Source organism: Megalops cyprinoides, chromosome 24 (genome assembly GCF_013368585.1).
Source record: "Megalops cyprinoides isolate fMegCyp1 chromosome 24, fMegCyp1.pri, whole genome shotgun sequence".
Taxonomy (NCBI): Eukaryota; Metazoa; Chordata; class Actinopteri; order Elopiformes; family Megalopidae; genus Megalops; species Megalops cyprinoides.
This window is the reverse complement of record NC_050606.1, coordinates 12,207,490-12,279,578: the sequence shown is the minus strand read 5'-3', so window position 1 is coordinate 12,279,578 and position 72,089 is coordinate 12,207,490. Positions and strand designations below refer to the sequence as shown.

Below are 72,089 nucleotides of genomic sequence, written 5' to 3'. Positions count from 1 at the left end.
CCTTTAATGCACCCATTTTCTTACGCCGTATGTACATTGCAACATTTTCTTTCTGAAGACATAAGCCTATATGTATTTGTGGTTTACAATTTCACATTGAAAAAGCAATGTTCCATTACATACATACATTATTGTGTCACATATAATAGGATACTTATTACATACATATAATATGTATACTGATGCATGTAAAATGTAGCTACATTTAACATGCACTGCCTATGCTCTATCCTGTAACACAATCTGTCGTCCTTTTGTAACTCAGAAGCCCGCAGATATAATTGCTTTTGCAATTTTGTCATTTGACCTGGTCTCCCAGTGTCACCCGTTTCAATATGTGCGGATGTCTCTCGAAAAAGGACAGGGGCGCTCACACGGGCACCGATTGTGTTATCCCTTTCATCGCCGCCTCGCTCCCCACTGTCAGAGCTCACAAAAGACCCTCCCCAACCTTTTCAAGCCAGCTTTGGATGGGAATCAAAAATGTGGCTCTTGACCTTTGAAGGTCGCAAAGCATTGAAAGGCAAGGTGTAAAACAATAATGGCCTTCATTGACGTCCATTCAGGATTTAGCAAAAAACATTATTGGAAGCGTTCCGCGCAATAAACACCGATTGAATGAGCACCTCATCTCTGCATCCTGGATGCTAAGCTTATTAAAAAAAGATGGGAGTCACCGTTGATAGGAGCATTCCCCTTTTTCAGCCTGGGCTCTCATTCATTCCTCCCACAATGCACTTTCCCTGTAACTTTGACTCACGGATTTAAGCGAGCGTTGCCATTTCTCATTCTTCACTCTTGCTGGAATGGAATCTGCTGCAAAAAAGTTGTGCAAGAGTCTAAATCAGTAACAGTTGCTTACATTTGTTACGTGTAATAACAAAACACATTGCAGTTAGAGTCAGTGGCTGCATTTGGCTTCAAGCCTCAACATGCATTTCCAGACTGGTGTTGACCTAATTAAAGTCATTTAAAAATGGCCCGTTGATGGAAGCTGTTCACCTATCCAATCTGATGGGTGCAGTTATTTTATACGATTTGATATATATCCAGGTACAGACCTCAAAACCAGAACACTTACAGTAGAATGAGGACTCACACAGTGCTAGAGAATATACCTACTCTGATCTTGAGGTGTACCTAGGAGTGTACTGTCAGAATATGATCAGTAATTGACCTTTCAATGAATGGTCTTATAAGTAAAGTCACTTATACAGCTGGATAACATACCAAAGCAATTCAGGTTAAGTACCTTGCTTAAGGGTATAACAGCAGTGCCCCACCCATACAGATTTATGGTTACCAGCCCAGTTTTTTTTTTAAACTACTGCCTCACACTGCAGCTCCTAACCACAGTGCACTGTGTCCTTATATTTTAGTGACAAAGTCAAGCAAGCATTCAGGTTTTTTTTGTCACCATTGGCACAAAATCATGAGTTTGGCTGTTGCAGATATTCACTAAATATTCTCTTAAAATAATCTGAAAAACAAAAAAAGAACAATTGCGTAAATTTGTCACTGAGAATGCTCGGCTCATTGCAGTTCGATCTTAAAATCTGAGTTTTAGTCCTCCTCCTTGCAGGTGTTCTCCCGAGATGTGGTTTTAATCAATGAGATGGCAAGGGGGAGCATCACGCGACTGACCTCACCTTTTCTCCTGAGAGTGTGCGGTTACCAAGGACATGGGGAGCGCGCTTTAGGTCGGAGGGGCGTGGGCCCACGGCGCTGGAGAGCCCGGCGCCTGCTTACTGTCCGTCACTTTCCGTTATCCTGTCTGACATGTTTATTCTGCGCCATGGAATTCTGACAAATACCTGCCAATCCTCACGCTAAAGACTCCAGGAACTGTCAGAGCGAATTAGACAGGCAAAGCGCTGAAACATGGCTGGATATGAATTCTACAATGTACAAATAGGTGATTTCTACACAACTGACAGCAGAAGGACGTTCAGACTTCCAGCAGATTTTTGAGTGAGCGGCTGGCTTATTGAAAAGGCATTCTTGAAGGATTAATTAAACATGTGGCAAACAGTAGACTCTGTGCATGGAATATTGACTGCAGAAAGCAGGGGCATAATTTATTGTACCAGTGCAAAATGAAACTGCCTTCAAAAATGCTTTTGTGAACGCATTTGTCATAAGTTTTTAATGCAGACTGAGGCGATTGGACCTGTGCAAGAGTCGGCAGAACTGGACAGGCAGGGGAATGCTAAGGGCTTGTCTTGTCTCTTGTAGGTGAGTGATGCAAGTGCAGCTGTTACGCCCTTTTTCCACAATCATTTGCGCTAATGCTAGCTTGGCATGCTCCTTTGAATGCTCACAGCGCAAATGCGCTCATTACATCAGACTCCCAAACACCCATGGCGACTCCTGCGTTAAATCCCAACGCCCTGATATCCACGGTACCCAACACAGGACCCCCCTCATTAAAACAACAATAAGTTATAATTTGGATTTGGGAGATGTAACAAAGGGCCCATTTTTTTCAGGGACCAAGCGGTTGTTTAACAGGGAAACAGGACAAACGGTAACCAGCTGTCTGTCGCGATGTGGGAATGAAAAGCGCAGAGCCACGCGTGCGATCTGGGCCGGCCCACAAAGCGGAAGGATGACAGATACAGAATGGCGTTGAGTGGCATGAGTACGCAGGGAGTGTGCACAGGGGCCTGGTGGCTTGTTGTAGCTGTTGACGGAGCCTCAATAATTCAATAACTCCGAGCGGGAGGACAATCGCTACGAGACAGCAGCTCCATAAATAGCCTGCGGGGCTTCCACCAAGTCCTTTCCTCCTCCTCCTCCTCCTCCTCCTCCTCCTCTCTCAACAGCTCGCCCATCGTAACCAAAATAATTTCAAAGGAAAACAAGGGCAACCGACGCGAGGAATGCATCAGGCCAGGGCCGCGCGTCTGAACGTCCTGTCCCGACACGTCCCGAGATTCCCTCTCATTCCGTCCGCGGGCCCACGCGTCTGACAATGCGGCCTCTGCACCCCCCCCTTCCCTGCTCCCCGCACACCCCCCGCGGACGAACCTGGCGAGCTGCGGCGAAGGTGTGTCAGTTACCGCCGATGACACCGCTCGTCAGCGTGTTTGCGCTGCCATGGAAAGGGAGTGGGCCGGGTTTGTTTTGACAAAGCCGTTTTTTTGAGATTGCCTCGCTTTTGTTTGATGACTTTGTTTTGGTAAAGTCAAAGAATTCTGTTATGACAAGCTATCCTCGCTTGGCGCAGACAAAATGGCTGCTAATGTGCTTTCTCTTAAAATCCAGTTCCAGTTATTTACAAAACTGTGGGAAGTTTATAAAATCAATCAATCACTTGTCCTCTGTGAGAGCTGGTTATAGTGTAGACACACTGTAGGCAGTTGGAGACCGTCTTTGTTTATGTATGTTTTCATCTAATAGCTGCTACAGCCTGGTGATTTACCACTGTGCTGTAACAGTAATTTCATTCCTTCCTTATACCAATAAAGATTTATAAGATGTTGCTGATTGGATCAAATAGACAGTAACCCAAACATTTTAGCCAATGGCCATCGTCGGTAGCATTGGGTGAAATTTTACCCTGTGTGAGCCACTTTGAAGGATATCCTTTTTCATTAACATTCTCTACATTTGAGTCCTTTTTTCTGTACATTTGTTTTGTCTAGGATGTCTATTTAGACATCTAGCCTGTTTAGACAGCTAGTGGGTATTAACCAGTAGTTTGCTTAGGCATTTTCATATTTTGAGAGAACTGTCATAGGGGCTGTGTCAGTAGCTGATATCTGTCCTAACAGACAACAAACCCAGCCTTGTATTTTCTACCTTAAGTTCACAGTCATTTAAAATATGAATACCTCTATTGTCCAAAATGGAGCAAAGAAATGTACCCATAAATGTTTAATCGACACACACTCACAGGAATGTCTAAACTGGGGAAATCAGCTAAGTCTTCAGATAACCATAGTGTGGGACCTAGTCTCAGATGGATTGTGAAAGGACAGATGACACCAAAGTCACAACTCGGATTCTGAATGTAAAATATTATGAAAATTCATAGACATACGTATAATGTGTATGTCATGGTTGTGGGAAGTGTTAAAATGAAGAGAAACATGACAACTTTGTAATTTTCATGTTGAAAGTACCAGCTGGACAACATTGGGCTGTATCTCTCCACTCTGAGAAGACATCTGACTACAAGACATATCAAAATACATTACAAGGCACCAGATGGGTTTTAGATGAACGCAGACTCAGATAAAATTTGTTGATTGGACTGACTAAGCATGTACGAATCAGTCAGGAAAGAGCCATGGAATGATTGGTGCTTAGTGTATCTATTTAAACTCTAGCATTTGAAAATGAATACCAGGAAACCTTTTTGTCCCCAGAAATCATAGAACCAATTATATATTGTTAGGTAAAGTATATATTGCCTCAGCTAAAAGTACAAGGTGTATTGTAAAGATGTCACTCCTCCCTTAGAATCCTATATAGCCCTCTTCTATCGCAGTGACTGCTTGTGGAAAAGACCAAGAGAGGGCCAGAGAGTACTCACACGAACCTACCGCAGACACCAGTTTCAATTTCCCCACCGAACTGATCCGCAAAGCCCTATTTATTGTCACTTAAAAGAAGCATTTCAACTTTCCCACCCTCTTCTCTCAATATCCACCCCTCTCTCCAATTGTGACTTAAGTCTGACTTGAACCCCTGCCAGCCGGCTAACTGCTGCAAAGTCAATGGATTAACTATTTTGCCCTAATCTTAAGGAGCAAAATTCAGCCAACAAATGACCAAATTCACACAAGATGTAGTTCCTCCCCCCTCTTTCGTTTTTTTTTTTTTTTTAAACGTCCCTCCTTCATCACGGCCTTCCATTCAGTTCTCAAGCCTCACTTGTGTGAGTTCTTGGTGACAGATTTGTAAGTGCTTTTCTGTTAAACACGACCAAGCCGCCCCCCCCCCCCCCCCCCCCCCCGCACTGGATTTAATTTGGTGGGCAAACACTGTGCACAAAACCGGCAAGGGTGGGAATCTCGCTAAGACGTACCATCTTGCATTTGTGGATGGGATTACAGCCGAAACGTCTCATCGTGGCCTTTTCCTCGAGCACTACGGTTCACACTCGTCTGATGATCTCACTCCCTAAGTCCCTGCTAAAGCTTTGGACCCACATGCTTCGGTGAAAGAGAAACAAGGTTGGGATAGAAAGTGAAGTAATCATATCGACGGTCGTCTTCCAAGTGGATTCATCAATACAGACTCGCAAAAGTAACAAACAAAAGAGGTTAAAAGTAACTCCTGCTGTTGACAGAGCGAGTAGGCTAAAAGTGAACAATATTACAATTTTTAGGTATATTACATATATTTATATACTTGAACCTTTTTGTATCATAATTACTCATATTGTATTCATATCATAAAGGAGAGGTCAAATGGAAAGAAAAAGGGTTTTTTGAACAAAATGGCTATTCATCATATACATGAAACTGTGCCTTAAGAAGTTCCTGTAAGGGGCAGATAATCAAATATTAGTGATCTCTTCTCCTCAGTTGAAGTATGAATGAAACTGTATTAGATCTGTAAAAAAAGAAGTTGGAGAAAAGACTACAGAAATAAATGAACGGGCAAAGATGTGGGGAAATCACACAAATAAAAGACCACATAGGAAATGACTAAGGCAACTTTATCCCTTGTGTCCCCTCTGCTGAATCCCCCTCTGCCACCGTAAGCCCGTCTCCAATTAAAATTGCATTACATGTTGAGTCAACATTTTTCGACAGCGGGAGTGGGGCTTTCCCATAAGCATTAGTGTCCGGGTAAATTTGTCCATCTCAAACGCTTTTCTGGCCTTCCACAGCTCCTATATCCAGCCCCTTAAGCCTTTCAACGTTCAGGTCCCCGCAGAGCAGCGCATTAAGATTCCCCTGTCACAACCTATATAGCTTTCACTTTGTGCACATTGTGGTTATGTTCAGCTCCACACCCCCACGTCCACCCCACCCCACGATCATCCACCCACTCCCCCAAGGGTCCCTGGAATCCCGGAATGTCATCCTCCCACTGAATTACCAAGCCTTAAACGACAGTCTTCAAAGGCTGTTCTGATTGGTCATCTGATCATCCTTTTTTTGATGCCAGCTTCATTTCTCGTGTCAATGATATTTTTGTTTGTCGTTTTTTTCTTTTCTTTTCTTGGAACACATATGTTCAGAACAGCTGTCACTTACAATAAAAAAGTTCAACATAATTTAAAAACTGTATCCAAAATTTTTCAAAATGATTGCTACCCCAGTAAATAGCAGAATTCAAATTTCTGGTTACTGATACCCATAAGAGACACAATACTTAGAAAGGTACTGTTGTTTATTGAAACCTTCTGAGCTACAAACCTTCTAAAATGTTCTGTTTAAAGTAAAATGTGTCATAAGACAGAAGGCACAGTTCTGTAGTTAATTCATTCTGCTGTTTCCTTATGTTCTAAGGCTTCATCTCCACAATCTCATCCTCTTCTTTCTTGGACTCTACCATGTTACCTAAATCAATATCATGACTACTGAATGGAAGTGGAATTACTTAGGACCCATGGAAGAACCATCCACATGTTATGTTTGTATGGGATTAGACGATGTAAAAATTCAAATATTTAGTCCAATACAAACTGTTCAAATTTCCTTTTTTGTAATTACCCTCATGGCCAATAGAAGAGTGGGTTGCAGTTCTGATTTTGTTGGGAAGTCTCTGTGGTCTACTGTGCGTGTGTGTGTGCATGTGTGCTCACACGCATATCCCATGTATGCTGGGCAGGTTTGGTTACATTCTCACTCAAATCCCCAAGATGAAAACTTTAATTCACAGATCTGCAAGGCCATGTCCTTACAGTCAAGATGGGGCAGGTGCTGGTCCTTCTCAGGACCAGAGGAACCTCTAGATTGGTGCCTTCACCGGGAGAGTGGCAAGGGCAAAGTATCAGAGGGGTGGTGTGCCAGCTTAGGGCCGAATACGCCTACGGGGGCTGGTGCTTCATTCGTCATTCCTTCCCCTGTGAGGTCAGCGCTGCCTCCGACACGGCGCCACCCTCCGGAGCCTCCGCCACCCCCATCACGCGCACGTGCCGTTCCCAGCTGCACCCCAGCTCTGGATGTGACAATGCAGCCTGAGCCCCTCCGGCTGCAGGGGAACCATGGTGCCGCGCTGTTTGGCATTCCAAACGGCGGGATCTCTCCGCTTCCCAGAGCCAGCCCCGGCGCACTTTCATAACAGCAGGCCGCCCCGGCGGCAAAGGTCTTTCTGGTAATACCAGTGATTCCCGTGCTTATGGGCTGCCTAAACAAACCACTTTATTAGGTCTGCCTTCAGTGTATTTCTGATTGAAATACTCTGTCTTTTAGGTTTTCTGAAAATAAATCCGAGACTTTTGTTGTATGTATCAATAAAAATTAACTAGGAAATATATTACCCTTGTGGGAAGTATCTATCTATTAGTAGGACTTCTTCAATCAGCTTCATTTAAAACTGGGTAATTGTTTGTGGGGGTGAAGAATGGGTGTGGCTCTGAGACCAACCATTGGCTAACGAGCCTCACCTGACTGATTAGTAGCAGATTTAGTACAGGTGTGAGGCTGGAGATTTGAGCTGTGGGTTTGTTTGAGGCTTTATCCAGACCAGTGTCTGTTTGTTGGTTTTCAAGATTTATGGGTTTAGTAGAAATTTCTTTGCCTGCTTTACGTGCAGTGTCAAAGAAAACCTTGGCCACTGTTCATTCTTACAAGCCACGCTTCATTCAAGTGATAAATTTCAATTGTGAGTGTGACTCTAATCTTTTACCATGCCCGCACTAATGCTTGTGCGAAAGTATATTAGGTTTACAAATAACAAAGCCTGCCTGCACATAAAAAAACGAAAAATCGGGACCTTTCGGATAAGGATTGGGTCCCGAAAGCCAGTAAAGAGCCAGCCTGACAGACAGGGCTCTGGAGAGATTGCAGAGGCATGGGGCGACAGTCTCTAGATCATGTTCAATTTGTGCAGTAAAGATTCCGCCAGCTGTCCCGTGGATTAGGCCGCGATTATGTGATTAAGACACATGGCACGGTGGCCACCACCGGCGCCTCTGGCCTGGGGAATGCGCGGTGTGACGGCAGGACAGGAGACGCTTTCCCAGGGAACACTGGCGCAAACGCTGGGACCTCCCCAGGGACGGTGCGTGAGGACACAGACACGGAGAGAGAGAGGACAGGATTGAAAAGGATAAAAGAGAGAGTGTGTTAAAGAAAGAGTGTATCTGTTTGTGTTGGGTCAGTGGACAAATATGTCTTCTTGCCCTCTATCCTATAGCCCTCGCTGATCTGTAAACAGGGTTCTGGGCATGGGAGGGTTTGGGAGAGGGCTAGATGGAGGGCTGGGATAGCATTGCAGAAATTTAAAACTGCACTGCACTGATTTGTATACTTTGAGTGAATAAAGCTGTCCCATTAAATTTATGTTAGAATAAGTAGTTGAATAAAAAGAGTTAGCATTCGCAAGTTCTGATAGCCTGCTAGAAAAACTTGCAGCGAGCGCAGTGTTTGATCGAACCATAATGTTAAAAATGGAATGACTTTTGGAAAGAAAAACCACATTTGACAACTATGCCCTGTTAAAGGATGTCGATCTTACATGTCAATCATGCCTTTTCTCATCCTTGTACCAGAGAACACCGCTGAACTATTTCAGCCGCGAACATCACAGTGTGTGCCACAGTTAGACTGCGGGGAGAAGGGGATCCTAGTTTGAATCCCATGTTACTGCTGTTATCCGTTGGCTAGAAATCTCAGCAGCTGCTCTTGTAGAACACATATATGAACACACAACATACTTTGAAAGAAGCCATGTAATGTAACTCCCTCTGCCGATCAAATGGCGAAGTCTTGGCGTCATGTGTTATGTCTACTAAGGGTGCAACCATGAAACGATGTAATTTAAGTGATATAAAAATGGAGTGTGAGGGATACTTCTAACAAACCCGTGAGGCAATGAATGCATAGTCCATCAACTGTCCCTCTCCAAAAACGTTTGGGACTAATGTTTCCTGCAGGGCTTTATTTTTTGTGAAACTCCTTTTTCAGCTAGGGAATAGTGATGTAAAAACAAGGTAATAAATTTTTTGGTCAAAAAGAGCCGGAAACATAAAAAAGAAGCTCTAAATCCAAACATGACTATTTTGAATAAAAGGCAACATATTATTCTTCAAGACTGTTTCCCTATGTTGTGCTGACGCGTAATGTTCTTTCAGTTTTCTGAGAATTTGGTTTAGGTGGGAACTTCTTTTTGAAGATTTTTTTTTCCCCCCAGTAGACTTGTATTCGGTGAAGATTCCCTCCTCAAGGTCTATACTGGTCAGAAAAACACTATTGTTTTCTTTCAAAGTATAAATATGACATAATATGTTTTTGATATATTTTTTTTACACTGTTGATGTTGTCAGTCAAATTAATGTGCCTGAAACTGATATTTAAAAACAAACTTTCATAAATGTTTAAATAAAGAAACTATTAATCGTGGTTCCATCTCCATCTGATATGTTCTTTTGGGTATGCGTTTGGGTATTTTCCCCAGCTGAGCTGGCACACATCTGGCGTCTGTGAACTTCCCTCAGCTTGTTCTTGAGAAACATCCTGTGAGCTTTTCCACGCCTTCCACTCCATTCAGTAATTATTCCTTCAAGATTTTGCCGCATATGGTTATTTTCACAGTCATTTTACTCCCCCTCCCCCAGGCGTGTTGCTCCTCACAGCTAACAGCTAACACCCAGGCCCATGACTGTTAGCAGGTTACCACTAATGAAACTGACAGCCAAATGGCCAGAGACAGTCGGCTTGTGTGTGCGAAAGAATCCTCAATGTGTAAGTTCAGTTGCATAGAAACATGAACGCTTAATGTCAGATATGTGAAAGGGCTTATTCTGCTATATGTTGCAGGTGTTCCCTTAGAGGTCATTAATCATTGTTTTTAACTATATGTTGATACCATCATGACAAATATCTTATGCAGAGATCGATTTCTGCGTAACAGCTCTGTTAAACCTCTCTAACAGTGGAATGTCTCAAGTTTTCAAATAGTTTAAAAATGGTGTCCAAATATAAAGAGACTTTGTGAAATGCTGATGTGTGAAGAGGAGATGACGTATCACTGCTGTGTTTTAAAATCCCAATTACAGGTGGGTGTCAACACAATCCCACAGGGGTGACATTTACTCAGTCCTCGCCGTTCAAATGTGGATTCGTTTTAACTGTCAGCGACATTTAACTGTCACCTACGTAACACACTCCGGGCACCCGTACACCGGAGGATTTGGAGCTGTTGTTTTATCTGATTGCTGTCTGTTTGGAGAGACGTCAGGTTCCAGGGCACGTGGAAGGTGGGCCCGGGCGCTCGCATGTTTGCGTTTTGTGCGGGGCCTCTGTGTACGTCTGTCGCCCCTAGCGACGCAGAATGTGTTTCGCATTCCGGCTCTTTCCTGTTGCAGCCTGAATTCGCACAGCGCTTTGCTGTATCAGACTCCAGCCGCCGGCCCAACACAAACAACGCCGTGCCAGCGATCAAAACTGCAAAGCGCCACCTACACGTTTCAAACTATCTGTTATATATATGCGCTAGGCCTGTGGTCAGAGTGTGGTGATGAGCGCACGTGTAAGTGCAATACCAATACGCACGTAACTATATATTGTGCTATATACTGTGTTATATATGTGTATGTTTCTCGTCGTTAGTATTGCTGTTGCAATTTATAAATCATTGACCATAGTGATTACAGCTTGTCAGATTTAAGATGGTTAGGACATTGCAGAGAATGTAATGAACATAAATATTTGGCCAGCCCAGAGAAACCTTTGGTTAAGGCGTATACATAGATCCACGATCCCCAAAAGAGCTATTTCCCGACGCATGAGTTAAAGGAGGGCCAGATGGTTTGCCTGTTAAGATACAAGCACCGCTGTTTCACAAATGCTGACCAATCGAAAATCCTGCAGACTCCTGGAAACGCTGCCAGCGAAATGCACCGTGGCCGTCACATTATAGGGTGACATCATTTTCAAGGTATAAGGCTTCCTTTGGACGCACAGGGCAACATTCAGAATTTATTAAGGCTCCACGGGTCATTTTTGCCCTCAGATTCTTCATAAAGAAGCCATGCGGCGAGAGGCCGTGGTCACCGCAGCTGTTAATAAAAGAACACTTGCACAAAAAATCTTTTCTTTCTTTATTTATTTTTTTGACTGCACTTTTTGTTTTTATCATTGACGGAGGAGAAACACAAATACAGCTCGCGAACAATGAGCAGTCTCAAAAAAAAAAGAAAAAAAAAAAAAACGTCTGTGCGGAAAGAATCCCGGACCCGGCTCTCTCCCCGCAAAGCCGGAGTGGCCCGGCAAAGTTCATTGCGGCACATCTCAGTTTCCCTGGGAACGCCGGTGTAACGTTACCGACCCGAGTCCCACACCTTCCCGGGCAGGAAGGAAGCAACCTCGAGCGCAGAGGGGACTGGCCGAGGAGCCTGAGAGCTCTGATTTATAAGCCCCCGCACTGTTGATTCAAGACCGTCAAGAAAAAGGAAACCCAAAAGCTTTCTTTTTTACTTTTTCCCCTGGTTGACAGGACGGCCAATGGCTGGTGTGTGGGTCACCCGTGACGCAGATGCTCCGGCATGCACCCGTGCCCAGGAAGCCATAGCAGTGATCACGTTCACGGTTACACAGGGGCAAACCACTGGTTTCCATCACTCAGTTTGACTATGTGGTGTGACTCCATAGAGAGCTGGGGCACTCCCATGATTGAGCATTCATGGCCATGGCTGTTAGGAATATGCAGAATGGAAAAAAAATATGTGAATCTATGCTGAATTTGATCAACTGCAATTGGCAATTATGTTAGTGTAGGCATTATGCTCCATATTTGATGTACATGTGTACAGTACAATTGACTTTGTCCATGAAAGATGTAATGATTATCATAGAATTAATATCTTAAGGCTTATATAATAACTGCATAATGCTTCATAATATTTCACTCTTCAAATTATATATAGCAGTTGTATAGGACTGTATCACAGATGTTATTTTAGCAATAACCTAATTCATTTAGACATTGATCAATCACTGTTATACAATTCAATCTCAAACAATAATAAGTAAATTTCACTTCTTATTCAATAAATTGGTCATAATTAATAACGTATAAACATAGAGTAATCGCGTGCATTGCATGAGTGTATGGTACCCCTTCGGGTCTAAGCCCCAAGAATAATTAATCAACCTGATGAAGAACATATGGTTAAAATGTCATTAAGAGCGCCAACGACAACTATGGACGTCTGACTGATTTCAGCCTCACCTGACTTCGAGAGAGACCGTTCAAAACTTTGGCCTTTACACTTTCAAGAGACCTGCCTTATGTATTTATTTTTCATAAATCAAGAACATTAGCCACAGTCAGTAATTATCTTAATTTGTTGTTATTTTATTATTCAAGCCGTTTAATAGGTAATGTGGCAAGAATGAGGGCTCGACAACACACTGGTTGTTTTTTTGCTCCCCCCCTCCACCCACCCCCCCAAACTGCAAATGTCAAAATGAGACATATTGGTCCGGTAATATTCGTAATGCTGGGAAGTGTCTAATGCCAAAGTCACGTTGAGGATAGACAGAGCTTCAGTCTTTTTTTTTTTTTTCCAAACCCTGCCGTCTTCTAGGTATTTATTTCATCACCCAAATGCAAGGTTACACGTGTTAATGTCTGCCCCTTTACCTGTACAAAGAGCATGACTATAAAGACTGCATTTTTCAGTCCTGAACGCTTAATGCCTTGATATAAATTAGGGCACATAAACTGGCCACCTGTGTACATGGGCTGACTTCTCCGTATTCCAAGAGTTACCTTAACAGCCAATTTTAAAAATAGACACGGCACAAACTCTTGGCAATGCTTTCATCATGGGTATATGAGAAACAGCAAATGCACAGGAAACTGGCAGTTGAACCCTGCCATGTTAACTCTGAGTTAATTAGTGCACTGTGGCCAAAGAGATTTAAGGAAAAAAAAAAAATGAAAGAAAAAAAACTTACTATGTTCTGTGTTTCCCATAGAACTTTTGATCCATTGCATAACTGCAATTCAAAACAACACTTTCCAGATGTAGGCGTTTTAAAACTGATGCATGGTGCAATCATGTACTGAAGTATGGTGTAAAGGTATATTTTTGCATGACCCAGCTGCTGTTGTGTTGCCTCTTGAGCCGTGGTGAAATGGAGGGGTTGGGAATCAGCGTATCTGCATCGTTTTTAAAGAGTTAGTCGATTCCACACATTAACCAGTCTGCCTGGAGATCTGTCCCTTCACCACCACCTCTCTGTTGTCCGTCAGTTTGATTGACACAGTTTCCAATCTCATTGCGATCTTGTTTCATGCTAGATACAGTGTATACTTTAAAAACGCTGACGACATAGAAAAGCACTACTGTTTATGTGTATTTGTTTTTAATCATTTAAAATAGGAATTGACCTTGCTAATGTGCTGAGCTACACTTATCAGACCTGAAATGCCACATAAGCTGAGGGGTATCACAAAATGAAAACCTAAGAAGAGACATCAGCTGTATCCAATGACTCCCTTGTATCATGAGTCCACTGTGTACATAATCATTATGATTCATCACAGTGAATCATATACAACAGTGTTTCTCAGTCCTACTCCGGGTGCCCCCCCCCCCCCCCCCCTGTCCTGCATATCTTCTATCTATCCTTGCTCCAAACGTGCCCCTGATTAAATTAGGTGTGCTGATGAGTTTAGTCAGGTAGGTAGAGCAGGGCTAAAGTTCTATGATTAGGAGGAAATAGAGTTATTTCTTGTTGCCCTTCTATATGCTTTTTCTGTTTTCTGCACAGTCTTTGTGGTGATCTGTTAACCTGTTTTGTGTTGCATAACTTTACTGTGGTGTCCCAACACAACAGCCTTCAGTGTAAAGGAATTAAATAATATTTACATATTTGCCCTTGGGTCAGTCCTTATCTAAACGATGTTAGGACCTCACTGCAGGACTGCCCCAAAGTGTTTGAACGCATAAAGCTTATTTTCCAAATGATTACCTCTCCCAACATTTGCATGCTTCTTGCCATTTCCTGTCTCTGTGTTTACATGAATAGCACAGCCAGTTTTGTTAGGTAAATGCAAAGAGAGACTGTACAGGATGAGTTTGGCATGGCTGTTTCCTGCCTTGTTAAATGCATATGCAAACAGGCTCCATCTCCTAAGCTGAGTCTGACTCAGGCACCATGGAATACTACAAATATAAGCCTCCAAATACACAAAGCTTGTAGCTGGAGATCTGTAGTGTGACTTGAGGTTGTACAAAAGCTATATACAAAAGCTATGTATGGATGGAACAGCCTTCAAGCATTACAAAAAAAACCATTGACTTGTTCACTGACAAAATCTTTAATTTGCGTGATTCTGAAAACCGAGAATACTGACCCTCAATGTTATGCTTTTTGTAAAATATGCATGTATATCAACATGTGCAAAATCACTAAACCCGTGAATAGCAAAGTCAGGAAAAGGAGCATTTCTTTTTATTTCGCGTTACATAAATTTGTACGTCCGCACACCGACGTTTGGCCAGCGGATGAGGGTCGCGAGGAAGAGCCGTTCCATTCCAACCGGCCTCTGCTAGAGTCTTTAGTGCATTCCGATCCTCCAAGGTTCTAATGAATAATGGAGTAGCAGAAGGCATTTCCTTTTTAAAATAAAATGTTGCAAACCCTGCGCCTCTTCTGGCAAGTGCGGCGGTCCCCCCGGCACAAAATGCGAGCGCGCGGAACTCGCCAAAAAACCCGAGGCTTCAGCGCACCTCCATGCCGATGTTTATTCCATCCCTCCAGGACCGGGGCTACGGGTTCTCCAGGGCTCATCTCATCAGGCAAGCATGTACATAAATGAAGAAGACACGTACTACATTATTATTTAGTGATTCATCTTGTTTACGTGTTATGACTGCGTTTTGTTTTGGGTTTTATTTTTTTTCATGCAAAGAAAAATATTATCTTTGGCCCTCTGGATGTTTGGGGAGTTTTAGCATCCATTGCAAATCCTTGTTTGGATTTCTACGCTAGAGACGGGATGGAAAAGGCCTGGTCATGAACAGCCCTTCAATGGCAGTCCGAGAGTGTTCGGATCCTCTGTCCGTACCCCCCTATGCACCCACTCAACCGAAGAGCTGACATCATCCATTGCCACTTTGCTAGTTTGAAATTCAAAAAGACTGAGTCTTCCTCATGTTCCTTACACTTAACATTGTGTAGAAAATTTCACCAAATGCTTCATTTTTCCATTTTCGACCAAGATACAAGTCACTGACATGAAAAAACTGCTATAAAAATAAAAAAAAATGTAATGCTTGATTAAATTTGTTCAGACTGTTACTCAGACTGCACTGTGGTCAGGTTGAACAGAGGCCCAAGTCAATATGGTTGGGTTCAGCTGCAAACCTGCACCTGCTAAATAATGTCAAACAAACAAATTAAAGATTCAGTAACATGGCTGTAGATGACTCATGAGCAAGTACTCCAGTTTGGCCCTTGGATCAGTCTGTGGTTGTAAGTATTTGTCTTTCAGAAACACTCAGAAGGGCTTCCTCTCTGAAGAGCTGTGTCATGTCATTTGAGCATGTGGTCATTTTCCCATGGTAATAAACTGTTCTACAACTGTTACTGTTACTAACTTCTCCCATACACTAATGCACAATATGATATCTAATATCACTGTCATGCAACCCTCAGCAGCAATGCAAAAAAATACTCTAGAATCAAATGAAAATAAGCTACTCCTACAGTCCAAATGGTTAACTAAACGGATATATTTATGTCATTCAAGTTATTGTGTTAGCGTAGTTGTATTGAATTTGAATGGATCGGTATGCATGATACTAAAAACCATAAACTTTTTCATCAAAATTGTGTGCCCTTATACACAGAGGGTGCTCATGCTCAGAAGGTTTAATCATGCGTGGCCCAGATTCAGTCTGGCTTCAGTGCACAATATTATGAAGTCAATGGTCATTTCCCTTTAACATCTAGTTCTGTAATTGATTCATTGTTTGATTCCAGTATAAATGAAACCCTCAGCTTTTCCCTGAAACCTGCTTCCTAGTGAGGATTCTAGTTAGGATTCTAGCTAACAGATTCTACAGAGGAAATTTTGAAAAAAAACATGGGCCCTCCAAGAAACTGAACATAGCATACAGAGGAAACCAAAAATGTAACATTAAATGTATAAGTAAACAAGGGGATAAAGAACTTACTTCACCGTTTTAGAAAGAGTTAACAACAATATGTATTGTGCCTGCATTCACATGACATTATCATCATTTAGTAGACACTCTTACCCAGAGCAACTTACATAAGTTACAGTTTTTACAGTTATGCATTCATACAGCTGGATATTTACTGAGGCAGTTGAGAGTTAAGTACCTTGCCCAAGAATACAATGGCAGTGCCCCAGCAGAGTGCTTCTTACCACTATGCTACATTGCTGCCCTTTTACCATTGTGCTATTTTGCATTACTAAATTTATCATTAGTATCCCCAGCTTTCTGTCAACAGAGTGCCGGATTCATCTGGACATGGTTGCCAAGATTTGCTCACAGGAAGTGGAATGGAGGCAGCGTCCAGCAGAGGAGGTAGCTGCAAACCGAACACAAGATTGGACACAAGAATGGACACCTCCCATCGGTTTCTGCGTTTCAGTCACACGTGAGGCCGACACGGTTCCCATTTACAGGGTGCACAGACAAACATGAACAGCCACACAAAGTGGCTCTTGTCTGCCCCTCTGATACTTCAGGAATACCTAAGCATTTTTGGGCCACCTGGCCTATTTTATTTTATTTCTTGCTTTGAAAGATTCTGAGCTCACATGTTTTTCCAGGCACAGGGAACACACCGGGAACCGTGACAGGTACTTAACAACAATCAAAAACAGCGGTAAACAGGACCGGTTAGTGGGCAGGGCCCGGGGAAGGAGGTGAGCACAGCTTGCACACAGGACACAGACCCCTCTCACAGTTTCCAGTAAAGAACCAGCTGAAAAAAAAGAGAAAAATGACGGACAGGTTTCTCATCCGGCGAAGACAGATAGGCAGGTAGTGCTGGGGAGGAGGGGGGACTGTGAGCAAATTTGTTTGCACAGGGAATGGTTGATTTGTGTTTGTTGAGTTCCTCTCTGTGTTGTGACAGTACCACAAACATTTCCTTTTGGAAGAAACCTGCAAACGAAGGCCATGCGATACACCGTCTGGTCGCACGGTCGTACTGGAATGCTGGCGTCGGTCCAGAAAAGCGAATGGAAAATATAGGTTATCTCTCTCCGCATAAAGACCCTCTAAGACATGGGGCCGGTTCTTGGTTTTGGCATTTGTCAGTCATTGCCGTTTTCATGTGAGACATTCCAAAGGAAAGACCAACACATTGTCACTATTTGAAACAAAGTATTTTCTAGTTATGGTTACAGGATTTTGTTATGTACGAACAGTTGTTTTGTGCAAGACACCGAGTCACACGCACATCATATTCAGAATGTAGACGATGTATAGTTAAATTGAATGGAACCAATCAAGTGTAATTGGTGCTCAGTATATAAGCAAGATGGATTGACATTACAGGATACCAGCAATGTGACACTCTGCACGTGTGCTGTGGTGGAATTTCAGAGGAAATCAGCTGGACAGAAAACGGGGGTGATAGGCTCCTGAGGTCACCAGACAGCAGCCAATTACAAACAGGGACAACATCTTAAATCTTCAAGGAAAAAAAAGGCGCGTTCCAAATATCTCAATCTCCTGGGTGACAATCCTTTTTTTTTGTGATCCCTCACTGATGTTTTCTCATGACAGAAGTGTCGCGTGAGGTTTCCTCAAGTCCCAGGCAGAACAGCACATGCGACACAGCCTGGCTGCCCAGATCCACATCTGCTAACCGCAATGACCGCAATGACCGCTGCAAAGGCCCATGAGATGAGACAGGCTGTGAACCTTGCCCATCTCTGGCTGAGAAAACCCCAGACGGAAACCTTCTCTCCCACCCTCTGTGTCTCCAGCTTTCCCGCCTTGTGAGGGATAACATATGACCTCAGATGAGACTTTGGAGGAGACAGACAACTCTGAATAAGATGACCAGCCCCTGGTGGCTCCATGTGAGAGGAAGCTACTCAAATGCAATGGCTTACTGTTTTGTGGGGCATGAAATTTACTTAGCTATAGAGTGCATAGAAGTCAGCCATATGTATAAAAGAAACTATAAGATCGATGAGACACGATTGTGTTTTTAGTGTGAATGGAGTGGGACAATCTGGGCTGAGAAGAGCAATGGAAGGAATATTAAAGATTTATGCTATTGAAAATTAAATATGAAATACAATTTGCAATCATCTGTGTTTCCCTTGATTTCACAGATTATGATGTCACAATAATGTGTGTGGAAGTATTGCAGCTTCTGTTTTGAGTGATTAGACCTGCAGGTTATTAGCCAATGACAGAGTTGTGGAGAGTGTTTCTGACCAATCCTGTGTCATCATCATAGGGAGCCTTACCCTAAGATGTGATCTGTCAGTCATTCACAAATTTTTCTACATGCCCCCTTGCAGAATATGCCATTCCTGAACCCCCTCAGCACAGCAGTTTAATTGTGAGTGGTCTTCACCTCCACCTCACCTTTTTCTGTTGGAAGACACGTCACCCTGCACGCTGCCACGAATGGAAGCAAACGCCAGGGGCCTCGGCTGCTGCCTTTGGCACATACTCTGACCGGCTCATCTCTTGTGGCCGTCTCACCTCAAGGTCTTCTGCTGCCCTCCCCCAACCAGGAACACTTGAGTGCTCTGCAGCCAAAACGTTTCAGCAAAACTTCTGCAAAGAATAAGCAATAACATCCTCTTCTTTTTTTTGGGGGGGGGGGGGGGGGGGGTAGCAGTGAACTCGTGCTTTTTTTTGTGCTGCTTTCAGCAGTTTCAGACCTCGGCGCACAAATTATCTCACGCCTCTAGTGCGCCCGACCGCCTTGGAACTATTGTGCGGCTCGGCGGAGTCGAAGACGAGGGCGAAGGGAGGTGGTGGTGGTGGTGGGGGTTGGGGGGAGGGGGGGGTTGGGGGGGGGGGGTAGAAAAGAAAAAAAAGGGCCCGTGTGTTTTTTACAGTCCGTGCTCCAGTTGCACCCACTTCCTCTACGGTAACAGCTGTCAAAACGCTGCAGGATTACAGCGCACCGCAAAGTTACGGCTCGCATTAGAGCCTGGCACTGGGCAGGAAGCAAGGAGGGGCGAGGCATGCTGGGAACAGTCAGGCCACGCCGTCGCTGAGGGCAAGGCGGGCGAGACCTGAGAGGGGGGATAGCCTGACGCGGAGGGCTTCGGCTCTAATACGGGTAATTCTGTGACACGTGTCGGGGATATCGCAGGCTTTCGACGTGCTGTTTCAGGTATTAAAACAGATGTAGTCCAAATTGTGTTTTGTTTTCCCCTATCAGATGTGGAGGATTTTTTTTTTTTCTCTGGCTCACAGAGTAAGGCTTTTCTTTCTCTTGGATCGGGAACCCAGCCATTGCTTTTTTCTATTGTACTAACTGAGGACTTCAGAAGCCCCCTGAGCATGAAAAAGAGAACCCTCTGTGTGCATTCACGCTTATAGGTCAACAGAAATGTGCTTGTTGAAATACTTGGTACAGTGGGGGAATTGCATCAACAGTTGTTGTTTCATTGGAGTGAAGTTCACCATTCTGGGTTACCCCAGCCAGAGTAAAATGTTTGTATTTATCACTTGAATAAATAAGGTTACATAATGATGCAATCATTTTTTATATTCTGCAAGGAAGTAGGTATTAATGTAATAAAGCAAGAATAGATTTCATTATTCGTTATTACAAGTTGGTTAAGCCTGGTAAAATATTTAATTGGGGCATGAGTTCAGTTGAAATAAATCTTCCCCCTGGGGTCTTTATTGTTTTCAGTGCTAGATTATGAATGGTCTCTCAAGTTCTGATATTACCAAATATGCTCTGTAGAAATCCATTGACCATTGCATGAGGTCAGTTTAAAGTATGGCCACTTTTAATACGCGCAGAATTATCTGTGGTCAGATTTCAAAATCACCTTGTGTTCGGTGACACTGCCTGACCATGAGCGTGAAATCAAAAATCCGGATCACTGTGAAGCCCTAAATTTGAGGAGACATACGTTTGTGTACACATTCATGAAAAGATAATGCTGGGAGCAGAAATAATTTAAAAATTCATTTATTATTTCCAGATTTTCTTGCCTTTGTTATACAAAGATGTTAAATAACTTAAATACATTCTTACCAGTCATTCAGAATCAGTTTATATACCTACAAGCTATACACATGAGGTAGAGGAAAATCATTTAGGTTCCCAGAAGACATGAAGAGGAGGAAAAAGACGACCTCTGTTGTTAGTATAACATCCCCATCAAAGGACAATAGACGTTTCTTTAAAACAAAAAGGCAGCACAACACAAACCCTAATGGAGGTGACCCTGTTTGATGTCACCCCAATTAATGTCACATTCTGCTTAGTCAGATTTTTATGCCACCTGCCGTGCACTGTCAGTTCTATGACACCCTTTAAATGGCAAACCAATCTGTGTCAACATGATTTTCAAAGCCAAGGTGATTTAGCACACATGAGAGCTAACCTAACTGCCCCCAACTGTGGTTCATGATATAAGTTAAATAAATGCGCTACTAACAGCTTGTTTCATATTGGTGGCTGTTTATCACAGCGGACGTAACGGAGATAATTAAAATGATATTTAAAAACCTCTTAAGAGGTGGCTCTCTAAGATTTAAGGAGCCCTTAAAGAGTTCTTATTCAGAAGAACTGTTCCAAAATGCTCTGTTAAAGCATGAATCGAAAACAAACACCTTGTAGGTGCAACACTGTGGAGTATCACAGTGTTCTCTGCACCGGGTTAGCAAAGGTATCTCATACCATACATTATGCTGCCTCCAATCTGAGACCAATCTAATTATGGTAATAGTGGTCAGCAGAATGGAATGGTCAAGAGCGGAACATGTAACCAGGACATGTGTGTTCTAGTCTGTGATGGGAAACTTGTACCCTTAAAAATGGTATTTCTAAATAGCTACAGTAAATATTCAGCCGTTGCAAGAAGGTAATGCTAAGAATACAACCTATGTAAATTGCCCTGCCTATTGTTATATGCATCAAACAGTGATGTAATCATTATAAATACCAAAATTTGGATGAATAGGCAGAAACACGATGCACCGAGATGTTGAATAATGCACAACATTCTCTGTTTCCATGTCAAAGTTACACATTCAGAAACCTAAGTACATCAGGTGGGTTATGAAAATAATAATGATAAAAATAATATGAGTGACTGAATTTGTTAGGATTTGTTTTGTGCTCAAGTGACTGAAAATTAGGCTTTAAAAAAATTAAAATAAAAACAAGAGTCTAAAAATAGGTGCAACAATTATTTTGAGTAACACGCCAAATGCCAAATTCTCCACCCCAAAGAAACAAATAGCCCCAAAGACCTAAAGCAAGCCACAGTAAAAAATAAAGGATATAACAACTGTCTGGACTTTACAGTATTTACATAAACACATGCTCATAACATTTCAAAAAAATAATAATTTAACTCTCTTTTCCATTTCTGTTTTTCCTACAAAATGAACGTTTCAAACATAAAACAAAGTTTGACTGACATGAACCTCCAGCTTAGCCCAACAGCTTCACTAGAACACATGGGTCTGATCACAAAGGGCCAGATTTCAATCTAGCTGCAGTGTTCTTTGTCCTTTACCGAGCAGCAATTTGAAGGAATTATGATGTTTTTTTGAGATCTGGCACAACAGTTTTTGTTAGTTTCAATGACTGTCAAACTGATGACAGGAAAAAACTTTTGAAAAAGAACACACGCTTAGAGTAGCTTTACAAAGTTAAGGCTAAAGAACATTGCAGTTAGATGAACAAGATGCAATGTCGAAATGAGTAAAGATGTAGATTGTAAAGGGTCTACTAAATAATTTGATTTTTTTTTTTTTTGGACCATCTCACATCCTCACAAAAGGAGTCTTGCAGTATAGATTGCATTGATATACAATGTAAATGCTAAAGAATGCACGTTTTCAGTCTGTGTGTGTGTGTATACACGCTGAATATACGTATACATATATGTGTATAGAGAGCAGATACATAGTCTTTACTGTTTGGATGTGTCTAATGAGCTACCACTACAGGGAGTCCAAACACCACAGCTTGGAGTCAGTAAACTACACCAAGCGACAGCGTACAAGCTTCTTGCCCCTTTTCGCTGTGGTGTGCCGGAATTCTTTCTGAGGCTGCGTGCATAGCCATTATGGTTTTCATGTAGCGTGCAAAAGTTCTATGTATATATTTTCAACTGTTCTTTAATTGGTCTGCCTCTCCATCTTGAAATGTTTGGAATTCCGCTCACCGGGGGGATGGACAGCCGAGAGCCAGCTTGTGAGGACAGCATAAGAGTACGCTTCCCCCCGGGTCAGGGCACGGCACAAAGCCGCTTTCGCACCCATCTCGATCAGAAATCGAAGTGGCGCGCGCTGCTCGATAAGGCTGCAGTCACAACCTCGCCCCACCGCTCAGGAGTTATTCTGTGTTGTTTTCCCCATGTGGGAGGAGTTAGTCTTTTTTTTTTTTTTGCTCTCTCTCGATTTACGCACTTTGGCGCCTGGAATTTAGACGTCGGTCATTACAATCTCTAGCAATCAGAGGGTTTACAGCAGCGATCTTACCACAAACCTTTCGGCCAGCGCTCGCCCACAGCGTCCCCGTCTATTTACACCCGCACTTTTCCCCCCACGTCAAATGTCACCATCCAATCTCCCGCCCACCCCAATTTCCACCAAAATTGCCTGTGAGTTTTTAAGCATGTGCCTCACCCTTGTCTCTTTACCACAGGAGAATAAACCTTAACTATTTACAATACACAAATGCACAGAAGGAAATACATCCACATTTTATATATATGTGTATATGTGTATATACATATACATAAATGTGTGTATGTGTGTAACATTTATAAATACATTTCTTTAAATAGTTTTAAAGAGAAAGCTTCCAGGCTTCAGTGCGTGAATGGGGCTATATTACAACAAAGGGTCTCTCACTCAGTAGTTCATTCACACTTGCCTACTAAAAGTTAACGTATATAAAATTTATGTTTTACATATATCTTTTTTGTCATATACTAATATATACATTTTTATATTTCTGTTTGTAGTCAAAGATTTGAATACACAAAAAAAGAAGAAAAACTTAAATGCGCTGATACTCTTGCTCGTGTGTCACATACTGGTAAGGACATTTGTCAAAAGCAGCTCCCTCCGAGAGAGTCACTTAAGGTGAACTCGTGAGGCCTGCTCGCCAATGAGGTGAGTAGGAAATTGACTAAATTTACACCTGTGATGGTACCTCTGACATCAGATTGGATGTCTCCATAGAAACCATCTCACGTGAAGCATGGAACATTGCTAACTGATCAGTGTACAGCGTCTTTTTTATACTCCGATGCTGGCAGTAATGTTGGTTACACTTGCAGCATCCATTCTTATAAACATAAAACAGCAAAAATACGATTTTAAAACTTAGAATGAGTGACTTAAAGTCAAGTTTTGTATGCAGTTGTTAAATGTTCACATGCTGCTTAGAGACTTTGAATTTAATGTGAACACAATGTGTTGATTTCACATGAGCTGATGCTAATTTGACATCATGCACTGTGAAGTTAATGTCTTGTAGTCATTTGGGACAGACCTTAATAAATATATTTCATATTTTTTTAGCTTCCCACTGAAGCTGAAATGAAGTTGTAGGAAAATCTTTTTTTTTTCCTTGACATACACTTTTTCTTGCCAATTGGAAAGGATCAGGTATTCCCCTCAAGAAACAAAAGCGATCACTTCCTGACAGGCAATTTTTTTCCCTAAACAGACAGAAAATATCTTGGAACAATCCAGCAAATCCCATCCATGTAGCTGCATAGCAACTACTGCGTCATGGAAAGCATAGGAACTTACTTACTGCTCAGCTAATGAAGGTTAAGAACCCTAACACCCCAACATTCTGTCCATCTGAACACACTGCATGCATCCCCTCTCATGCTGTCACTTACCATTACCATAACTACCACCATGAAACCTATGGTGACAAAAACATGTCTATGATTTTTGCCATTTTGTGAGTTTAGGGAGCTGTGCAACAATAGTCTGGTCCATTTTTGGGGGGCTGTAGCTAAGCCTTTGTTAATAAGAGAAGATTCATGGGGAGCATTGTGATCTAGGGATTGCTATTCTTTTGTGACATTATTTGCAACTGGTGTTCTGACTTCAGGGAGGATATTTACGTTGTCAGTCGCTCAAAGATGCCCCACGTGGCCCTTGTCACAGAAGGAACGCTAGATTGTGTGTACTGACGGGACTTGTGTACTAAACTAAGGAGAACGCACACAGTCATGTGGTCACAATTACACACAAATGGCATGAGGTTGCTGGTGAAGCAGTCAACAACTGGGTTGGTGGCCAGCATGCACTCAGTACAGCAGACAATCCACTGGAGATTGTTGTCTAGAAGTATCCTCTTAAATCATACAGGACTTGTCATGGCTACCATCAGACCAGAAAACTCCTAGAAACCAGATCATTCCTTTCCCCATGTTTGATTCCTTCCCAGTCTTGCCATAGCTTAGTTTAGCACAGAGTCCAAATGAACGTAGTGGTTTCAGTCTTTCCCTGATCATTAGTCTGTCGAGTTCATTTCAGGCCAGAAAAAAAGCCTTGAAAATTGACTGGCAAGAAGAAAAAAGCATAACTGAACTAGTATCCTCCTACACCTTCAGAGTATGAAGGGAAGTCTAAGGAAGGTATTTTGTGTCATGTCTTCTCACCTTGGACAGGAGTAATCACAAAAAAGTTGTTTGTTTCATAACTCAGAAAGTGACATAAAACGTGTACACCTTAGGTCCATAAATTATATCCACAGAGAGAGACTGAGGAAACAAATTTACTGCTTTCCAAAGGGCCTTGTCAAAAAGAATTATGATCAAAGAAAGGAAAAAAGCACACAAAGAACTCCAAACATTTGTGTGGGTAGTGGTTGTTTTAGATATTTAGATAAGTGGTAAATATAATAGAATTATGATATAATTTAATATATTTACATACATATGCATACACACAGGTGTGTGTGAGTGTGTATATGTGGGTGTAGTATATATATATATATATATATATATATATTACACCCTGTCGTTGTTTCTTTCAAATGATCAAGATCGCCTGCACGTGGCTGTTAGTCCTCCCGCCTGATCTGTCTAGCCAGGGTTGATTTTGATTTTAAAAAAGAATAAAATTTTGCCCAGTCTTTTGGAATTTGAACTTCCCTGTTCTCTCGCACATTGCTGGGGGGAAATGGCCGTCTGTGACCGTTCTTCTTCGTGGTCACCGAGGTCACAGCAGTGGGTAAGGCAGAGCTTCCCGCTGACCAAAAATAACAAAAAACCCGGGGTCCCCCCCGCCCCCCCCCCTCCTTTTTCTGATGGGGGGGGGATCCTCTTAACCGTGACCCGAGGCAAAAAGGTGAAAGGGCACCTTCGGCAGCCTCGAGGCGCCTCTCAAAAGTGCTTTTCCATCTTCTGTCGGCTAGCTCCTCGCCGTCCTTCACCTCTTCCCCAACCAACCTCCCCACGGGGCAAAATGGCAGCAACGACCCCCCCCCCCCTTTTTCTCAGTCCGGTCTGGTCCTCGAGAGGGGCTGGGAGCGAATAGAGGGAGAGACTTTGCCTACCCCTTACAGGTATACACCTCCTCTCTCTGTGTGCATTGCTTGCATTCCACGTAGCAGCACCAGCGCACTTGGCACTGGCAGGGCCTGGTGACCACCCGGCTCTGGGTGTTGTGGCCCCGGCCGCAGCAGATGGCGTCGCAGTTCTTGTCTTTGTAGCACTTGCGGGCGGAGGTGCCGGGCGAGTACTTGCTGGGACGGCAGAAGCTGGGCGAGTCCTCGATGTGGAGGAGGTCCATGGTGCGGGGGATCTGGTCGCTGGGGCCCGGAGGGGGCTGCTGCTGCTGCTGCTGCCCGCGGGCCTGGGAGATGTCGCCCTCCCCCGTGGCCTCGTTGGTGGAGCTGCCCACCTTGAGCGAGGTCTCGTAACGCTGCTTCAGCTGCTTGCCGATCTCGTGGAAGGGCGAGAGCTGCCGCCAGCAGGTCTGGACGGTGCAGGAGCCTGACACCCCGTGGCACTTGCAGGTGGTCTCCACCCCGGCTTTGATCACCTGGGAGACACAGAGGCACCAGAGGTCAGCCATCATGCAACATCAAAGATGACACCATGACGACCAGCACAGCTTTGGTATTCTCATTAACAGAAGCTACAGCCTTTTGACTATGGGTACCGTTTGAGGAAGGAGCAATACTTGCCTGCCAATCATAAACCACGTCTGTAATTTGTGCGGCGCATGGGTCAGTTAGGATGCATTATGATCTTTATGCTGAGCTATTCAAACATTCTGGGGTATAATTTCATTTTATTATCAATACATGTATTTTTTAACATTCCTTTCATGTTCCAATTAAAATGATAACAAGCAACAACATGACATTATTTTCTAAGATTATACCCTGTCCATAAACTTTGTGTTGACACATTCTTTGAAGATGGAGGAAATGCTTAAACAGCTAACCCAAAGCACTGATGAAACTTTTAATAAAGCGTTACACAGACCGGGTCCACCTCAATAAGTAAGGTCAGCAACATGTCCCACAAATACGCCAGTCTTAATCAAGCGAGGCAATTAAACATTTGCTTACTCCATCAAGGCAGAACTCCCCATGCTTCCCTCCAAGGCTGCATCCTTTAATTAGCGGACCGCAAGAACATGAGACCGAGCGGAGGCAGGAGTTTACAGCGAGGGCGGTGATGTAGGGGCAGGGCAGGGAGGACAACGATGACGTTCTTGTGATCGCCGAGGGTAATCGAGCTTGATTAAACCCAATCATATTGTCAGTAATAACGGGAACAATATTCCACAACAGTGCTTTTTTCAGAATAAAAGGCCCATTGAGATGGCCCTCAAAAAACAAGCGGGGGTGAAGGAGAGACATGTTAAGTAGACAGGAGGCCCACGTCCTGACCACTGTTTGTGGGCCCTGATTGAAACCATGTGCAAGCGAAGGAGTCGGAGGTCCGTCTCTCATGCCATGCCAAACAGCGTCGGTGATTTCTAAGAACTAGGCTAAGGTTTAGGTAAAGGGCACGGATAAGGCCAGGGGTGGTGTTTTCGATCTGAAATCTCCTTGTTAAAAATGATACCTCCACCCCTCGTCTCTAATTCTGATGTATTTTAGCCCCAGCGCAAGATGACTGCACCCGTTATGATCTGATAGGCTATAAATACCGCACATCTGTTCCGAAAAGTAGCAAGAGATCCTCATGGGAGACGACGCTCATACCAGCGAAGAGTCACATCTCGGCAGAAACGCCCCTTAGTATGTAGCACAGATCTTATCAAATTTATACATTCCCACTGTGAGATCCCTCCTTATTTAAAAAAAACACCAGCATTTCCTCACAAAGCACCGCTCTTATGGAGTCCATACTACACACGGGTGCTGGAGGGAAAGACCACATGCCCCTCTCTCACAGCTGAAGCAAAGAAATGTGGAGTCAGCTTTGAAGAGGGGAGGACGCATACAACAGCACATTCCTGGATTTACGCTCCATATGGGATTTTTACCCCAAACCTTCAACACCTACACATGCAAAAGAAAAAAAGAAAAATGGCACCGTAAAACTTTATTACGAATCAAATACCTTCAGAAACGGATTTGGATAAGAAAGGAGAAAAGGAAGAGCAGACGTTTATTGTCAGTCCAGGAGGAGCAGTCTCAGTCTGGTAACATTTGGGTTATGTTCTGCGCTGTAATTTACATTCATACTCAAATGAAAATGGCAACAATATGAGAAAATATGAGTAAAACTCCTCGTTGCCAGACCTGTAGTTTTCTTTGGCCATTGATGTATGACCCACGACTATTACTCTTAAAAACACTTCCAAACTACACCCTCCCCCCTTGCTGGCCCACACAATCACAAAGCCACGCCCGGCACCAAATGAGCCCTGTTCCCTTTTTGAAAGGGGAATTAAAAGGTGATTATCAATTTCACAGTCAATTTAAACCCTAAAAGGTGGTTGAGTACTATTTAAATGGATGTACAGTTATTATTACTTCATTTGTCCTAATACTCAGAACACAGCTCGAGCCAATGATACATGTCAGTTAAGCGAAAGTTAAGTGACTGGTACCATTGCATGAAAAGCCTTATTTCCAGCATAGCTTCAGTATTCTCCAAACCGGAGCATAACTAATGTAGACCAGAGTTCCTCAACGAGTTTCCTCAGTTTTTATTATAGTAAAAAATTACTATAATCCCTAGAAAATTCTTAAATGTTTGTTCTACTAAATGTAGAACAAACATTTACGGTATTTTACAAACAATATTATTGTAAACCACTGAAAACCATTCACCTACCACAAAATAATTATGTTTCTGCTATAGAACTGATCTCAGTATTTGATTTTCTAGTATCTGTTAACAAATACACTTGCAGATTAGGGTTTTTACAAGTAAGTGTTCAACAAACATTTTAAACTCTGCTCTGCTACAGTAGTTACCTCTGCCCACAACAGCTTTGTAGATTTATATCCTGTATCCTGAGCAGCAAGAGTTTTAAGAAGCTAGTCCACACGGTATTAACAAAAATAAATGAATTAGTACAATGTTTTGGAGACAGTTTTAGTTCTGGACAAAACATCTGTGTACAGTGATTATAAATTAACCCCACAGAGCACGAAATGAACTGATTACCCTTCTGTGGCTGTCCTGACACCAGAGACGGCTGACTTTGCTAAAACACCGCATTCCTGCGCTCGCAAACTCGCCAAAGTGGACACAGGTGCACACGTACCTCCAGCAAATACCAATGCTCTTGGCTACTTCACTGTGTTTCTATAGAGACGTCAATACTGGCCTCACCGCAGGTGACATAGCTTTCTCCAAGTGGCGGGAGAGCGTCATCTGCCCAACCTGTCTACTTAGCGCAAGACCAAGGCATCCCCTGTCAAGGCTATTGAGTGTTAATCTGAAGGTAGTTACAGCTATCGTAAAACTCGCACCAAGCACTTTGAAACATATGGTTCCCATTGCCTGTTTCCAAGCGGCGGCCCGGTTGCCACGGGAACCAGACAGCACGGTGGAGGGGAAGGGCTAACCCTGGATGAGTTAACCTGTCAGCAGCTCGGCTCGGCCGGCCAGCCAGGATGCTCACAGAAAGTCACACGGGGGTTAAAGATTTCCTGCCATTGTTCGAGTCGGGAGGGACTGCTGATAGGGACCCCCGAAACAGTTTTTCTCCCATAGAAACGCGGGGCGACACCGTGCATCTCACTGCGACCTCCAGACAATCTCGGCCTGAGACCTCGGTGAGTTCACCCCCGAGAGGCACAGAGCCATAATGTGTGAGCCAAAACATGGCTGGATCCTTTAAATCGCAAACACAGTGTCTCAGGTTACATCCCTGAATTCGACAGGCCGGGCTAGAGTCTGACATGCTGAGAGATTTCAAAGTCTTTAAACATGTGTTATAACTTACAGGTGTTAATAGCTGCCATCCACAAAACTGGCAGTCCAGTACATAATCATGTCAGAAAGGTAAAAAAAGATCAAGTTAATGACTGTTTATAACAGAATGACTCCCTTGCAGACATACACAACATCACATAAAACCAACCCATCTATTAATCCTATTATTACTACTGCTATTAATAGTAGTATTGTTATTAATAGTAGTAGTAGCTCTAGCCTTAATAATAGTAGTACAACAGTAATAATAGTATCAATAATAACTATTAATAGAACTGTAATGATTAATAGTTATAATGACTAATCCAACTATAATGACAACTATAACGATTGTCATCATAATCATAACTAAAATAACCAAATATTCCTGCAAGAAGTTTTAGCTCCATCAGGGCTAGTTTCACTTGAAAAGCTTCATTGTAATGTCCATTTCTATAAACTGAAGCATGCACTGACTCGACAGGAATTCCCTCCACCAGGGAATGACCCTGACTTCCTTGCCAACCCTCTCCAGCGCCGTCCGCTGGGGTTTAGCGCGTCGGCGCGGCGCGGCGCCCACCTTCATGCCCACGTTGGTGTTGTGCATGTCCACGCGGGCGCGCAGGTCCTTGTTGGAGCGCTTGCCCAGGAACTCCTTGACGAACTTGTTGCTATACTTGAGGTTGTCCCCGCAGCCGCCCCACTGCCAGGCCTTGCGGTTCTCCAGGTCGGGAGCCTCGTCGCAGGTGCAGCGCTCCATCCTCCCGGCGCTGCAGGCCTTAGCCATGGCGTGGGTCAGGCCCGCCGAGGAGATGGCGTACAGGAAAGCCGTCTCCTTGAAACCTGGGGAATTTTACATTACGTTACATTCATTTAGCAGACGGTCTTATACAGAGCGAATTACGTAGGTTACAGTTTTTTTTTTTACAATGTTGTCCATTTACACAGCTGGATATTTACTGAGGCAATTGTGGGTTAAGTACTTTGCGCAAGGGTACAGCAGCAGTGTCCCAGTGCGAAATTGAACATTTCAGTTACAAGTCCTGCTCCTTAACCACTATGCCATACTGCCACCCATAAACACCTAGTGTATCCATTCAAGTAGAATGAGCAACAATATCAGACCAGGCTACTGGGGCTAGGAGAGGGTCAATGTAAGTCAACAACCCCACACACTCTGGAGGGTGTTCTTGGATGTCATCTGGTATGGTGACATCAATTCACACGACATTTCTACAACTCTGCTCTCAGACTGTGCTTCAGTAACAGCGCCCGCAAAGTTGCGAAGCCACCGACACACCATAACACATGATGCCGTATACATCACGATGCAGCGTAACACACCTCTCTTCAGTAGGTTGGCTCGGTAGCGCCCCTCCAGGGTGCAGTTCCACCTCTCGAAGCGGAACTGGTACTGGCACTCCAGGGCGCTCATGCTGATGGCCTCCATGAGGGTCTCGGCCACGCCGGGGTCCCGCCGGCACATCCTCCGCTGCTTCTTCTCCAGCTTGAGCCGGTCGCACAGCTTGTAGTGCGCCTTGGCCACGCTCTCCTCGGGCTGCGAGCTCAGCGGCAGGATGGACAGGGGCTCGTTACCCGTCAGTCTGCACGGCCGAGGGGGGGGATGAGAGAAAGAGAGAGAAAGAAAGAGAGACAGAGGGAGACCGGGGGAGGATGTGAGAGAGAGAGAGAGAGAGAGAGCGACAGACAGAGAAAGATGGGGGAGAATGAGAGAGAGAGAAAGAAAGAGAGACAGAGAAAGCAGGAGAGGGAGAGAAAGCGGGAGAGAGAGAGAGAGAGAGAGAGAGAGAGACAGAGAAAGCAGGAGAGGGAGAGAAAGCGGGAGAGAGAGAGAGAGAGAGAGAGAGGACACGATGTTAGGCTGCTTAGGGGTTCAGCAGGTACTTCTCAAACACTCTGCACACAGGTTTACAGGGACAGGGAAGGTACAGACAAAGGTGTCCACACTCAGTATGCAGGTTTATAGGGGGGTGAGAAGGTACACACTCATCCGTTCAGAGAACACAACCTCAGAGAAGGTACAATCATTCTGCATGTTTGTTTACCGTCACCAAGAAGGCCCAAGAATTTACAGGGATTACAGGGACAGAGAAGGTACAAACACTCAGAATGCAGGTTTACAATCACAAAGAAGGTACAAACACTTGGTAAGAAAATGCAACAATCACACAAACTTGTTCCTCACAGTGAAGGCCGCGTTTGCATTGTGGTTAAGCTGAATAGAGGCCTTGGTATACAGGCTCAAGATTACACTGAGACGTGGTAGGCCTGTTTGACGTGTAGATTTTGACCGGGCATCTGTTTGGTTGACTCGCAACGTCGAACCAAACACGCCGCTCTCCAGCTCGCCCTTTTATTTAAAGCAACACTGTTTAAAACACCAACGCCAGGAGCATGCCACGTGACGGCGACATTCTGACCAGCATTCTGAGGTCGTAATGAGGAAAGCAGGGCGATATTTTAACAAACACACGCACAGGGAGACTTGACTGTCAGCTCGTGACCAGTTTCGTCCCGCTAACTGACAGCATTGGCGAGGCAGTGGCTCATTACATTGCATTTCTGGGTGTCCTTCTCTTTTTTTTCCAATTTTCAAGTGGAACTGAAGAATAAATGGATTCACCAAACTCCCAACCACGGCATTGAGCGGGCATATGTTATTATGGAAAAGAGCTTTCTTTTTCAAATCCAGCATTTTTGTCTACTAACACAGATGTGTGCTATTATTACTCATGAAGATTTTTTTTGTTAAAAATATGATTGAAAAAAGCAGAAATGGTACAGTTCCACTGAAGTTTTCTTTCCAGCAACACCTAAAAGTCAAAGTGTAGCAAATGCTCAAGATTTATGGTGACCCTGAAATCAGTTGGAAACCATGATGACCTTTTTCCAATCATTTTTATATACTTTTGCAGAGGGGGACAAGATTGGGTCACCTGTCAATGACATCTGTACGTGAATTTATCTTATGTCTTTTCTGGCAAATCCCCACGATCCAGGCAGAGGTATCAAGCCTTTATGGAGGCCCACTTCCCAGAACTCGTTTAATACGAAAAACTGATGTTTACTCAATAGCTTCAGCATGTCTCCAAACACAAAACTGGGAGGATGCAGTCATACTAATATGCTCGTGCTCATTTGTGGCGGCAAAGTTCTGCCTTCTAAGAGAGCGTGACCTTCATAAATTCTGCTTTTTAATACATTCGCTGGCGAAAGGAGTGTGTCTGGAGTATGTCAGAGTCGGTCAGGCCCTTAGCTCTCTGGGACGAAGGGGTAGTTCCACAACATGCCTGGAATCAGATAATAGTGTCACAGCCTGACACTGCCAAGGACGTATGGGAGACTTGTTTGGTTTAGGACACAATGGCCCGTTCAAGCTCCAGTACCGAATACCCATCTGTCAAAACATTTTTCGGTGGGTGTGTTTTGGGGGGATGGTATGGGGGTGGGGGTTCGGCTGGACGAAGGGTTTCCAAGAAGGGCGGGGCTGAGTAGAATGTGGTGGTCATCAGATTCACGGGGCGATTCTCGAATTGCTTCTCATGCTTCTCACTGAGGCACCGCTCACTCTGTGAAGCACACCCCGGCACCATTGAACATACTGTACCAAGGGTTCTCCTGAATTTATTCTCTCTCCATTGCCTCATATGTCTGTCACCCCAGAGGCTTTTTGCTAATCTTCATCAGTTGCTGCTAATTCACTTGTGTCCTTTCAGTCCTAGTCTTTTTAGGCAAAGTTTGTACAATTGAGTTTGATCACCCAGACTTTGTTGCACTTTGTCCTTAAAGTATCTGCTACTCGCATTTAAAGGGTGATTAACTTTTTTGGGATTAAAATGTCTTCTCTTCGCATTGCATTGAACTCTGTGTCATAGTTCAAATACTTTACCTCGAGAGGGAAAACTCTACCACATGTAATACAACTAACAGAAGAAGAATTACCCACCAATTATGGAAGTTATTCTGGCTATTGGTATGGTAACGTCAGTCAAGCAAAACAAATTAAAACAGGTTGAGAGAAATTTACAGTTTACAGGTAAAATTTGCACATCCTTTGTTTCAAGCTCACAAGATTGAAACTCATCTTTATCAGCTGCTATCAAGCTGCCGAGCCAACATACCCCCACAAACACTGGAAGATAAGTACACTACTCTCTATTTTACTTTGAATAGCTATGCATGAAATTTGCAATACAATCAAGACTGGACAGCATCTCAAATGTAAGTATAATAAAGCAATCTGCAAATCCTGCTTTTGACATCAAATATCACAGTCATCCCACAACATGTGTTTCTATCTTGCTAGATTTCAATCTATCCTTCTGATAGAGCTGTGGCATTTTAACAGAGATAGACCTTCTCAAAAGAATACTGAATTTCCCTCTAGTGGTAAAATGCTACCCTGCACAGTATTGATTTCTAATTCGTTTGGACATTTTACTCCAAATGTGATCCGTCTTATTATAAATTTCAATGGCTCTTGTATGACTTGCATGTAGTTTCCAAGAGCACTGTCGGGGGATGAAGATTGTAAAGAGTGATAGTGACAAATAATGAACTTCAAGGAATGAAAAGAAAATATCGGGGATTTCAAAAGAGTAATACGTCTATTGGCTCCAAAAAAGATTGCTGCTTTTAAGTTATACAGCGAGAGATATAATCTTTTCACAACTGCAATTTTTACAGCTCCCATAAAAATCAGTGCAAAACAGGATAATTCTAGCCTGAACTGTGTGCAAAAACAGTAATTGAAAACAGCTGCGTGTGTTTTTCCTTGTTCTGTCTTACTCTAACCATGACCGAATATAACTACTAAAAAAGCTGGGCTGTAAAGAACATTCCCTTTTCTTCAGTTAATGAAAATATCCAATCCAATTTCAGATAAGGAAGACTGGTTTGTTCGCTGGACAGTTATCCTTAATGTTTATTTCATGCGTTGCTACATGCAGAAGTCTGAATGAGAGATCAGACAAGCAGAAAGACTGGGTTCCTAATGAAAGCTTTGAATCACACTGCGAACCAGTGCAGACTTAAGGAATGTGCTTATGGTAGATAAAACAGTTTAACAAACCAAAGTCAAAGCCTTTGATACAATATGAACATGACAAGTTAAACCGATTGAAGCCACAAGCTCAAAATAGAGTTTGCCTTCACTTTTGATGGATTTAGCGGTGGTTGTCCACAGATGTACGATGAGGGAAATTACCTTCAAATGTATAGCATGCAGACACACGCACCTGCTTTGTATTCTAAGAAGTCCAAGAGGGTCAATTGTGGTAAACCTTTCTTTAACAGACACCTATTAACTATACTTACATATGATCATTTGCTAATCTAATGTTAACCCAATCTGTCAGGCTGAACTATTAGCGACAACATGTCTCCTGGTGGATCCAGTCCTTTTTCTAAGGATATGTTTAGTACTTTATTCATAAATACAATTGCATTGCACTGTACTGATTCGACAATGCATATAATAGTATTATCTAGTTGACATTTCTTTTCAGTTGTTGAAATGGTTGAGCAGTTGAACCATGAGTTGTGCCTGAAACGTATGAATTAAATCAAAAAGGGATCCATCCTTCTGTAAGCCACTGACTGTGACTTCAGTCTGAAGCTAAAACTAGGGCATCAGTACTGATTAAGCTAAAGTGAGGACATGGGTTAATTACCTTTAACACCTTGTATATCAACCGAAAAGGGGCCAGGTGGTTCCTGCAAGGAAACCCTCTAGATACCACAAGGAACTAATTGGAGTGAACTGGTCTTGACTAGACTGAGCCAGACTGTCTTCTCTACCACGTTTGCATTCCAGCACCAAACTGGAGGAGAGGAACATTGAACTTGTTCACTGTTTTATTCAGTATCAACAAACACATGATGTTGTGCTTGTATATTTTAGACAAGCATTTTAATATCATCACACATGTAAAATGGCCCAGAGGAGATTCTGGGAATATTTTTTTTTTGTTGTTTTTACAAACACATTATTTGTGCATGCTGTCCTTTAGAAGAAAAATGAAAGTGACAATGAAAATGAGTCCAGAGTAACAAATGAGCAAAGGAATTTGTGCCTCAGGGACCAGGGTTCAGCGTTACCATTGAGGCCAGAAGGCTTTTTTTATTTGTTAACGTGTTTGCCTTTCCTTGTTTCTTTGGAAGCTCGCAGCTGAATTTTCCGACAGACACCGGCAAGCTGTGTCTTGAGGACAGTCACGTTCGCCAGCCAGGCTTTGTTTAAAAAAAAAGAGCAGACAAATACACCAAGAGGCATTCATACTTTCCCTTGTGAATGTATGAATGCACTCGTAAGTGGAGTTTGACATCTGAAGTCATGGATGCCTTTGTCGATGAAGCCCCACGTTCTTAAAGTCACATGACAGGAAAACGAAAGAAATGCTACAGTATTTAAGTTCCTGGCAAGTAGCTGCATACCACTACATGCAACGGCTTACTTTTCCAGTCCCTCTTTTAACAATTCCTCATGCAGCTATTTCTTTATTTTACGTCTACGTTTCACTCACTTCGTGGCAGTGGACTTCACCCCTATATACTTGTGAATTTTGTTGTTGGTTGCTTTTGGTGCACTTCACAGAACTTGGTTGTCTGTGTTTTACCAAAGGTAAAAAACAGAGCAACTAGCAGGGAGTAAACACTAAGCCTTCTCCAAAAGGCCTACTAACCCTGCCTTCCGTCTGATGGGTCCATTAGTGGCTCACTGAATGCGAGATAACAGGGCAGCAGGTTCAAATTTCAAGTTGGGCATTATCATTGCCTCCTTTAGCAAGGTAATCATTCATGAGTAAAAATGTAGCCGTGTCAATCTCTCTCTCATAAATAAATACAGATCTGACCTTGATGGGAAAGTTCAACTTCCATAGTCTTTGAAGCACTGAGAGAGGGAATGACCACAATGTTTCCACTTTGACTCTGGTCTGGACAGTGATACGTGTCTCTTACAGCTGCATTCTTCCATTATGACACTGAATTACAGAGCATACGTGATCAGGTCAAATGTCACACGCATCAAGCACAGAGCAGGGAAACTCCGTACCTCAGTGTGTGGATGTGATTGCAGTGAGTGGATGTGATCATGCTGAAATTCCCCTTGAGTGGGTGTACGAGATCTCCACAATATGCCACATTGCTGCACAGATGTGATCACAGTTAAGGGCCCGATCCCTGTGTGGATGTGATCATAATGGACCCCCCCCCCCCCCCTTCTCCCCAGTGTGAGGGTGTGATCGAACCAAAATGCCCCCCATTTAGAAAAGCGAGAATGTAACAGCAGGAGAAACAGGTGTGGGAGACTATTGTTTTTGCTTTGATTACATCTACTTCAGTTTCTACAAGTCTGTGCAAAATGCTGTGGAAAGGCATATTTGCCATGCCAGTGGGGCTATTTGAATTTAATCGACTTCAACGTGAGAACTGTGCATGGATACCAAGAGGCAGATGTACCATCAGAATTACAGGAAATGGGTGTGATGAAGGACAGCACCAGACGGGGTCATTATTGCAGCCAGTCTCTCTGATACGGCAGGCATGCAGGGTCATGGGCACTGTGGTCAGAGGGTCATCCTCCTTGGTACTGGTTGTTTGTGGGTTTGTGCCCAGTCCAAAGTCGAACTACTGAAAAATGTCTGCTATTCGCTGTCTGCTTGGCACAGGGTGTCATGGAGGCAGACTGATATAACTGCTCAGCTGTGGTGGTGGAGGTCTTTTGCAGGGTGCGTACTGTTTTAGGCTCTCACCAATGAAACACCAGGCCTTTACATGTTTCCCCCATCTTTGGTTTTCTGATACAACAAAATGATTTCTGAAACAAGAGAGACAGCTATTTCCTCTGTGGAAGCGGGAAAAAAAAACAGCCAGTTTTGGTCGTGGAGGGATACAGTCCACACTTTTCCTGCGGGCAAAGTGCTTAAGTCTGTCAACTGCAGATTTGCAACTGTGCCACATTGTATCTCTAAAGTATTGGCTACGGCAATGAAGGAGAGCACAAGAACAGCCCAAACCGTTAGCAAATCTAGGAAATTACTGAATGAGAAATGTAGAATGTTCTTTTTTCTGGAATTGTGACTCTTATAGTGACATAATGGCTACATTATTATGCCTACTGTTTATTGTAATGCTATGGCAGTAGCACTTATATTACCTTTACATTACCTTTATCTGCATTACATTACCACACTAGAATGTATTAAGAAATTGTTTTAAGTTATATATTGTAGCTTCTCACTAGCACTAGCATCTGCACACTGAACTCAACAGAGTCAATTTCACTTTGCGACAAGTAGTGCTACAGTATCATAAAAAAGTTAGCAATCTCTTAAATTAGCTATAATAAGAAATGAAGTTAGCTGACATTATTTTCAAGCTAAGTGAAGGAATAATTAGGTAGGTACATAAATTTACTTCACTAGTGAAATGAAATAAAAAAAATTCTACACCCTTAAATGGCAGCAATTCATCAAAAAGTACTAAAGGGAAATATGCCAAAAAAACAAAGGTCTGTGTAGTCCAACCCGCCATAATTCTATAGGGATATAAAAATACCTAAGAGATTAAACTAACGACTACCTCATCTGAATCATGAATTCAGTTCCCAAATTGCTCAGTCTTAGTCATTTAAAGACACAGGAAATGACCACTCATTGCTTTACAAAGTCAGAGCATGCTGAGGTGACACTTGACGGTCCAGGAGAGAAAAGGAAGAGGGCCAATTTTCACAACCTCCACCCCCACGTCACTGTCACGCGCCCTCTACTGGGAGAACATGTGTCCAGCGCTGAGCCGCTGAGGAGATCCTTCAGTGGAAAATAAGCTGAGGAGGAGGAGGAGGAGGAGGAGGAGGAGGACAGAGGCCTGTGGTTATCGCAAAAAAGCAACAACACGGAAAGCAAATGCCATCCCTCCTCACGGTCTGCGCTACTTCCGTCTGGCCGAAAACAAAAACGACATTGTGGCACTGGAGGCAGGCCAGAGACAAGTCACCACACTAATCCCTCTGCCGCTGGGTATGGCTTACACACAGCTGAATATTTTTAGCCGGTAACCAAGAGGCCTGAGCGCGAGAATGGACGTGGGGCCTTTGGAACTCTTTAAGGGGTTTCGGGAGAATCAGTTAGGCCCGGGAAGGAAGAGACAGTCATCACCCTATTTACAGTACCCTTTGGATTGGAGGCTTACAGTATATCGCTGGCGTATTTTTGTGATTTAAAAAAAGAAAAAAGATATGTTTCTTTTAATCAGCAACCATGAATTCACAATAAAATAAAAAGCTTTAATGTCGAACTTTCTAGTATCCTTTGCGTGTTAAACAATCACATTTTTCCTTGTCTTAGTAAAGTTCCATTTAGGTAATGTAAATGCAAGTTAGGTAAGGGTCATCTCTTTGGTTTCAGCTGGTCCTTGGGAGAGATTATAAAGTACCAAGTGCTGTTAGCTTTGTACTTGCCTTCTACATCTAATCAAACACCTTTCCTGTGTTTAACTTGCAAATGCTACTTCATTTACAAATTTCAGATCAAAGTTGAGAAGCCCTACCCTGCAAACAAGAGAGGAAGGAAAGGAGGATTACAAAATACAAATGTAAATAATTATAATAAATGGCAATTCAAATAACAGATCACCACACAAGGGTGTTCCAGATCCTCCCATTTTCTTTAGACTACCCAGTTCTGCTGGTCTGCAACTTGCCCACCATTGGCCTATGTGTCTTATCCCATCCAAGCCTTTTTGCTGGAGACAAAGCATGCTTCAATGTGCTGCTAAGTGACAATGCCTTTACCAAATCACCTAACTGCTGCAGTTCAAGATCACATCAATTCCAAGACATATAGCTCAGGAGACACGGAATACAAGTAAATTCATTTACATATTTATCCTGCAACCAGAGCTCTTCATTTTCAGCTGTTAAAACAGGCACTTATCACCAGTATCTGTACAGGGTCCATTTGCAATGTGGCATTTGGCTTGTCTGCGATAAGGTGAGAAAATGAAACTCTCTCCCTGGTAGAAGTGACACTGCTCTGTAGGAGAGCTTCCCTGTGGGTTTCCTTCCCAATAAGATCATAATTGTCTCACTGACGTGCCTATTTGGATCCTGAGTCATGTGACTTGAAGCATTACAGCCCTCATAATGAACAAAGCTGCACACCAGAAAGTCATATCCTGTGAGGTCATGACTGGCATGACCTCACAGGATATGACCTCACAAAATATGCTTTACATTCAGCTCTGTTTTTTTTCCTAGAGTGACACTTGTGGAGGTGCAGGCATTGCTGGCAACTACATGGACTCTATTGAAACGGCACACACATGTCTTTGCATTAAGACCCATACATAAATAATTCATTATTATTATTATTATTATTATTATTATTATTATTATTATTATTATTGCTGAGACATTTAGCAGACACTCTAATCCTGATTACATGCAGTCATTGTTTATTTCTGGAGATGCAGCCTTGAAGCTGAGAGCCACTTCATTAACATAACATAGAGGTCTGCACAGTAATAGTAATAGCAGACCATTCAATGAGTCTTGGGCATGTATTTTTATGCAAGACTGAGCCAGCCAGGAAAGTAATTACAGGGGATACCGTTACGCGATAATAATTGCAAGGATTTGCTGTTCAAGGATGTGTTATTTGGACGGGGGCTGTCTGGCCTCACAGAGGTAGGCCTGGACTTCATTTGCGTTCATTTGAAACCGGTCAGCGATGGCATCGGATTCTCTGGGGGTCTGTGCCCTGGGAAGGGTTTAAGGTCCCAGCAGATTCTGCAGGCTATTTATTGAATTCATTTCCATAATATCACCTGGGACTTCGAAATGAGATGATGATGTTTTAACACGGCTCCCCTCTGTACAAGAGGTTGAGGCTAGCTGCATTCCAGACAACTCCCTCACTCCCGACTCCCTGCAGCAACACTGAACTCAGGTCAGGGCAAAGCAAGCAAACACGTAATGTCACATGGAGCACTGATTTGCTACACGCTGATCAGAGATCAGCGTAGCTGAGGGAAATGAGGACCAAGGAACCGGTATACAAGAAGTTGGAGGAGAAGTTGAAGTCATAGTGAACCATTCTTGGAGAGTTACATTCCCGAAACACTTCACTCTAAATCAGCAATCACAATAAGCATATGATATTGTGATTTAATTAGAATTTAATGGTCAAAAGTTGTAAGGATGTAAGCAAAACAGACAATGTTCCTCTTTTGCATTATGGTAATACTGTAGATTGCTGATCTCGGCTAATAAGGTTTTCCAGAAAAACAATCAAGCAAACAAACAAAAAACAGCTGGATGTGTTTTCTTGCTGTTTTGCCTTAGCTCTAGAAAAGCCCACCCATAATAAGGTTAATAGCTCCAACAACTTGGAGAATATGCTCAAGTGAATGCAGTACACCATTTAAGTACATGACAGTCATCTATGGCCTGTAGTTTTCCATAGTTACAGTGATCTGATCTTATTTTGCTCATTTCAGGGGAAGCAGTAGGCTTATCATCAGCTTTGCCGTTCACGTTTAAGGCATCTCCCGGTTTATGGTCTGAAGGGTTAGATACATAGACAAACACATACCGAAAGAGAGAGAGAACAGTCCTCACTGAAGAGCTGCTGATTGCTTACTAGGGTCAGACTGTGGTTGTGTGTTTAATATGCACACATTTCCTGTTCACAGATTTCACTGAACCGTAGTGGTGCATCTCAGATTCTAGGGTAGTCCTGCAGAGTGAAGATTTGAGTTAAGCTTTAATGCTCCCCTACACCTGATAAACACTGAATCCCTAAATGACAAAGTAGTCCTAGTACATACATCTGCTGAGTGGACCCTCTAATCTCACTGATCCCATTGAGTTACTCCCATTCTCCCCAATATTCTTGCTATCTGGTGTTATGAACACAATAACCTACCAATTTAAAGTCATTTTTTAGCTCTTGATGTGTGAGGACTGATATCTGGGATTGTCTACATAACCCCAGCTACCACAGCACTTTAACATAGTTAGCCAGGAGTCTGGATACTTTGCTATAGGACGGATTTCTTTCTCAGTTTTCATTATCGCTATGAAAGGTGGGGATAGCTCATCTTGGCCCAGCGACCTGGGGAGGGGTACAGCTACCTGAGGAACAAAAGGAGACGCATTTCACATGGCTTTACATGAAACAGCCAAGAGCACGGCTCGCTGTGATTATCCCACGTTCGTTAACCAATTACAAAGCCCCACATTTTCCATGCGCCTGCTTGTGTGTCAACAAGCAGGGCGAGGGAGCAAAAGCAAGTTTCTCACAAAAAAAAAAAAGCAGCTAATCCCCCACGCAAAAGCACTCATCTGAAACAAACAGTGGCAGCCGCTAATCCCTCTGATCCTTCGGTAACAATACCGGTGGGTGAAAGCGCTTGGGTCTACAGTAGCGATTCAAGAAAGAAATAGCAGGTGTGACATACATGCCAAGCCCCGAGGCCTCAGGTGAACAGGAAAGAATGAGACGGCCATTGTCTCGCCAAAAACGGTTCATTTGAATTTGTGAATGATGGTGGTTGGATGGGCAATAAAAAAAAGGAGCGACTAAAGTTAAAAGACAGACTGACTTTGGATGGCAGACCATTGCACAGGAGGGAAGAGGAGGGAACCTGCTGGAGACGACCTAGAGAGAGGTAACGTGCTAGGGTGTCATCACCATATTTGTGTCAAAAGAAGCCATGGGAGGAGATCAGAGGAGCTAAAGCAAGTGGGTGTAGAGACAATGAGCATAAGCCCTCCACAGGGAGGGAATCTGACGCTTTGCCAAAATTCGGGTTTCACCCACATAAGCGCCTCGCAGCCGACGGAGTAAACATCTGCGCCGAAAATGACAAGAGTCGAATTTGAAAAACCAAGAACAATGTGACTGTTCGGCGGCCTTTGACACCGAGCTGTAACTCTTCTCTGTGTGTGCAAACCTGGCCAGAGAAAAAGGGAGAGGGAGAGAGCGTGAGATGTAGAGTGATACAGAGAAAGAAAGAGAAGGGGGGAGAGGGGCCAAGTGTTTGCTGTCATGCTCTTTTACACACGAATGTGCTCGCTTGTCTTCGCTCGTCACTTGCACCTCTCCTTCGCATATTGACTCAAAGTTTAACATTCTGTGTTTGTACAGGTTGTAACTATTATTTTATTCTAACTGCATTCCTGTCCAACCGAGAGCAACTCTGCGAGCGTGGGCCCTGAAAAGAGGGGCAAGAGGGAAGAGACTGCAAACACATGTCACCCCCCTCCCCAACCGCCGGCGCGCCTTCCCAGAGGTCATTGTGCCGTGTCGCTTGTGTCCCATGGTGTGCCACAGCTGGTGTTACCACAGCTATGTCAAACACAAAGTCTGTCCCTCCTCTGGCATGTCGGTGTAGCTTCAGTCTGGTTTCCTGTTTGCGCCAAAAAATCTGAGAATGCTGGTGATCATTTACAGTGCAATAAGGGCGACTATGGCAGAGTAACTCATACCACCCCCCCTTCCACCCCCAACTAAATATAGATAATATCACGCAATCCCAGAAACGTAATGTGGGCCACGTGTCATCCGGTGACACATTTATGTCCAGGGAGCAATGACAACCTGCATAGCGAATGGTAAGGTCTCGGTGTCATCGCAGGGGGGCCATGCAGGTATTGAATGGTGCAGGCCGAGTATTTTTAGTCGAGAGAGCTGAAGCGATGAGATAATGGACAGTCGGCGAGCGTAGCAAGGTGACGATTACACAACAGCGCAAGCCCGCGAGATACAATACAGCGTCACGTAGCCATCCTTGGGTCAATCAAAACGCGGGATTATCCCGCCGGTAAATGGCCACCGCGGACAGTGGTAGCGCGGCGTATCTTCTGAAATGTCGTGCTCCTTTGGAGGTAAACTATACCGCAACAGCTGACCGACCATTGCGGTCAGCTCGGTAAATCATTTGTCAGGGAGGCCAGCTTCTGATTGGAAAACCTTGAAACCGGCTCCACCAATAAAAAGGACGGGGGGGGGGGGGGGGGGGGGGGTCTCGGCATCAGGTAACATTGTCTCCGGAGATCTTCTCTTGTCCTGGCTGCTATGCGGCTTGGCGTTGTTCACAGCTGTCCATGAGGGCAATAAATTCACATGGGGGGAAGCAGGATCTGCCTGCGATCAAAACATTATTTATTCATTAGGAATAACTTACACCCACATACCTGCCCCTGTCACATGCTGGGGGAATGCTTTCCACATGTTGCCTTTTCACTTCATAAGACATTCTTTTACCTCCCCATGAATATATTTTGGCACGGTCTGTTACACCTTGAAAATGTCTTTTAAACACCCCTCGCATGCTTATACAGTCGTCACACTTTTGCCCACGCAAATTTTCCCACACATGCATATGTACACGCGACACACGCACAATACACACAATATACTCATACACAAACACACACACACACACACACACACACACACACACACACACACACACACGCGCGCGCACACACACGCGCGCACACACATGCACACTTGGCACAGTCAGGCACACACTCACACACACATATACATTCACACACAATTAAAAAGAACAAAAAGGCCTTCCCCCTTTAAAAAGGCTGTGAAATGGAAGTGTATGAAAGCTGTAAGTAGTCTTTCAGACTGGAATGTATCTGGGTAATTCATGTTTTGATACCACTGACCTCTTCTGTTTTGCTTTTATGTGTGTGTTTGAGAAGTTGGCAAGGAGACACATCTGGAATATGATGCCAGCAGGTGCTGGGTGTCATAAAACCCCCTAATGTCTTTAAGCGAAGTGTGATTCTCGCTGCTGTTTGTTCAGCTTTGCCTTTTCCATGTGCTTTTTTCATGCTGAACCCCCCCTCCCCCTCCGCCTCGCACCCCCAAGCCCCTTCGGGTTGGCCACAGTCTAATCTTGCTCATTGCCTTATCCCCCTGTCTTTCATCACATAACGTGGGAGATTGTTGAGCTCCTATTTTATCACAGCCCAATGTCAACACTTCATATTGCCCATGTCGTTTGCTTTATGTATTTTTTTCCCCCGATGCGGAGGCAGGGCGAAAACGATTCATCACATACTGTACAGTGCTGTAAATCATGTCCCCAAAAAAAACCAGAACCGTCCAGCCCCAGTGGGACGGGATGCCATCTCTGCAAGGCAGGACCTTGCCAACCTGCTCCTCGACGGTCAACCTAGCCAGAGCCCCAATCAAAACTCACCAGCTTCTCTTTCTCAGCTCTTAAGGAAGTGATCTGTGCTAGAGCTAGGTTAGGCAGGCCTTGCCGTCTGACATAATTTCGAGAAGAAAAGGCCAAGGAAGTGACAAGTCCAGCGCCTTTTTTTTTTTCTGGGAGCACTTTCCGCAAGTATGAAAAGGCAGCAGGGACACTGTGAAGTCCACACACAGTGCACAATCACTCATACCTCACATTTTTAGAATGTACACTGAAAACGGTCAATGTCAGCAGACAGTCCCATGAGTCCTAGTGCTACTATGAGGGCAAGGTGTGCGTGCATGTGTGTGTGTGTGTGTGTGTGGTGGGGGGGCGGTCAGAGTCAGCTGTTTTGCAGTTTTGGATTTGATGTGGAAAACTGAAGGTTGTTAAGAAAGATTGATGGCAAATTTAATATGCTTAAACCAAGGCAAAGGTCCCGCTGCTGCAACAACAGAGAAAAAGAAAAAAAAATCATAAAGTACCGTTTAATGCAAACAAGAACAAAAACCCCTCTCGCTCCGTGTTGCGCCCCAAAGTTAAAATTCCATATGTCACTCAAAAGCAACCCCTGATCACCGCACCATGTGTCCGAGAGCAGAGGTGCAGGGCTCTATATTCTCCTCGGCAGCTGCTTAGAAGTGGATTAGTTGTGATTGACAGTGATATTATGAGGTGAGACAGGCTCTGTTGTGCTTTAGAAGGGGGATGGGAACCCAGAGTCCTTACCTCAGTGCTTGCACTGTGCTCACACTGGGCCATCACTACAGATACCGACAAACATGGCAACAGCAGGAACCGGCCGTGCTGTTTTAGTAATTAGGAAGTTTTGGTAAAGTTCTGGGTCAGGGTAATAATATTATTGCGGTGCTGCACTGTGTTACACCATGTCAGTACGAGTTGGGACTCTGCCGGCCAAGGTGCTTTGAGGTGCTTTGGCCTGCTCCAGTACTGGGGGGCTGTATTGCTCAGAGGTCTTCTCTAAACCGCCTGGCGCTCCCAGGACCAGAGGAAGGAGCAGCTTACTCAGCTGAGTCCAGGGCAGCGATCGGCCCGAGAAACAGAAATGCCCCAGAGCAATTTAAAAAGGCCCAGAGGAAATACTAGGAACCCCGAATCAAAGCGGTGCCACGCCGCCCCGCACCTCAGCCCTCGGGAGTTTCGCCAGCCCTCAGCACGCCAAAGCTGCATTACGCACAGGACGAACAGCCAGCTTAGCGGCTTGCCCCCGGGGTGGTGCGTGGCGCACGCGGATATACGCGGCGAGCCAGCGCCGTCACCGGCGTGCACGGTATGCCCTCAGGGCCGCTGCGCTGTAAGATCCTGCCGGCCGTGCGCAAGGGGGGCGGGGGGTGAGGCCGTTTGAGCCCAAGCACGGTGACCTCTGATTGCCCTCTGCTCATTACTGTTATGGTGTAACAGAGGTAGAGGGCGGCTGCGAACTGCCTCAGCGCCCACTTCCAGACCTTGCCTGATTAATATGAGCCAATCAAAACGTTCCTCCTCAGCAAAGAGCTGTGATTGGTCCCGATTTATGGCAAAGAGCTGTGATTGGTCCCGATTTGTCTGATATCTGTCTTTATTTATTATTTCTAGCAGAGGAAAGCTCCACTTGTCCAGTGGAGATAAGTGCAGATAGACCTAAACATTAAGGTTTTTTTTTGTTGCTCGCAGGGATGTATCTGTAACAGCCAGTTTTAGAGTTGAAGCTGAGCAAGAACATGCAGTGACAAATGAAAAAAAAAAATCTAATCGAATTCCTTGTGAGTTAGCTTTACTCGCAGCAGATCTTGATGGAATTGATTGGTACCAAAAACTCCATAAAAATATAATCTCTTAAGAGGATCAAGCTAAAAACTTGCTGGAGTCTTGATATGCAAAGCACAATGGTTGGTGGGGGAACACCACCAGCGCTCACTGTTAGCACGAAAGACAGAGACGCTGAGCTAAGAACACAGGTCATTAAACAGCCAGCGTTTACTTTGCCTCAGACGGCATTTGCCTTTACAAGCATTCTCACTGAGAGGTCAACTCTCTCAGGTGAACCCTCTCACAGCCCATACTGTGGAAATGAAACATGGGACAGCAAATGACTCATGAAAATCATGAATGAAATCTTAAGGGATCCTTTTGTAAACAAAAGGTTCACCTCAACTTATGTATCACAAACACATCATGCACACACACCAATACTTTCATACATGCACACGCACACACACACACACACGCACGCACGCACACACACACACACACACACACACACACACACACACTCTTTCAAACAAATACACAAGTATACATGCAAACACATGCACACTCAAACACACATTGAACTTTTGATTCAAAAACAAAAATTCAGAAGTGTATTTTATATTATCTGCTTACAACAGACACTCAGTCTCTAAGTAGGACTGCTTGTCAACCACCAGTTGTGTCATTATCCGTGTTTCTCTCATGGGCTTAGAGGTGGTGTTTGTCCCCACCTCAGTTGCTGTTGTATCTGAGAGACCAACCCAAACACGGAGAGGTGTTACCCAGGCTGTCCTGAACGGTGCAATAATCTCACATGACTCGGCCGCAAATATGTACCCCTGGCCCCTTCTCCACCCCCCCCACCCCCCCGTTCGAAATAACCGGCCTCATTATTTCAGACAGCCAGTGACAACATGGACCCTGGCGACAGGAGACCCTCCACCTCGCCAAGATCAGGACGGCCTTTTCATTAATGAAAAATAATTTTCTGTAGGGGAGAGTGGGCGGGAGGCTGCAAGGTTCTTCGCCTTGGTCAGGGACCATGAATCATTTCGCCAAACAAATTGTTTTTTCAGCGTTTAAGGAGAAGAGGAGGGAGGAGGGGAAAAAAGACAAGAGGAAAAACAAGAAAAACAACCGCACACGCATCTTCCCACACACTGCCTCTGCGAGGGCCAGGGCGCAACTGGCTCCGAGCGACGCCGAGTAACAGGGGACTAATGAGGAGCAGATGTGACTGAGGCAGCGCAGCTAAGGACTCGCTCGTCCTGGCAATATATAGCCGTTATATCTTCAGAAATAATAAGCCATCCAGACGAGGTCCCCAGATGTGTAAATACAAGACTACCCAGCACCTCCCAGTGCACCCCCCCCCCCCCCCCCCACCCCTCGCCCTAAACTCCCCCACCAAGTTTGAATTTGATATAATCGCAGGCTTTTGCTTCAAGAATGCGGCCTCCCTCGGCTCTGCCGATAACCTCTTTAAAAGGTCCCTTCCACTCCCGCCTCCACGTGCGGCCGTCCGGCCGAGCGCGCCCCCTCGGACAGGCCGAGAGGCGCTTCTCCCACCCCCCCTCTCGGGAGTACATTAAGCTGTCACCTCGCTGCAGTCTTCATGCAGATGCGCCCGGTTGTTGCTTGAAATAATATTTGAGAAAGTTCAACTGTAATGGTTTGTTTGAACGTGCCGATAATTAACAGCTTGGCGTGTGCTCAGTGAGTCTACTCTTCATCCCACACGTCTTTCCCCCACTTACCCAGATGACTTCAAATAAATCCCCCCTTCTGGCGGAATATGTGTGTTAATATAATAAGGTAAAGTATTGATGTATATCAGACAAGAAAAACCACAGCACTGTTTTAAGTCCACCCAGCGTACCCCTTTGAAGTCCACCATTGACGTGATCCTCTTGCTTGTGATAAAGTGGCTCAAACAGACTGGGCTTGCATTATCTTGAAATGAGAGAAGAGAGGGATGCTCTTGTTAGAAGCCTGCGTGCAGGCACCGCGGGCTTGAGGAGCCGAGGGTTCAAAGCTAGGCTTTGCCCCCTTCCAGCTGCTGTGCTCCAAGGCCCTCGACTTGCCAACTCTCCACTGCATTGGGACGTGGCTGTGCCTTGCCGCCTGCTTTCGGCCCATCACGGACGCCGCCACGGCCCGTCTACTCCGGGTCATGTGACTTGGCAGGGAGGCACACGCAGCTGTCTTCCTGAGTCAGCGCCACCCTGTCCTCTCTTCCCCCCAAGGCCTGCTGGGAAGCACTCTGAGGAGGTGGGTGGAAACAACGCGTGATTCCGAGCCTGCAAATGGCAGGCCAGCGGCGGCGTCTTGGGGACAGCAGCTACAGCGGTAACCCTCAAAGCTCCCGGGCAGTGCTGTGCATTTACAGAATCTCTTAATATCCGTGCGGTTAAGCTAGTCCTCAGTTTGACTAATTGGGCCACAACATCACCATCGTTCCATGATTTTATAAATAAGGGCTCAAGGGTTTCCTTTATTTGCTACACATGATGATTATGTGTCCGTTTGAGAGTAGTTGACTGATTTACCTTATAATTTTTTGTAATTTGAGCAGTATGCTGTCTTCATCGCAAGCTCCCGTGCCATTTTATATCTGCTGTCTTGTTCATATTCTTCCTTTGTATGCTTCTGCTTCTCATTGATGGAAACAAGACCGTTGTGTTGGAGACATTGATCTTGGCACCAGTCCAGAAAAAGACACCATTATGTCTGATATGTAGGTGTGTACAGCCATTTTTAATGATGTGATTAAAAGACCAACACCAGGACAAGGAATATAAAATGACTGAGACAGAGGGTAACATCAAACAGATTTTTCAAAACTGTGACTAAGATTAAATGATAAAATTGGTGGCATTAGGCCAGAGAGCAAAGCCACGGACTGATACAGACATTCCCATGACCAGCTCCTCACAATTAGAACAGCTACCTGTACTTCCACAACATCCACTTAACAGAAACTGATATCAAAAGTAAAGTCACATTATTAGACAATACGGACGTGGTGAAAAGGCCGTACGCTTCAAATCAAGACTAAAGCAAAGCTTCAAAGCGCCGGAACAGTGTCTGAGTTCACTCCAGTGTCTGGATTTTGAAGTCCGTCGCTAAAACTACAGTCATCTGCCACATGCTACTTGGGAACTACACAGAGCTCCATGTAAGTGATAACAGGAGATGTATCCCTGCTTTTTTAAGACTGCTGTGAGAACGCAATGCACTATCGACTGGAGCAGCGCATGCCTACGTGAGATATTATATTGTGTTCAAATGCTGAAACTTAATAAGGAGGGCGTCTACGGAGCGATTCGATTCCAAGGCCAACAAATCGCTCAATAAAACTAGAAAACAAATCCCACCATTAACATGGTACTGGACCGCTCACGTCCAAAAGTTTAACTGAGAAATACAGACCCAGGAACAGTATTCGATCCAGCTGTACAAGCTATTAATGTCCTCGACAATAAAATGTACTTCCAAAAAGTCCCTTTAACCAGAATGTACTCAGCATGCTTTAAGTTGTTAAAAAAATCCATACCATAGTCACAAATTTGTTAGGGTGGAATTCTCTCTCACCAATAATCTCCAATAAGAAATCCAATATATCTATTGTAAATACCATACTAGGTCCATGCCAATCCACAAATACACTTACCAGCACACCATTAAATCAGACATGTAATTTATCAGATAGCTGCTCGTTATACTTGGGTGTTACCATGGCTTCCATCCGCTAGGTATATGACTCATAATTTGTCTGCAATGGGTTTTCCCATGTTTAGGACAGGGATAACTACATATCCTGAAGGAGAGGCTCAGTGAAGGTTCTGAGATGATTGTAACACATATGTGACATGCCAGGTTCTGTCTCTCAGACAACAGGTGCTGCTTGTGTCCGTGTGCAAGCATGTACACAAGCATGTGTGCTCCTCTATGTGTGCGGTGCCCAAAGTCAACACGTCTGAGAGTCGACCCCGCTGAACCCTTGCAAATGCTGGGCGAGACACAGCAACCCTCCGCTCCGTCTCAACCTGCAGAATGTGTGGTCTGGGACCTGCCCGGTCTGGGCCCCAAACAGGGCAATTACTCCAAACGAATAGCAATCATTCCCTCCAGCTGTTCACCCAAAACTAAGCCCTTTCTCAGACACCCCCCCCCCCCCCCCACGGCCCTGCCCCATGAAAAACGAACCCAAAACAAGAAAAGATGTGTCAAACAGAGAGAATTAGTCAAGAGCGCAGGAAAAGCCAGCCCTGGAAACAGGCATTTGAACATTCTCCTTTTAACCTGTCCATAAATGGCCGTACCTTGTGACAAACCTCAATTCTGTCCTTTTCTTTTTCGGCAGAATCTTGCTGTCACTCAAATTAAAAAGGACTGAAAAGGCAGAAACCGCCACCTTCCGAAGCGGCAGGGGCGGCTTTGCGTGGTTCATCGTTTCACGCCACAGCCGAGGTGAGCAAACGGCTAAAATCGCGGACAGGCCGGAGTCACGGATGAGTCGCGACCTTTCTCCGTCACAGGCGCCCTCTCAAATTTGTTTCCTTTTGTTCCCCCCCTTTCCCGTCTCAAAGTGGTCGGAACGTTCCTTCCCAGGCACAAAAAAAAGCCTCCTCCTCAAAGGTTTGGCCAGACCTCAGAGTGCCGTGCCCGGGTCGGGCCTGGCGCATCGCTCCCCGCTGGCATCAGCAGCAGCATTTGGGGAAGCGGGCGCGGTGAGCTCCCTCAGGTTAGGCCCGGTGGGGATCCACCATCCGCCAGCCCATTTGTTTTGCTGCAGCGGCCTCAAATAAGGCCTCAGTTGGGCAGGGAAGCCAGATCCGTGTGCAAACCACACTGGATCCGAATGCACCAACAGAGCCTTACCTTTAACTTTAACACCGGAAAAAGCAGTAACCCAAGCATGAAAATACATATTCAACAGAAATCTGATTAACATCCAGCGCGTATTTGAGACACTAATCGAAGGCGGATATCTGGTTGGACACACCAAGCATGTCCCACACGTGCACCTGGAGCTTACATTGGCAGTCTGTGATGGAGCTGTGCCCACAGGTAAGCAGCATGAGGAAAACTATGAGGTGACTTTTCAGCGAGGTTCGTGTCAGGGCAGCAAACCCTGACCCTAAAACCCAACAGCACCCGCAGTCACTTTTGGAAGTTTGGAAGTTTTCAAAGTCACCCAGTTCCACGCTAGTTAGCCAGTGCAATGGCGAGCTATCTGTGGCAACTGACAGCACTGCGCTTGAATCGCAGGGAAGCGTTTCCTCATTCTCCCGCGCGTTGTGAATTTCGAGCGCTGACATCAGTTATTTTTCGTACATTTAATTCCCATGACTCAAACATTTTCAAACTCCCCCCCCAACACACCCCACCCCCATTTTCAGCCAAGGCTCTTTTCCCAGAGGACAAAACAGCAAAGCCGTGACACACAGCTCCCCACAGAGAGGCTCATTCACAGCGACCCCGGGAAGAGGGGGAAAGTCCCACGAGAGGAGCGCTTGTTCCCGGAATGACAGGCACAGGATGTGACCAGCACTGGCGTCACCCCCAACCCCCCACCACCCACCCCCCACACACACACACACCCCCCGCCGACCCCTTGTGTCACTTGTGACTACAGGCTTTGCGATTTGAGGTCTGGACAGGACACCTCGCCATTACTTTCGAACAAGGCCCCTTACCCGGGCAAGTCGGGAATGTGAACGTGCAGATTGTCCTGGAGACATCGCTACGCAAATAAAACGGGATGATGTCCTGGAGACATCGCTACGCAAATAAAACGGGATGATGATAACCCGGAGCAGGCGTACAGTGCTTGAGGAGTAGCCGGGGCTGAGGCGTGGGGTGGGGGCGGAGCTGGCGCTGTAAGAGGTTTAGCTGCAATGCGAGGAATCCGGGCTCTCCGGGGTCAGCGGTCTCGCTGCAGTCACTGTGTGACTGGCACTGGCTGGGCGCAGCACAGTCACAGCCTCCGCATGACCGCGCCGCTCCAGCTGCACCATGGCACAGAGAGAGCGGGCCCTGTCGCAGAGAAACACCACACCACACACACACACACACACACACACACACACACACACACACACATATTCATGCACATGCATATGCGCTCACACAAACACTCACACACACTCACACATACACATGCACATGTACAGGCACATGCACACACACAGACACACACACGTATGCACACACATACATACATGCACGTGCACACAAAGACTCAAGCGTACTCACATACAAAAATGCATATGCACATGCATGCACATATATACATGCACACATACACACACGTGCGCATGCAACAAATGCACAAAAGCACTCAACAGAAACGTTCTTGTACATGCAATATAAACACACCTATAGGGTAGCACTCATACTCATGAACATGCGCATACTGTGCACGTATATACACGGACACGCTCATTCCTGTTCCTCTTCTTACAACTGCTATGACACTCAACTTCTCACATTTAGCTGTTTCTGCGAAAATGACCTTTTTCACTGTTCCTGCTGATGAAAAGGAACAATATTCCTCTCAACGGTGGCAAACAAAATGAGGTGCGTTTTCAAATACGTGATTATCCATGTCGTGTTGTACTTAAGGAGCAGGGCTTGTAACCTTGTTAGGTTTGAGGTTTGATTCCCAGGTGGGTGACACTGCCATTTGTACCCGTGAGCAATAAGCTTAACCTAAATTGCTTCAATAAATACCCAGTTTTGTAAATGGATTACACTGTAAAGGTCTGATGGCCTGGATAATTGGGTCTGCCAAGCCAAAAAAAAACAAGTTAGGCTCACAGACACATACTTTGGGCTGCGATAATCACAACGAATGGAAATGAAAACCAAGGAACTTTTTTCTGCGGACGCTGCCTTCAACCCCAAGTTCATCACCAGCACACTTGGACATTGAGAGTATATCTCAAAAGGGCTAAAATAGCAGGTACCTCAAAACAAGCCATCTCAGGCCATGCATAAAAAAATCAACGCTGCTATCGGACAACAGTGGCCATTTTTTTCAGCTATGCGTCAGCAAACGCAAGCAGCTAACTTTAGTCATATTATTTACGGTGATTTATGGTCGACTACTGTAACATTACGCAGTTTGCTTTCCGCAGGGCGGTGTGGGCGGAGCTGCACAGCCAGCAGTAACGGAAATCCTGTACTTAAGCCTTGCACGTGCATGTGGAGCAAGCCTCTCTCAGCGTGCACGAACTATGCTGCTTGGCAGAGAGGCCCAATGAAAAGGTGTGCCCGTTTCAGACATGATGTAAGGCGTATGTGGAGGGGGGAAGGCCCTTTAACTAACAACAAAATTACGGGGGGATAAATACATTGCAATAAAACCAAATTCAACTGGTGGGTGGTGCCAAACCTGTATAGGCTCCTGTGAAGGAGAGCCTTCACCACCTCTTCCTGGGACTAAATGCTAATTGTCAATTGTGTGACAATCATTTGTTAATTGGGTGCACATGTTGGCAATTTATAGGGGAACCATCCGATTGGCTAACAAGCCACACCTGAGTAATTGACAGTGGATTAAATACAGGTGTGGCTTGAGCGCAGAGGAGGGCTCACTTTGTTTCTGCTACTGGTGTGCACAGGCTGGTTTCCTTTGGTTTGTTTTTTGATTTTTTGTTTCTCTTAACTTTTTTTTTTTTTTTTACTTGTTTATGAGAGAAGCATCGGCCAGCTTCTCTACAGCTCCATATACAGTGAGCCCTGGTTTGAATCCTCACATGGAAACCCAGTTCAAGGCTCATCTTTTTACTTCATCCCATTCCTTTTAAATCATGTATGTGTGCTATTGTCTTTCTACTATTATCATTCAGTATACACAGCTTGATGTAGAATTTTTAATAGTGTCGTGTTTGAAATAAAATGTATTCGTTTAGCACTATGCACCAAACGTTCACCAATGGCGGCAAAATCGTCAAGCATACAGTCTCAAGTGCACACAAATAAGATCTCTTGTTTGTAGAATACCTCTCCATAGACATGTGTGCAGCCATATGTCGTTTTAATGGTACAGTTCGGATCTCAAACCACACTAGCCACATCACGCTAACTGTAGTTTGGGGCTTAAGATCTGGGGTCCTATGGATTTTTCTTGAATTTGTTGCCCCGACCGAGAGAAGGGCCTGGTATGCAGGAGCAGCGCATTGAGGGATAATTACTGTGCACAGAAGATCCTTTGAAATGCAGTGATTAGAGCACTCAGAAACCTCGAGCGACAAGGCAACCGCAGCCAGCCCGTCTCCTCATGGGCACTGCCGCAGACAATGTTCTCACAGCTTTGCCGCAGCGTTCAGGCAACGTTATCACAATCAGGCCCCTGCAAAATTTGTTTTCTTTGGTAACCAGGGGCCACGCTGCAGATATGACCACGGTAAAGTTTCGCAGCTGGCGGAGAGGGTTCTGGGTAATGACAATGCTCAGCCCCATTACTCCAAGCCAGAGAGAGCACACAGACAGAGCCACCAGAGCAGGACACAGGCCCCGTTTTAAAAAGGCTGCCGTCCGACTCCGCTTCCTCCCCCACCTCCTTCCTGCAGGGCCCCCACTCTCTGTCTCCCGGGGACTCCCGTTCATCACTGACAAGTGACCCAGAGTGATAGTGATGGAGGAGAGAGAAACACCGGCTCTGACTTCCTTCCAATGTCTCGCCAGGACAGCCACCCCCCCCCACCTTGAGAGGCTCTCGTGTGCGTCCGCATGCAAGCACGCACGGACGCAGGTGCGCCTTTTTTTGGGAGGGGAAGTCGAAAAAGTAAATACATTACGGGCCTGCAAATTGGACCTTGCGGTTTTCTTTTCTTTTTTTCTCACTCTCTCTTATTTTCTCTGCACAGTCCAGGCTGTCGGGCAGGTGTATTTGGACCGGAGCCAGGGCCTGACTGAAGGAAAGACCTGGATTCTTTAGGTGTTCAAAGTTTCATCCGGCAGGGAAAAGGAGTCTTGCAGCACACGCTAGCTTGCCCAGAAAAGGAGCAGCAATTCTGTTGTTGGGATTTTAAGGATGTGCAGTGGGTCAAAGATGCTATATTTTCATTGTCCTGCTCACAGGCCAGTGACAGCAATTTGACTGATTGCATGAGGCAGTGGTTAGCCAATATTCCTGAGAGACCTGCAGTTATAAAAATAGCCGCGAAACCATAAAATGACAATTGTCTTCACAGTGTGGCTTGAGGGAGTGTGAGTGGTTGAAAACAACATGTGGTATCTGAAGATGCGGCAATGCTAGAAGAATCTGAAATGGAAATTCATTTGAAATAACCTAGCAGTCCTTAACCCTGATTAAAACGTATTCACTTTTAAGGTGAAACTGAGCATGCGTCAGGATCAACAATGCAATTCAACAGTCAGCCCGGCAATGGCATAACGTTCTCCGAGAATCAACTTCCACAATACTGGTTCACTATGCTACCCGGTGTGCTTTCCGTTTTCCCGAAAAATGGCTCAGTCAACGCATTGGCCATCAAATGCTAGGGCCCTCCTCACAAAGCAGGGTTCAGGTCCTCATCTACAAGAGTGACACATGCCATAACACAGTGATGAATGCGGATAGGAGTCAACCCGGGGCGAGGCTGTGTCAATCTGCTAATCTTGGCTAAGGACCACGGGCTTTTCCTCAGAGCTCCCGCGAGCCAGGAGGGGAAATTGGACTGCGGTTTAGGACGGAAAACTCAAGACATGGCAGCCCCGCTAATTAATATAATTTCATGAACCCCTAGACTGAACGGTGGCGGTGCCGTTTCTGTTTGCTTTCCTGCCTTTACAAATTGCCCTCGTCCCACGTTCCATCTGCAATGAGCATCACCGTCTACCTTTCCCACCAGAGAGATTTCCCCTCCCATATCTGCGCACAATCCACCCATGAAGTGCACAGATGACTGGTAATACGCGATTGGAACCATATGCCATTAAAATAAGCCCGGGTTTCAGCGCTGCGGTCGGCCCTGGCAGCCCGACGATACCAAAATGATAAAACCTTCCGACGCGAGCAGGCCAAATGCATTTTAATGACATTCCCAATCACAATAATACCATGCAATTGCATCGGGTTACATGCGATGATTTGGCACTGGCATAAACCTTGAGGTTTGTCAAAAAAAAAAAAGAAAAAATCATAATGAAAATTCGCTAAGCGGATTGCCAAATGCTGGCTCCCGCTCCTCTGATGATATTTTAAATGATTGGTGTGAGGGAGTGGGGGTCCAAACTTTACATTGTGAATGACATCCTAAATGATGCTTGATGCAGACAACCTGCTATGAGACTGCTTTGTATGCCAGAGTGCCAGTTTCCATACAAGCAATATAAGCACAGAGCCATGCCGCTGTCTGCCTTTTTTGTGCTTGACGAGGAATATTATTGTTGTGTTTGTGTATCTGGGGCTGACTCACCAATGTTAAAACCTAGCTCCAAATTTGGGGAGGAAATGGGGAGGGCTCTTGGAGAGCTCCCGGCAAGAAGCGGCCGAGGCAGAAACCGTGGGTGTCGAGGCGTGGCACTCCTCGTGGACCGCTTGACCGCTTAGCGCCATTCAATGCGAATGGCTCCCAGAGGCCAGTCCGAGGGCCAGGCAGAGGTCAGCGCATTGTATCTGTAACCAGGAAAGCAGCACATCGCCACAAACATTTCCAAACACTGCTCCTGAAGGGGGAGCCAAAGCCACGTCCTCCCTCTCACCAAGTGGTTTCATATCGAATTGCAGGGAATTGTGGGACACGAGCACTCTTAATGAGCAGATCAATAACCAGATGGTGCTGGTCAAGACCAAACAGCCCCAATACTCATAAGGCACTGTGTTTTGGGCTTTATATATACATTATATTACAGGATTGTTATTTAGCAGACACTCTTATCCAGAGCGACTTACATCGGTTACAGTTATTTTTTGGCAATGTTATCCATTTACACAGCTGGATATTTATTGTGGCAACTGCGGGTTAAGTACCTTGCTCAAGGGTACAGCAGTACCCCAATGGGGAGTCAAACTGGCAACCTTTCGCTTACAAATCCTGCTCATTAACCGCTATGCTGCACTGCCACCTACAAGATGCTCTTCAAGAGACAATGAGAAATAATAAAAGCAGAACATTGTATTGATTCTGTTGACATCCCCAAGTGTAGATCTGTACCCAGTCTAACATTATTTAGCAGCACTTCATAACTACACTGCATTCAGTGCGGTTCCACTGCAAAAAAGCCAATCACTGTTAAAACAATCAGATCAGGGCGTGCTGAGTGTACGAGGCGTTCTGTATTCTGGCTCGTGTTTATGGAGTGGCTCTTTGGAGCAGACACAGTTCAGAAAACATCTTACTGAAGATGAATCCTGGCCTTCAATTCCTTATCCTCACCTGTCTCGTGTGCACGGCTTTAAATGCATGTCGAATACATATTTCATGCTAATGTTAAAGGAGGTGGGTAAGGTCACATCTGAAGTGATACCCAGGGAGCAATCACAGACACCCATTAGCGCTCCCTTCTTTACACTAAGTGGGGGTTGATGTTTATGTTGTCTCCCAAACGGGGCATTTCTCTTTCGGAACATATTTCTCTGAGGGGTGCCGAGTCCACTCTTCGCTAATGGGATCAGGATACGTTGCGGTAACAAAGAAGGTACCTACTAATCCAAGGATATTTTTCTGTTCAAAATTGTGTTGCTTGCCTTGTTTGGCCACAGTTTCAAGCACAATCATGTGACCCATTTTTACAAAAAAAGGAGCATAAAAAGTCCAGCAGTCTGCAAAGTGGAGCCCTTTTTTTGTATGGAAGCTGAGTGCGTGAAAACTGACTGTGCAAGGGAATGTGGATCTAAGGCATGTTCTTCTCAAAATGCATCCGACCACAGCTAAGGTAACTGGAAACTCATTTTTTCCTGCAGTTTATTTACACAGGGCTCTGTGCCTTTTGATAGGACTGTTTTCGCATTTCATTTCCCACTCTCCTTGGGTTACATCAGAACAGCTACAAAGTGCTGAGAGAGAGGAGGGAGAGACAGCCTACCCGCTCATGGTGGCTGCTCCCCCTAGTGGATACCTCGAGGACTGCAGGTGTTCCGAAACATGCCCCCAGGCCAACCCAGGTCACTCTCCTCTCTCAAAAGTGCTGTCTACAACCGCATGAGGCACGCTTGATGAAAACAGCCAAAGGGGACAGATCCTTGTCTGCGTAAAGTACATGGCAGCTGCTGAGGGCAGACATGCATCTATGCCTCTATATCTCCGAGGCTGTCTGCTCACATTTGGGTAGGGCTACACCATCACCATCAGGGCTTTGAAAACTCTGCCCTCTGAGAGGAGCAGGGTGTGACACCCCTACAGGAGCTCTCCTAATCCCAGCGAGCTACTGATCCATCCCCCAATCCCCACACCCTCCCGGGCTCTCACCTTCCCCCTCACCCTGTGCGTCAGGGCAATCGTTCCTTAAGACCCTATAATGAGGGCTCCACACGACTGTCTGCCAGGTGACGACACCCCTCACCAGACCCCTAATCCTTAATGAGCTGTAATTACCCAGCATCCCGTTTCCCACTGCCGGAACACCAGCGCGAGCATGAGGAACAGGTGCTGGAGCAGCATAATGTTAACGCAGCCTGCTATGCCAAATCAGGCCGATGTTTCTCCCCATTAAGAGCACATGACAAGCTGGCGGAGAAAGGCATCAAACTGGACGTTTCACTGACACGCAGAGCTGACTGCACAGGACCCCACAAAAAAAACACACACACACACAGTATGGGCAGGGTGTAATATACAGTGGCATATCACCACAGGGCCTGAATGTCTTACCGTGCTGTGTTTCTGTTTTGCATTCAAAAAACCACAATGACAGAGCAATGCGGGGAAAACAATGTCATTAAATTCTCCTTTACTGAAAGCCTGCCCAGCATTTCCTGAAGTTGGCAGAACCCCGGTGAAGTCTCACACTCTTTCACACTTACACATAACCACACCCACACACACACCTACACACAAACACACAGAAACACACACACTCTCACACACACACACACACACACACAAACCACGTTATGTAGCCCTTCATTATCACATAAAAGGAAAGTGAATGCCACTGAAGTAACTGCACTCCGCACAAAGACGGGAAACGATAAACGATTAGGTCATGAGGAAGAGATGGCCCCGATAGGGCACTGAAGTGTGCGGCTAATGATATCGCTGGGGTATCAGAAATAGCCCCATTGTTAGCAGGGCTCTGTGGCGTGAGGGGTGCGCGGGGGGGGTGCACTTTTGCAGTCTGTGGCACAGAGTCAGAGGCTGCTAATCACCCAGCGAGAGCGAGGCACAGAAACCTGTCATCCCTGAAGGACAGCCTGAGGTTCCATTTTCGGCCGCGGAAAGCATGCACTCGCTTACTAGGGACCCTACAATCAATTTGTGACACAAATGCAGTCACTCACAGAAAAACATACATGAATGCACACACACACACACACACGCACGCACGCACGCACGCACACACATAAGTACTGCATCAGCAAGCTCAAGTCCAGAGGCTGAAGTCCGCCTCTGTCAAGACCGGACTGTCTACTGTACAAGCTAATGATCCTCTGTTTCTGCGAGGACGAGCACCTGCCACAACAGGCCAGTGAAGGAAAACAGGGCATTTACATTCTTGTGGCCGGGAATGACAATTTGAGCGGGCGCTGCTGCTCCACAAGGAATCCCACCCCGCCCTTCCCAGCGCGGGGCGCAGCCCACGGACCCGGTGTTTACGTTACACTCATGCTCCACCGCACAAGGGGAAATTGGGTATGCAGCATTTTGACCGTCTATTTCGAGTAAACCGGCGCCCGGGAAGCCCTGCGCTGCCTGACGCTTGCGGCTGACATTTATTTGAACAGGTCCACGTTTGTCTGGACGTCCCACAACGTGCCCCAAGGGACGCGGTGTACCATTTCAGGTCATCTGTTTTTGGTGGGGGGGGGGGTGGGGGGGCAGGTGTACTTTGAACACATCCACAGGCACTGTGATTTTCCTTTTTTTATATAATTCAGTTGCATCTGGTGCTTGTCGGAAAACAGAACCAGGTGTCTGCTCTCCTTTCAAATTCACTTCAAAAACGGAGCGCCCGATAACTTTGAAGATCCTACTGATACTCTCCTTTGCACATGAGAGACTGGCTGTAAGTTACAGAGCCTATAGACAGAGGGGATTAGAAACAGGTGCTGCGAAAGTAAGTAAAAACAATATCAGCTGTGGCCTGAATGCACACCTTTTAAAACAAAGATTGTTCTCCACCTCTCTTGGTCTGCCAGTAAAGCTCTGATCTTCAGTCCACAGGTTTCGTTTTAAGAAAAGGGTCACGCAGTGCCTAAGTATGAAGTATCAACATACAAGAGATGCTTCTTAGCAACATGACCACTCATGCAATGCTATAGCACAAAACAATAGCTGAACACTACTGAAGTGCCACTGCTGACAGTCAGAAAGATGAAAAAGTGGTAGCTTGCATGATATTCAGCAGGCTACAACTGCAGATAGATAATTCCTTTTCATTTCCTGACCTCAACAACTCGCTCCATTTCATGTCCTTTTCCACTGTTAGGAAAGCTGTATGTCCCCACCAGAATCAGAAGTCCCACGTTGGCTTGCAACAGTGTCAAACCCAGGGCTCTAAGCCAAAAGCCACAAGTCAAACTCTTATCATCTATACTGTGACAGCAGCCTTGTGATTTGTGCTTTCTTTTTTAGACCCAAGCATCTGCTCTTAGTTGAAGGGGCAATTGCCTGTCCCAATTACAAGGTGAGCATTTTTTTTTCATGACATAAAAGTCCATCTATGGATAGAATTACCCTCACTCCCTCTTTGTCACCAAAAGACCTCTGCTCAAACTTTGATCCTAATCTTCAAACCCGAGTCCCTCCCTCGCCGTGATATCCCATTCATATTCCCTCCTCACAAGTATTCAGCTGTCAGTTCATGAGGGCACAGGAGAAAGGCAAGGCCCAAGCGCACACCACAGAGCAGGCAAACCCATGTCAAAGTAGGAAGGAAATCAGAAGGAGGTCACTGCGGTGACGCAACGCTCTTTTCTGGACTGCCACCTGTGTGCGGCTGCAAATACGTAGCAGCTGTACCCAAGACCTGCTCGATCTCACACCTTCCTGCCCCTTAGATGAGAATTTTAACTCAGGCTGCTTCAATTGTCCTGGGATTGGTCACAAGACATAATTTCACTACTTCATAGGCACTGTGCCATGTCGAAAACAATCAAAACAATGATTGGCTTTGCTTTAACCAGGTAATAAGCAGTGGAGGGTGGCTCCCTCCATGATTTTCATCTAATTTTTTTAACGTTTTTTACACCGAATGGAACTGTTACCACATGGAACTGTAATGTGAACAACCTGAACTAGAACGCATATTTCTACCATGTACGTGATTGGACTGCATTCCCCGCGTCGTTTACGACGTTGTTATAAATTCAGTATACATCAAAACGAAAATTTAGTCGAACTGCTGGCTTCGAAGGCGTTTCCAAGTGTCAAAATTTAAATGCCCCCATGACAAAACTCACTGACTTAAATTAAAATTAGTGCAGTTCAACGCGTTTTATAGAAGCGGCAAGGAAGCTATAAATTCAAGACACATTCTTTCACTTCTGTTTAAACTGTTATTAAACTTAGTGGGAGCACACAACGGATGCCAGAATTCTGTGTCCGTTGTTTATGCTGGAGAGTAGATTTTCTGTGTGTGCTGAACAGACGTCTCGGCCACCGGTTCGGTGGGCTACCTTGCTTTATTGCAACCAGCTGGTGCGAGGATAGCTTACTTACACCTACTTACTTTTACGTGTGTTTTTTATTATCCGTGCTCTGTCTGATCATGCAAAATGACAAGAATTCCGTCACAAGAATCTCATTATTGGCGTGCATTCTTCATGCGTTCGAGCCCGGTGTAGATCAGACATCCGAAAACATACTCTTGCGAAGAAAAGTTCACGTAAGCTACCTGTTTTAAGTTACAGTAAAAGTTACTGGAGGAGCACCCTCCTATTAGCGTAATAACATATTATTAGCAGCGGTATCATGCACCCCAGGTGGGCTGTAAGAACAAAATACAAGGTGTTTATGTATTTTAGATTATAGCTTCTGAGGGCGCCTGTCTCTTAACTTTGCCCATGGGCAGAGAATGCTGGCTTTTCAGAAACCCACCCTTGTCGCACGAAACGCAGATGTAGAAAAGTCTTAGAAGAAGGGGACGAACCGAAAACATACTCTTGGAGCGCCCCAAAGCTTTTTGCGCACACACCACCGCTAGACGACACAAACACCCTCTTACCGGCGTCCATCAACCGGTTGCCACCTGCACTGTGCTCCGCAAAATGCGAAACTCTTCCGGATTTTATTATTATTATTATTATTATTATTATTATTATTATTATTATTATTATTATGCGAAACAGCATATGACAACATCAAAAGCTATAACCTGTTGTACATTATGTATTGATGCAATATTAGTAAGCCACCGACGGCAATGTAACTAATAATAATAATAATAATAATAATAATAATAATGATAATAATAATAAAACGCAGTACTTTCATCTATTTGCCTTTCCCAGTTACAAGAAAGATGAGAAAGAGATGCGTTGCAAATTCACATAAAGTGATTTACATCTCATTCACCGCTGACAGTAGCCTAAACGTGCGGAAAGAGGACCTACCCGAAATAAGCAGTGGTTGGTCCAGGCAAGCTGATAAGGAGGACTATGACTGTGAACGATAACCATCCCAGGAGTAGGTGTCCATCCAGCATTTTGCTACGGCTCCAGGGCAGATCATTTCGTTTCTCCTGAGTTGCTGTGTAAAGTTCCTAGTTGTACGATCGGCACTTCTTATACTGAGTGAGAGCGCGCTCCTCCCATGAACCAGAGCAAGCGAGTGAGCGAGAGAGAGAGAGCGAGAGAGAGGGAGAGAGGGTGTGTGTGTATGTGTGTGTGTAAAGGAGGTGGAAACAATATCCTAACACTCATACGCATAGTAGGAAGTCGGACTTCACTCCACTGCGTCAATCACGGAATCTACAGGGGGAGACGTTAACGTTTCTTTTCTGACGGTTTTCATTGGAAAAAATGGCTCTACTTTTGCAGTTCGTTACAGTTCATGGAATGGCACACCGTAACACTCCTTTTACAAATAAACGTACGAATTATATGGAGTTTTTAAATCTATGAGATATGCCTGGCTGTTCTATCTCACAGTTGTTAGTATTCCCACATAAGGAACCACTCAAAACAGAACCGAGACACTTTCTTACTTTCCCTTCGCCTGTCATAGTAACCACATTTTTTTCATAATCCAAAGACATGAATTAAACAGACAGTGACAGGGGTCTTGCCTAAAACTGTGAATAAGATTCAGGTAAATGTATGTGTGTTTGGAAGGGGGATGAATATAAGAATGCCCTTATGTAGTTTATATGCAGCCCTGATATGAAGTTTAAATGATCTTTGATCTCATTCAAACTACATATCAGACTTTTAAGTCTGCCAGAGCCTCTGGTTCTTATTGCACTGGCAATTTTAAAAGCTTTTTTTTGTAATACATCCAGCTGTGGGGCTTTGTGCACTTTCTTTTCCAACATTACTTTTTGAGTTAGGATGCTGTAGGAAGCTGGAGTTCAGATATGCCTTCACTATCAAATATGCCCTCACTCACCAAGATCGATTCACAATTCCCTGTCTAAAATGTGGTCAAACAAGAGACTATAGACCTGTCACATCAGGGTTGTATTTTTGAGTTTGAGGTGGTTTACAGTTTTTTAAGACCTAGATAAGCCATGCCTTAATGACTCCCTTAGAAATTCAATATTATAAACAATGGTATGCTATAATTTGCATCACCTTTATTATTCTACGAATGCAGGTGATGATGCTGAAAGTTAGTGTGTATTTTACTGCATAATGAAATTGTGTAAATCTGAAGAACGTGTACCCCAGGGACAGCTTTGCCTATCCTTTAACCAATGAATACTTTTACTTTTAAGGGGGCAAAATGGTAATTTCAGAAGAGCTGTCTGAACGTTTTATTCCTCTTTCTTCTTGTCTGTGTGTTGTACTACTGTACATTTTCCAGGCCTGCACAAACCTAGTGGTTGAAGAATGAAAATGATTTCAGTCACTGCTTGTTTATTTTTATTTTGGTGTTCTTTCCCCCCCTTTTCCACTGAGTTGTGGCCTCCCGCATCCAAATAAACACGAGTGGAAGGAATACATAAGCAAAGTTATGACGCTGTGTAAATGACGCAAATTATGTGCATGGTGCTCTGTGTCATTTGACCGCTAATTTTGTAATGATGTTACTGTACTTGTGACTGAGGTATCACATTTAAAGAATATGTGCAGTTTTTAAAAGACATGCATGCAGTGTTCTCCAATGCTGTTTGCACTGACGAAGTCTGTGCCCCAAAACGTCAACTGACGTATTGTTGTGGAATAAGACAAAAAAAGGCGCGAGATGAAGGAATTGTTTTGTCCCTCAGCATCTGTATAATTTTTCCCCTTAGGGACAATGTGTTTGTCACACGGCAGAGGGATGCAGCCATTAACGCCAGGAACGTCGTAGTGCGTCTAGATGCAAAAACGTGACGTGTGAAATGAATGCTCCTCATTCGTCCTCCATGCTTTCATTCAGTCATTCTCCTTTCTCGGCCCACTGCTTATCTATTGGTCTCGTACTGATCCAACGCATTTCATTAGCCTGCACACCTGGGTTCCCCATGGCTGACCTGATCACAGGAATAACACATTACAGCATGGAATGTGCAATAGCAGCTGTGTAAAAAAAAAATGAATCCATCTTGTTCACACCTCTGGGACTTATTGATCTGGGAACTTTGGCGGAGCGTTTCTGGAGGGATGGTGGGAGATTGACATGTTTGGGAAGCTGGTACAGAGTAGCCAATCTTTCTGCTGGAGTGCTCCTCCTCGTTCTCGGGGTCGGCCAGCTGTTCATCAGAGCGTTGATGTGCGCGCCTGTTAAGCAAGATAAACACACACTCCGCTCAGGTGTAATGACTCCGTTGATGGTGGTGGTGGTCCTGCTGGCAGGTCACCCTTAAACGCCACAATGGTGCGGTCTCGGTCTCGGTCGACAAGCAATGCTCGCATGACACTGTTGTGACGTTACGGCAGCGTGATGACTGACGATCGCCAAACAGCATGAACATTCCAGCTCCTGTCCCTAAATGCACCATACAGTATATCCAAGATGTTCACCTGGAGGTTAATCACACTCTTTTCATCATTCATATAATTCTGTTTATTCCCACACTGGATGTGTTTTGCCAAGGGTAAGTGGACCAAAGCGGATTACATCAGGAACAGAGTCACGGTTCAAACAGCATTCGTCATTTTGTGGCTATTTTTCTTTCCCCCATCCCAATCAGGGGCTTACCTGCCCAGCCTCACATGGCAGCACTGAGTGGAGGTTTTGTGCATTAGCTGGTTTGTAGCTGGCCGCCCACTAGGCAGGGTGTTCATAGCAAGGCTTTCAATCCGGGAGCTTTCTAGACCAGTCAGTAACTGATCGACCACGTTGTCTCCTCTGGGTGGTGTTTGGATGGGTGTCTGCCGTTTAGCATACTAGCTCCAGTCTGCTGAGCTGCAGTGTCTGTCTGGAATGTTTTTGCAGGGGCATCCTCTCTTGTATACCTAGAGTCTATTACAGCTCATTCCTAGACATGCAGAGGCACAGGCACGTACTCCCACAAAAAAGCAAACCAGCGGAGGGGTGGAGAGGAGGCCACATGTTCAGGATAGCTGACCTCAGTAGTGGAATATGGGATTCCACCTCCTACCACTGTTAAACATATGAGATAATAGATGTAACATACATGACCAATTGGTGAATTCCAGGCTTGATTGTTCAAAAGCAGGCTGCTGTGAGGGTGAGGGTTTTGTCACAGTGTGCCTTTACGTTGCTCACAGCTGCTCCATCCTCTGTCTGAGAGTTGAAATTCTCCTTTCTATTAAATCAAACACTGTCCCAGGCTGTCCATCCTAGGGAAGGGTCCATGCACATATGTCTGTATAACGTACATAATGCCCATCTCCAGTGAAGGCAAGAGGTAGTATGGATGTTGAAGTTTTCCGAGCCAAAGGAAAGTTTGTGGACCTCAACTGTTTGTCGAAAGACTTTTCTTCGGGGCAGCATTTCGCAAGACCTGGAGGTGAATCACTTTAATCAGTAAGTAAAATATATTGAGAGCAATAAATCAAATTGATAATTTTCTTCTGGCAAGCATGCTCAGAGCAAGGCTGTCTATTCTTGTTTGACTATTTCTAATTTGTCATTGTTTAAAAAAACATAATTAAAAGTATGAGCCTATGGCTAAATGTAAGTGGAACATGAAAAATCTAATGAGCCGTATGGATGGGAGTTGGGCCATTGTATATATGATTAATGAACATGAGGCATCGCAAGGTTGTTCGGTCATATTTCATATGTATTTATAATAACCTCGGATACATGAACTCAGTTCTGTCAAAAACCACAGAAAACGCATGCTGGACATTCCCCTCCCATTCATGTCATGACAAAGGAAAACAAGGTTTGAAGTATAAAAACTTTCTCACAGCTGTTGACCAGAAAACTTTTTTTTTTACAAAGGTTATTTACAGACATTTTTTTTTATTGTCACCCACTGACATCTTCCTCATCTTTCGAGGAAAATGCAAACATTTCCTTCAAAGACAAAACCTGTTAAAGAAAAAAAGACATTAAGTGCGTAGTGCCGTCTCTCGGCGACCGTTGGTTGTCCACGGAGCCACCGCCCTCTTTGCCGTTCCCCTTCTTCTCTGCAGCGGGGAGTCAAAGATAGGGATCAGCCGCTGCACCCCCAGCCGGCAGCGTCTTGGGAACGATCCAGTTTTACTCCGATACACCTGGGGAGAGCTACTGCCAGGATCTGGACTGGGGCCTATTCATCCCCTAAATCAAACAATATATTCCTATTCACGGGAATCAAAACAGTGCCAACAGGTGGGCCGCACAAAGAGCCTCGCCAAGTTTCTGTTTACGAAGCGTCCGGGGTCTTCCACAGTGCGCCTTCATCGCAGGGGGAGAAAGACAAATGAGCCGGGGTGCCGCTGGGGCGGAGCTCCGCGCTCACATCAAGGAGCGCTGTGCTCCTCTCCGAGAGATTCGGTGATAAAGGCCCGCGCGTCACATGAATTGGCCCGCGGGTCGCCTGTGCCTCGGGGTGTCAACAGTGTCTGGATGCCCGGGCATGGTGTATGACTCTGAGGGCCTCAGGTGCAGTCTCCTGTTGGCCTCTGTGGCGTTGTGCGTAGCCTGAGTACAGCACAGTGAGTGGATAGAAATGGAACAGGTTCAGGAAGAATTCTGCATAATTTGAGTTATTCCCACATACATTTTCCCTGCTCATTTCTTTGCTTTTTCCCTAAAATCTTGTATATAGTAAATTATCAAAGAGGTGCATACTTATACAGAGCAAAGCTTTTTGACCTGAACTACACAATTGATTTGAAACTTCTCTTGAGTGTAGACAGAAGCTTTTGGAGGCATAGGCTGACAGGATAGTGATACTTGCCAATCTGTCTACAGAATCAGGGTGTGGCTTTAGGAGGGAACTGATATTAGCCGGCCAATGACAGTCAAATAAATGTCATTGATAACATTTAGGACTAAACTGAAAGCATGGAGTTTGAGTGGAACCCTGTGAACATGGTGGGGGTTCTGGACTGCTGTAAACAGCTCCTGGGATGAGCTCCTACAACAACACCTCCAGTCCTTGTTCAATGGCATGCCAGAAAGGTGTGATGCCATCATAAAGCTTAAGGGGGATCTGCAAGGCATTGAACTAATGGTTTGTTGTATGTGTGGCATAACACGGTATCACAATTGAGACTTCCACGATCAAGCAATTCTCTTTCAGGCGAGTAATTCCTCTTGGCTGCCACGGTTAGAATAGTAAGTGTTGTGAAAGCGTGTTTTGTCTTGATAAATTACCCCATGCTAACGTCAGACAGCTCTGACACACAGTCTTGTCCACGTGGGTGGCAGTCAGGCCCAGACCACACCCCCTCCCTGGTGTTTAGTGGATCATTTGAGGTGAGGTACAATACCGGCAAATGGAACAAGAGGTGGACAAGAAGGCCTCCCTCACACACCCAGTATTTACCTGCGGAGGCATGTTACTGCTCTTTGCGTAATTGCCCTTTGGACCAGTTTTAAAAAGGAATCAAAGCAATCACAAACATTAGGGATCTTCCAAATGAATGATCGGGAAATTTATTGCATGCTCCTCGCCGACCCCTACCCCCCCCAACCCACCACCCCCACAGTAAACGAGAGGGTGTTACAATTCCAGAAGGAGGTCAAGTATACATTTCAACTGGCTACAGGTCTTTGATATGTCCTTTTTGGCACACGCCTCAACTCGCTGCAGCATTTCGAGACGGATCACGGGTTTCTAATGGGAACCGTAGCCACACAACACTGGGTTTTGTGCTTTCTGGCACCCCGCTACAAGATTGTGAGCGACAGCTTGGGCCTTGAAAGAGAAAGCGCGCCGACGAAACCTCGCGGGCCGACCTCCTCGAAAGCAGGCGCTCCGCGAAAAAAAGGTGCCTAATCCTGTTTGAGAGCCGATACCCGCCGGTCTCTCTCGCGCCTGGCAAGCCAAAATAACGGATTCCCACACCCTTCATAAACCTTCGCTCTCGGCGCTCATTACGCTAGGCAACCAAGAAAACACTCTTTGCTGGTGTCCCGGGGAACATGGCACTCTCCACAAAAGCATGATAAACTTCTAAAAAAAAAGGGCCTCTTATGAAAGCGCAAGCAGAAGCCAGCCTCTCTGAGGTGGTATCTTAAATTAGTTTTGTAATATACCCTAATCCCAGCTCTGACAGGGCCTGGATCAGACCCCTAGCAGTTCTGGAAGCTTTTGTTTCAACCTTCACCATGATATTTCAACAGTTTGCCGCATAGCCCTGAGTCCTGAAAGGGTTTCTGTAGCCGTGTCAAGCCAAACATCAAACAATGCTTCCTTCAGTTTGTGATCCAATACTAACCTATCATGATGCTTTGCTGTTTGATCCACCCAAAAATAAAGACTAAGACATTAATTATATGCCAGGTAGACAATGACGTGCACATCATTAAATTGCATCAACAGGTGTCCTTTTGAACAAAAGAGTCCTAAGGAACATCTTCCCATGCATTCTGTTTAGGTATTTTAGATTTACACTTGCTCTGTGAGAGCTGGATTAAAAACATTTAAAAGTGCCTCTGGTAAGCCTGTTTAAACAGAAAGTAAGTTGTATCCTAACCGGAAGGTAAAGCTATTCAATATTCGCCCCCAGAACAGCTGTGGGGAGCACTTTCAATTACGTTTTGGAATTTCACTGGAAACGTGTGTCGCAATTCACATCCAGCCTTTCTTTTTTCCCCCTCCTGGGCGGCAGATCCCAAAGGCGAGCCTGCCTCCCTGAAATATCATTCGCCAACACCATCATCTTCTGCGCCTGGAGGTCTCGACGCATCTTTTGGGGGGTGCGCACGCACCCGTTTCAGACACTGTAAAGTGTGTAATCCCTCCTGCGCCCAAAACCGTTAACGAGGCAAACGTGCGCTAGACCCCGTTCCAGCACTTTGAAGTTCCCTGAAAACTGACTGTATGGTGAAGTGGAATGGGATGAAAGCGTGGGAGACAGTTGAGCCAGGCCAAATGAAGTGGCTGCAGGCGATGCGAGTCCCCACGCTGCCAAGTTGCCTCATTCAATTGCGCCGATGCCTTTTCCATTTTGTATAAATCATTCGGTCAATATTTACCGGTTCCAGCTGACTGCGGTTAGCCAAATTGGTAGACACCGCAGAGGCCTGGACAACCGAACAATGGAAACATCGGCCCCTGAGAGATGCTGTTGAGGAGGGAAACACGTTTGAGCCGAGGCAAAGAAAAATTGACGTCGAAAAAAAGTACTTTGGTAAAGTGGGAGTTTGCACTTAGCGCCGCCTGTTTAGTTTGGCTACTGAACTGTGACTGACATGACTTTTTCCTCCCCCACAGATAGCCAGGAAAGCTTTTTCTTTTTGCACAATGTAAAGTTTTTACATGAACTTCAACATGCCACAGTGACCACTCAAAGACCTTGGTCAGTAAAGCAGGCCCTCACAACGTTAATAAATCACAAAAGCTGAGTTACATTAATCTTTATCCAAGCCGATCAATAATGAGAGCCTGGTACTGATCCGGCCGTATTTACAGAAGTCAGTCATAAGTTTTGTATTTAGTTGATACATGAGGCCCAGGGAAATAAGCAAGTTAACCTCCAGCCTCATGTGTGATGCAGCTCTGCCTAGATATGTTTTTCACACTATAATTTCAAACCCAAGGCCTCTTGGCTCCCCGACCAAAACTTAACAAAGAAGTACTATATGTTGGAAACACAGAATCCAAAATCTAAGGAATTTATTTTAATAAAATGTCAAAATAGACTGTAGAAAGTATATCACACATTACCACAGTAATTCTGCATATGGAAGTGAATGGAAATACCCCAAAAAATATATCATATTTATGCATAAAACACTTTCCATTTTAAATGTCACATTTTAACAGGTTTTGCTTTTTCACAGACTGGTTAAGCAATTTGATTAATCAAATTCATGCAGATTTACTTTGCACACAAACATACAGAGAGCCAAGTGGTGACAGGTGTTTATACTGTTCAATTTTGTAGTAAAAGAAAATGAAATAACAAAATAAGGTCTTTATAAGTGTATTGCATCTTGATAAAATTGATTCTACAGTATATACCTTTGTAAGATATAATAAACACCTCATGGGACTTTTCGGCACAAAACGCGTAGAGATGAACAACACTTCATTATCGTGTCATTAAGGAATAGAAAGAAGATAAGCACTGAACTGACAACTGAATTGAATTGCCAAAATCAGGACTTAAAGGGTGTGCGCAGTCAGAACTTTTATTAAAACAGGAACAGCATTAAATGGCTCAGATATACTAAAATTTCAATTTCATCATACATCAGAGCATAAAAATGCACAATGTCTAAAACTTTTGCACAGCTGTGTGTTTTCAGTTTTTTCACACACTAAACTTTTTCTCCCAATGAGTATATAAACTCCAGTTCTCTCCATCTTCTTGTGTCTGCTATTTTTGGAATTGCTCCTTCATCCCATTTCCAAGTATTACATCCTCCAATGGTGTGCTCGATATACAGAGGGCCACTCAATGTGTTGCTAAGGGTCTGATGGGAGGTGGAGTCCCCAACCAGAGGTCGTGGACTACATTTAATGGGCTCGGGACTCCACTTCCCATCATC

The 72,089-nt window shown here is 44.7% G+C and overlaps 1 protein-coding gene across 1 annotated transcript; it reads right to left on the bottom strand.

Annotated features, from left to right (window-relative positions):
* Positions 1-25,608: 25,608 nt before the first annotated feature.
* Positions 25,609-63,589, bottom strand: wnt9a (wingless-type MMTV integration site family, member 9A). Its single transcript, XM_036519319.1, has 4 exons — positions 63,437-63,589; positions 31,057-31,316; positions 30,293-30,555; positions 25,609-26,365 (listed from the first exon to the last, which is right to left on the bottom strand). Exons 1-4 carry the CDS (start codon positions 63,526-63,528, stop codon positions 25,874-25,876), a joined length of 1,107 nt encoding a protein of 368 aa, XP_036375212.1. The 5' UTR covers positions 63,529-63,589; the 3' UTR covers positions 25,609-25,873.
* Positions 63,590-72,089: the final 8,500 nt, after the last annotated feature.

Excerpts from the sequence above, each read along its gene's own strand:
- wnt9a (XM_036519319.1), bottom strand. The coding sequence starts at position 63,528 with ATGCTGGATGGACACCTACTCCTGGGATGGTTATCGTTCACAGTCATA. Across the intron at positions 31,317-63,436 it reads CCAACCACTGCTTATTTCGG|ACTGACGGGTAACGAGCCCC; the intron begins GTAGGTCCTCTT and ends TCGGCCGTGCAG. Across the intron at positions 26,366-30,292 it reads ACACCAACGTGGGCATGAAG|GTGATCAAAGCCGGGGTGGA; the intron begins GTGGGCGCCGCG and ends TGTGTCTCCCAG.